The sequence below is a fragment of the Triticum dicoccoides genome, chromosome 7A, assembly GCF_002162155.2.
Source record: "Triticum dicoccoides isolate Atlit2015 ecotype Zavitan chromosome 7A, WEW_v2.0, whole genome shotgun sequence".
In the NCBI taxonomy this organism is placed as follows: domain Eukaryota; kingdom Viridiplantae; phylum Streptophyta; class Magnoliopsida; order Poales; family Poaceae; genus Triticum; species Triticum dicoccoides.
The window spans coordinates 635,453,370-635,525,458 of record NC_041392.1 but is presented as its reverse complement, the minus strand read 5'-3'; the positions used below and the strand labels follow the sequence as shown (position 1 = coordinate 635,525,458).

General features: G+C 45.5%; 1 protein-coding gene and 1 pseudogene across 1 annotated transcript; both read left to right on the top strand.

The window, feature by feature from the left end:
* Positions 1-44,027: 44,027 nt before the first annotated feature.
* Positions 44,028-55,072, top strand: LOC119333748 (annotated as a pseudogene).
* Positions 55,073-57,706: 2,634 nt separating this feature from the next.
* On the top strand, positions 57,707-67,927 carry LOC119329225 (putative cysteine-rich receptor-like protein kinase 20). The gene is made up of 10 exons (XM_037602236.1): positions 57,707-58,221; positions 58,574-58,650; positions 58,909-58,994; positions 59,604-59,785; positions 59,903-60,042; positions 63,485-63,511; positions 63,999-64,259; positions 64,342-64,495; positions 64,650-64,705; positions 67,729-67,927. The coding sequence occupies exons 1-10, from the start codon at positions 57,784-57,786 to the stop codon at positions 67,925-67,927; spliced, it is 1,620 nt and encodes a 539-aa protein (XP_037458133.1). The 5' UTR covers positions 57,707-57,783.
* Positions 67,928-72,089: the final 4,162 nt, after the last annotated feature.

Below are 72,089 nucleotides of genomic sequence, written 5' to 3'. Positions count from 1 at the left end.
CAAGGGGAGCCAAAGAATACTCTCAAGTATTAGCAGCTGAGTTGTCAATTCAACCACACCTGGAAACTTAGTATCTGCAGCAAAGTATTTAGTAGTAAAGTAATATGATAGTAGTGGTAACGGTAACAAAAGGTAACGGTAGTAAAAGCAATGTTTTTGGTATTTTGTAGTGATGGTAGCAATAGCAACGGGAAAGTAAATAAGCGAAGAACAATATAGGAAAAGCTCGTAGGCAATGGATCGGTGATAGAGAATTATGCCGGATGCGGTTCATCATGTAACAGTCATAACCTAGGTTGACACCGAACTAGCTCCAGTTCATCAATGTAATATAGGCATGTATTCCGAACATAGTCATACGTGCTTATGGAAAAGAACTTGCATGGCATCTTTTGTCCTACCCTCCCGTGGCAGCGGGGTCCTTACGGAAACTAAGGGATATTAAGGCCTCCTTTTAATAGAGTACCGGAACAAAGCATTAACACATAGTGAATACATGAACTCCTCAAACTACGGTCATCACCGGTAAGTATCCCGATTATTTTCATTTCGGGGTTAACGGATCATAGCACATAGTAGGTGACTATAGACTTGCAAGATAGGATCAAGACCACTCATATATTGATGAAAACATAATAGGTTCAGATCTGAAATCATGGCACTCGGGCCCTAGTGACAAGCATTAAGCATAGCAAAGTCATAGCAACATCAATCTCAGAACATAGTGGATACTAGGGATCAAACCCTAACAAAACTAACTCGATTACATGATAGATCCCATCCAACCCATCACCGTCTAGCAAGCCTACGATGAAATTACTCACGCATGGCGGTGAGCATCATGAAATTGGTGATGGAGGATGGTTGATGATGACGATGGCGACGGATTCCCCTCTCTGGAGCCCCGAACGGACTCAAGATCAGCCCTCCCGAGAGGTTTTAGGGCTTGGCGGCGGCTTCGTATTGTAAAACGCGATGAATTCTTCTCTCTGATTTTTTTCTCCCGAAACATAATATATAGAGTTGGAGTTGGAGTCGGAGAGGCACCAAGGGGGCCACGAGGTAGGAGGGCGCGCCCCCACCCTCGTGGAGAGGTGGTGGGCCCCCTGGCCTTCATCTTTTGTAGGTACTTTTTATATTTTCCAAAAAGTTGCTCCGTGAAGTTTCAGGTCATTCCGAGAACGTTTGTTTCTGCACATAAATAACACCATGGCAATTCTGCTGAAAACAGCGTCAGTCTGGGTTAGTTGCATTCAAATCATGCAAGTTAGAGTCCAAAACAAGGGCAAAAGTGTTTGGAAAAGTAGATACGTTGGAGACGTATCAACTCCCCCAAGCTTAAACCTTTGCTTGTCCTCAAGCAATTCAGTTGACAAACTGAAAGTGGTAAAGAAAAACTTTTACAAACTCTGTTTGCTCTTGTTGTTGTAAATATATAAAGCCAGCATTCAAGTTTTCAGCAAAGATTATAACTAACCACATTCGCAACAATGCTTAGGTCTCAAGTTTACTCATATCAATAGCATAATCAACTAGCGAGTAATAATAATAAATCTCGGATGACAACACTTTCTCAAAACAATCATAATATGATATAACAAGGTGGTATCTTGCTAGCCCTTTCTGAGACCGCAAAACATAAATGCAGAGCACCTTTAAAGACCAAGGACTGACTAGACATTGTAATTCATGGTAAAAGAGATCCAGTCAAGTCATACTCAATGTAAACTAACAATAATGAATGCAAATGACAGCGGTGCTCTCCTACTGGTGCTTTTTAATAAGAGGATGATGACTCGGCATAAAAGTAAATAGAAAGGCCCTTCGCAGAGGGAAGCAGGGATTTGTAGAGGTGCCAGAGCTCGGTTTTGAAACAGAGGTGAATAATATTTTGAGTGGTATACTTTCATTGTCAACATAACAACCAAGAGATGGCGATATCTTCCATGCTACACACATTATAGGCGGTTCCCAAACAGAATGGTAAAGTTTATACTCCCCCTTCCACCAACAAGCATCAATCCATGGCTTGCTCGAAACAACGAGTGCCTCCAACTAACAAGAGTCCCAGGGGGAGTTTTGTTTGCAATTATTTTGATTTAGTTTGCATAAAACATGGGACTGGGCATCCCGGTGACCAGCCATTTATCTCGTGAGTGAGGAGCGGAGTCCACTCCTCTTGAGAATAACCCACCTAACATGGAAGATACAGACAACCTTAGTTGATATATGAGCTATTCGAGCATACAAAATAGGATATTTATTTGAAGGTTTAGAGTTTGGCACATACAAATTTACTTGGAATGGCAGGTAGATACCGTATATAGGTAGGTATAGTGGACTCATGTGGAATAACTTTGGGGTTTAAGGGATTGGATGCACAAGCAGTATTCCCGCTTAGTACAGGTGAAGCCTAGCAAAAGACTGGGAAGTGACTAGCTAGAGAGCGACAACAATCATGAACATGCATTAAAATTAATCAACACCGAATGCAAACATGAGTAGGATATAATCTACCATGAACATAAATATGGTGAAGGCTATGTTGATTTTGTTTCAACTACATGCATGAACATGCGCCAAGTCAAGTCACTTAAATCATTCAGAGGCGGATACCACCCTATCATACCACATCATAACCATCTCAATAGCATGTTGGAACTATGATCTCTTATTGTCATTGCAAACATGTTTATTCATAATAGGCTAAATCAGGAATGCTGAACTAATCATATTTACAAAAACAAAAGATATCGTGTTCATACCAGCTTTTCTCATCTCAGTCAGTCTATCATATATCGTCATAATTGCCTTTCACTTGCACGACCGAATGGTGTGAATAATAATAGTAGTGTGCGTGCATTGGACTAAGCTGGAATCTGCAAGCATTCAATAAATAGGAGAAGACAAGGCAATATGGGCTCTTTTCCAGATCAACAAGCATGCATATAAGAGCCACTTCAACAATTTAATTATGGTCTTCTCCTTTCGACCCCCAAAGAAAGGAAAAGAAATAAAACTATTTACACGGGAGAGTGATACGTCTCCGACGTATCTATAATTTTTGATTGCTCCATGCTATATTATCTACTATTTTGGACTATATTGGGCTTTATTTTCCACTTTTATATTATTTTTGGGACTAACCTATTAACCGGAGGCCCAACCCAGAATTGTTGTTTTTTGCCTATTTCAGTGTTTCGAAGAAACAGAATATCAAACGGAATGAAACCTTCGGGAACGTGATTTTCTCACCGAACGTGATCCAGGAGACTTGGACCCTACGCCAAGGCATCAGAGAGGCGGTCACGAGGGTGGGGGGCGCCCCCCCTAGGGCGCGCCCCCTACCTCGTGGGCCCCTCGGTGCTCCACCGACGTACTCCTTCCTCCTATATATACCTACGTACCCCAAACGATTAGAAGGAGAGCCAAAAACCAAATTCCACTACCGCAACTTTCTGTATCCACGAGATCCCATCTTGGGGCCTGTTCCGGAGCTCCGTCGGAGAGGGCCGTCATCACGGAGGGCTTCTTCATCATCATAGCCCCTCCGATGAAGTGTGAGTAGTTTACCTCAGACCTTCGGGTCCATAGTTAGTAGCTAGATGGCTTGTTCTCTCTTTTTGGATCTCAATACAAAGTTCTCCCCCTCTCTTGTGCAGATCTATTCGATGTAATCTTCTTTTTTGCGGTGTGTTTGTTGAGACTGATGAATTGTGGGTTTATGATCAAGTCTATCTATGAATAATATTTGAATCTTCTCTGAATTCTTTTATGTATGATTAGTTATCTTTGCAAGTCTCTTCGAATTATCCGTTTGGTTTGGCCAACTAGATTGGTAGTTCTTGCCATGGGAGAAGTGCTTAGCTTTGGGTTCTATCTTGCGGTGTCCTTTCCCAGTGACAGAAGGGGCAGCAAGGCACGTATTGCATCGTTGCCATCGAGGATAACAAGATGGGGTTTATTTCATATTGCATGAATTTATCTCTCTACATCATGTCATCTTGCTTAAAGCGTTACTCTGTTTTTAACTTAATACTCTAGATGCATGCTGGATAGCGGTCGATGAGTGGAGTAATAGTAGTAGATGGAGAATCGTTTCGGTCTACTTGTCACGGACGTGATGCCTATATACATGATCATGCCTAGATATTCTCATAACTATGCTCAATTCTGTCAATTGCTCAACAGTAATTTGTTCACCCACTGTAGAATACTTATGCTCTTGAGAGAAGCCACTAGTGAAACCTATGGCCCCCGGGTCTATTCTCATCATATCAATCACCATCACTTTAATCTTGTTTTGCTTTTACTTTGCCTTTTACTTTTCACTTTGCATCTCTATACCAAAAATATTATATCTATCAGATCTCACTCTCGTAAGTGACCGTGAAGGGATTGACAACCCCTAATCGCGTTGGTTGCGAGTAGCTATCGTTTTGTGCAGGTACGAGGGACTTGAGCGTGGCCTCCTGCTGGATTGATACCTTGGTTCTCAAAAACTGAGGAAAATACTTACGCTACTCTGCTGCATCATCCCTTCCTCTTTGGGGAAATCCAACGCAAGCTCAAGAGGTAGCAAGAAGAATTTCTGGCGCCATTGTCGGGGAGTCTACGCAAAAAGTCAACATACCAAGTACCCATCACAATCCCTATCTCTCGCATTACATTATTTGCCATTTGCCTCTCGTTTTCCTCTCCCCCACTTCACCCTTGCCATTTTATTTGCCCTCTCTCTCTATCCTCCCTCTCTATTTGCCTCTTTTTGCCCGCTTGCCTTTTTGTTTGCTCGTGTGTTGGATTGCTTGTTTGTCGCGATGGCTCAAGATACTACCAAATTGTGTGACTTCACCAATACCAATAATAATGATTTCCTTAGCACTCTGATTGCTCCTCTTGCCAATACTGAATCTTGTGAAATCAATACTGCTTTGTTGAATCTTGTTATGAAAGATAAATTCGCCGGCCCTCCTAGTGAAGATGCCGCTACTCATCTGAATAGCTTCGTTAATTTATGTGATATGCAAAATAAAAAAGATGTCGATAATGATGTCGTTAAATTGAAGCTATTTCCTTTTTCGCTTAGAGATCGTGCTAAAGCTTGGTTTTCGTCTTTGCCTAAAAAAGTATTGATTCTTCGAACAAGTGCAAAGATGCTTTTATCTCTAAGTATTTCCCTCCCGCTAAGATCATCTCTCTTAGAAATGATATTATGAACTTTAAGCAACTTGATCATGAACATGTTGCACAAGCTTGGGAGAGAATGAAATTAATGATACGTAATTGCCCTACTCATGGTTTGAATTTGTGGATGATTATACAAAAAAATTATGCCGGATTGAATTTTGCTTCTAGAAATCTTTTAGATTCGGCCGCGGGAGGCACTTTTGTGGAAATCACTTTAGGAGATGCTACTAAACTCCTAGATAATATTATGGTTAATTATTCTCAATGGCATACTGAAAGATCTTCTAATAAAAAGTGCATGCGATAGAAGAAATAAATGTTTTGAGTGGAAAGATGGATGAACTTATGAAATTATTTGCTACTAAGAGTGTTTCTTCTGATCCTAATGATATGCCTTTGTCTACTTTGATTGAGAATAACAATAAATCTATGGATGTGAATTTTGTTGGTAGGAATAATTTTGGTAACAACGCTTATAGAGCGAATTTTAATCCTAGGCCATATCCTAGTAATCCTTCTAATAATTATGGGAATTCCTACAACAACTCTTATGGAAATTATAATAAGATGCCCTCTGAATTTGAGAATAGTGTTAAAGAGTTTATGAATTCACAAAAGAATTTTAATGCTTTGATTGAAGAGAAATTGCTTAAAGTTGATGATTTGGCTAGGAACGTTGATAGAATTTCTCTTGAGATTGATTCTTTAAATCTTAGATCTATTCCTCCTAAGCATGATATCAATGAGTCTCTCAAATCCATGAGAATTTCCATTAATGAGTGCAAGGAAAGAACCGCTAGGATGCGTGCTTCCAAAGATGCCTTTATTAAAGCATGTTCTTCCAATTCCTATGAAAATCAAGATGAAGATCTAAAAGTTATTGATGTGTCTCCTATTAAATCTTTGTTTTTCAATATGAATCTTGATGAAACTGAATATGATCTTCCTTTACCTAGAAGGCGTTCTAAAAATTCGGAGTATTTAGATCTTTATGATGAAATTGATGAAAGTGGGATTGAAAGAAATATAAATCTAGATGTTGCTAAACCCACTATATTGGATTTCAAGGAATTTAATTATGAAAGTTGCTCTTTAATTGATTGTATTTCCTTGTTGCTAAATTCTCCACATGCTTATAGTCAAAAGAAAGCCTTCACCGAACATATTATTGATGCCTTGATGCAATCTTATGAAGAAAAAGTTGAGTTGAAAGTTTCTATCCCTAGAAAACTCTATGATGAGTGGTAACCAACTATTAAAATTAAAATTAAAGATCATGAGTTCTATGCTTTATGTGATTTGGGTGCTAGTGTCTCTACTATTCCCAAGACTTTGTGTGATCTGCTAGATTTCCGTAATTTTGATGATTGCTCTCTAAACTTGCATCTTGCGGATTCTACTATTAAGAAACCTATGGGAAGAATTAATGATGTTCTTATTGTTGCAAATAGGAATTATGTGCCCGTAGATTTCATTGTTCTTGATATAGATTGCAATCCTTCTTGCCCTATTATTCTTGGTAGACCTTTCCTTAGAACGGTTGGTGCGATTATTGATATGAAGGAAGGGAATATTAGATTTCAATTTCCATTAAAAAGGGCATGGAACACTTTCCAAGAAAGAAAATAAAATTGCCATATGAAACTATCATGAGAGCCACTTATGGATTGCCTACCAAATATGGCAATACCTAGATCTATCCTCGCTTTTATGCCTAACTAGGGGCGTTAAACGATAGCGCTTGTTGGGAGGCAACCAATTTTATTTTTATTCCTTGCTTTTGCTCTTGTTTAGTAATAAATAAATTATTTAGCCTCTGTTTTGGTTGTGTTTTTTGTGTTTAATTAGTGTTTGTGCCAAGTAGAACCGTTGGGAAGACTTGGAGAAAGTCTTGTTGAACTTGCTGTAAAAAACAGAAACTTTAGCTCTCACGAGAACTGCTGTTATTTTTATTTGGAGAGTGATATTTAGTTAATTATTTTTGAAGATGATTAATAGATAAATTACTCACGTCCAGCAATTTATTTTAGAATTTTTGGGGTTCCAGATATTGCGCTAGCTACGGATTACTACAGACTGTTCTGTTTTTGACAGATTCTGTTTTTCGTGTGTTGTTTGCTTATTTTGATGATTCTATGGCTAGTAAAATAGTTTATAATCCATAGAGAAGTTGGAATACAGTAGTTTTAACACCAATATAAGTAAAGAATGAGTTCATTACAGTACCTTGAAGTGGTTTATTGTTTTCTTTCGCTAACGGAGCTCACGAGTTTTCTACTTTAAGTTTTGTGTTGTGAAGTTTTCAAGTTTTGGGTGAATTATTGTGATGGATTATGGAACAAGGAGTGACAAAATCCTAAGCTTGGGGATGCCCATGGCACCCAAAGATAATCCAAGGACACCAAAAAGTCAAATCTTGGGGATGCCCCGGAAGGCATCCCCTCTTTCGTCCACTTCCATCGGTAATTGTATGTGTGTGTTTTGCTTGGAGCGTCTTGTATTATTTGTGTCTTTGGTTGTTAGTGTGCCACAATCATCCTTGATGTAGAATTAAAATTTGATAGAATACTCTATGTGCTTCACTTATATCTTTTGAGCTATGTAGTTTTGCTCTATGTGCTTCACTTATATCTTTTGAGCGTTATAATTTTGCTCTATGTGCTTCACTTAGATCTTTTAGAGCATGGTGGTGGATTTGTTTTAAAGAAACTATTGATCTCTCATGCTTCACTTAAATTATTTTTAGAGTCTTAATAGCATGGTAATTTTCTTAATAATAACATGCTTGGTATTCAAGATTTGTGAAACTTTCTTTTGAGTGTGTTGAATACTAAGAAAAGTTGGATGCTTGATAATTTTTTTGAGATATGGAGGTAGTAATATCAAAGTAATGCTAGTAGAGTAATTGTGAATTTGAGAAGTGCTTGAGTTAAAGTTTGCAAGTCCCGTAGCATGCACGTATGGTAAACGTTATGCAACAAATTTGAAACATGAGGTGTTATTTGATTGTCCTGCTTATGAGTAGCGGTCGGGGACGAACGATGGTCTTTTCCCACCAATATATCCCCCTAGGAGCATGCGCGTAATACTTTGGTTTTTGATGGCTTCTAGATTTTTGCAATAAGTATATGAGTTCTTTATGACTAATGTTGAGTCCATGGATTATACGCACTCTCACCCTTCCATCATTGCTAGCCTCTATGGTACCATGCATTGCCCTTTCTCACACCGAGAGTTGGTGCAAACTTCGCCGGTGCATCCAAACCCCATTGAAAGGGCATTTCCCTACTTTATGTTTTGGATGATGATGACAACCCTTTGTGGTCTAATCGTGTGCTATATGGTTCAGGTTCTCGATGCTTAGACTTACATCGGATTGCTATTGCCTATCGTAGGAAAAGATCGAAGACGTGTCCTCTACGCTTTTATTATATTTGGTCGTAGAGTACCCGTACTATCAAGAGGGAATCCTCATTAGGAAGCTCTGGGGGAATCAGTTCACATACACTTTCCTCACCCCTCCTTTGTCTTCCTCAGTTGTGAGAGAGAGAGAGAGAGAGTTCCCCCTATCTTTATTTCGTGTTTCTGCTCTTCCCAGCGGTTGTACCACTCCCTGGAGCGGTTGTACCGCTGGACCTTGACGCTCTCCAGCTTTGACCGAGTGGTTGTACCGCTACCTCCGGGCGGTGGTACCGCCACCTTGCTCAACAAAGGCTAGGGTGGTGGTTCCGGCCATTCACTGCTCAAGTACCGCTCAAGGTTCTATTTTGATGCGGTTCTCGGGCGGTGGTGGCCCGGTTGATCCGGTCGATCCTCGATGACCGGTACCACAGGTGGTCTGAGCGGTTCTTCCGCTCCAAACTTCGCCGTCCAAGAGCTCAAGGCCATGCGGTTGTTCCGGTCTTGCACCACTCAAGTACCGGTCTCGTCTCTGTTTCGAGGCGGTAGTTGTGTGGTGGCTGGGCGGTTGGTCCTGTCATTCTCTTAACCGGTACCACCGCCTAGTGGCCCGGTTGTACCGCCTGGTAGGGTTCTGCAGCTACACCGTGAGTCCCGGTTGTACCGGGACAAGGACCGGTTGTACCGCTGCGGGGCTGAAAACGCAGCAACGGTTGGATTTTTAGGGTTGGTATTTAAGAGAGCTTCTCCCACCTACCACTCTCACCTTTTACCTCTCTCACTCCACCATTAATGCACTTCAAGCTCTCTTGCCCGATCTCTCTCTCTAGCCACTCAAACGTGTTGATTTGCTAGGGATTGAAGGAGGAGACCTAGATCTACACTTCCACCAAAGGATATTTGCTTCCCCCATACTTTCTTGTGTGGATTTTGTTACTCTTGGGTGTTTGAGCACCCTAGACGGTTGAGGTCACCTCGGAGCCATATTCCATTGTGGTGAAGCTTCGTGGTTTTGTTGGGAGCCTCCAATTAAGTTGTGGAGAGAGCCCCAACCTTGTTTGTAAAGGTTCGGTCGCCGCCTTCAAGGGCACCAATAGTGGAATCACGGCATCTCGCATTGTGTGAGGGCGTGAGGAGAATACGGTGGCCCTAGTGGCTTCTTGGGGAGCATTGTGCCTCCACACCGCTCCAATGGAGACGTACTTCCCCTCAAAGGGAAGGAACTTCGTCAACACATCCTCGTCTCCACTCTTGGTTATCTCGTGCCTTTATTTGAGCAAGCTTATTTGTTTCATATCTCTTGCTTGCTTGTGTTCCTATCCTTGTTGCATCATATAGGTTGCTCACCTAGTTGCATATCTAGACAACCTACTTTGATGCAAAGTTTAAATTGTTAAAGAAAAGCTAAAAATTGTTAGTTGCCTATTCACCCCCCCTCTAGTCACCATATCGATCCTTTCAATTGGTATCAGAGCCTCGTCTCTTTATTAAGGACTTTACCGTCCAAAGAGTATGGTTGATACCGTAGACGGTGTGGAGGAACACTCCGGTGTGAATCCGACCTCGTCTACGGGCGATGGGGGCACTACTAGGAAAAGGGCTATAGATAGGATTGACACTAATGGCGCACCAGGGAAGTAGTGCGCCACTACTATATACTAATGGCGCACCAGTTGGTGATGTGCCATTAGTGTGGAAGACACTAATGGCGCACCAGAAAATAGGTGTGCCACTAGTGATAATTTTTTTTACATACATACGAATGGCGCATCCTACCGAAGTGCGCCATTACTAGTTCTAACTAGTAATGGCGCACCGGACATGGAGTGCGCTAGTACTGAATTTTTTTTATTCTTTTTTTTGCAAAACTACTAATGGCGCACCGCCTCACAGTGCGCCATTACTAGTTTAAACTACTAATGGCGCACCCTGTAAAAGTGCGCCATTAGTATATTTTTTTATTTTTCTGCAAAACTACTAATGGCGCACCACCTGCAGGTGCGCCATTAGTAACTAGGGTTACTAATGGCGCATTTGCAGGTGGTGCGCCATTAGTAACCTGGGACCCCAACAAGATATTTTGGATAGCCCCACACCTACTCACTCACTTTCCCCACTTCATTCCCTCCACCTCCTTCTCCAACCTTTCGGCTGCCTCCTCCTCCTCACCTCATTTCCACCATAGATTCATCAAAATTAAGTGGTGAAATTACCTTTTTTTGATAGGTAAGTAAGGGGAAAGCTATCTTCATGATGTAGATCTACTTTTTTTCTCCCTAGCTCGCTCCAACAATGTGCACATGCACTTTTTGTGGCCTAGCTAGATCTATGTATGTTTGTGGTGTTGCATGTGTTTGTGGTGTTGCATATATGTTTGTGTTTGCAGGTACCGGTATTTGAAATTCGATAGTTGCCAATATTTTGCCGGAATGTTGATTCATTTCCGTTTCGGCGAGAATTTTGGCACTATGCATTCTTTTTGGTCCTATTTTTAGGGAAGGTCATGCCAATTTTTTTCTTGGTTCTAAAATATCGTTTTGCTCTATCCCGCAGGCGACCATGGTCCGCACGATGACCGAAGGCATCGTGAATAGGTTTTTGAGCTCCGCGAAGGCCGAGATGCTTCAAAAGAACGAGACGGAGATAAGATGTCTGTGTCGAAGATGCAAGCTGAAGAGCCTTATTGCGGACCCGGATTTCGGGCAGGTGCGGGACCACCTGCTCTTGCGTGGTTTCATGGATGGCTATCGGTGGCAAGGTGATGAAGATGACTATGAAGTCGTCCATGGGGGTCGGGCAAGAAATGAGGAAGGGCAACAAGACAAGTACCACCGCGGCGAGGGCGGGCGAGAAGACGAAGAATCTCCAGGACATGATCACGACGGTGATGCTGTACACAGTCATCATGTAGAAGATGTCGTACATGATGATGAGGAAGATCAAGACGAAGGGCATGATCATGAAGATGAAGATGCCGGAGCAGACGGCGATGGAGGCTGGGTGCAGGACCCTCATATTCAATAGCTGCTTGTCAAGCAGACGGATAACACAAGAGCTGCCGCCCGAGAGAAAGCCAAGCTGGATCAACTGGAGATAGAGGCGGTTACTCCATTGTATGAAGGATGCAGGCCCGAGGATACCCGCCTGAAAGTAACGCTCATGGCTCTGGAGATGAAGGTAAAACACAAAATGACCGACGCATGCTTCGACGAGAACATGTCATTCTGGAATGAACGTCTTCCCAAGGGGAACAAGTGCCCGACCAGTTTCGAGGAGGCGAAGAAAATCGTGTGTCCTCTAGATTTACCGCACGTGAAATACCATGTGTGCATGAACAATTGCATCATTTATTGGGACGAGCACGCGGAGTCTACCATATGTCCGGTGTGCGGCGTCACTCGATACAAGAAGAGGAAGAAAGCTCCTCGAAAATCGGTGTGGTACTTTCCGATCACTCCTCGTCTGCAGCGGTATTTCACGGACCCTAAGGTAGCAAAGCTCCTGCGTTGGCACGCGGATAGGAAGGAGAAGAAGCGGGAAGATGATGGAAATGATCCGGAGATAAATAAAAAGACAAGATGGTGAGTCACCCTAAGGTTGCGAGCCAGTGGCAAGCGTTGAACTTCGAATACCCAGAATTTGGGAAGGATCCAAGCAACATCATGCTGGGCGCGAGCACCGATGGAGTCAATCCATTTGGCAGCCAGAGAAGCACACATAGCACGTGGCCTGTGTTTGTGTGGATGTACAACCTTCCCCCCTGGTTGTGCATGAAGAGGAAGTACATTCACATGAGTATGCTAATTGAAGGGCCGAAACAACCAGGGAACGACATCAATCTGTATCTGGGGCTGCTGAAAGAGGAGCTAGACACGCTGTGGAAAACGCCAGCCAATACGTGGGACGCCGCAGAGAAAGAATATTTCCCTATGAGAGTCGCACTGCTCACGACGGTGCACGACTATCTTGGTTACGGATATCTCGCGGGGCAGGTAGTCCATGGATTTTCTGGATGCGTAAGGTGCATGGATGACACAACGTATCGCCAGCTAGATAGAGATCCCGGGTCTTCGAAAACCGTGTTCATGGGACATCGAAGGTGGCTTCGCGATGATGACCCGTGGAGGAAACGCAAGGATCTGTTCGATGGTGAAACCGAACCCCGAAAACGCCCGCGTACGAGGAGCGGCGAGGAAATAGACGAGCTATTGAAAAATTGGAAAGATTGCCCACTGCCGGGAAAGAAGCGAAAGGCGCCAGAGCCGCTGCTGAAGGTATGGAAAACGAGGTCTGTTTTCTGGGACTTGCCGTACTGGAAGATCCACCGTGTGCCTCACAGCCTTGATGCCATGCATATCACGAAGAACGTGTGCGAGAGTCTGCTTGGTACCCTGCTCAACATGCCAGAGAGGACCAAAGATGGGCCGAAAGCAAGGGCGGACTTGAAATCAATGGGCATCAGGCAAGAGCTTCACGCTAATGATGATCATGATGATGATGATGAGGCGAAGCAGGACACAGAAACTCGTCGCAAAGGCAAAAAGGCCAAGAAGACCGGAAGTGACTACCCTCCCGCGTGCTTCACTCTAAGTTAGGAGGAGATCGAGCAGTTTTTCACCTGCCTCGTAGGAGTAAAACTTCCTTACGGTTACGCGGGGAAGATAAGTAGATACCTAGACCCAGCGAAGTAGAAGTTCAGCGGGATGAAGTCTCACGACTGTCACGTGCTGATGACGCAGATACTTCCAGTTGCAATCCGTGGGATCATGGACGCGCACGTCCGTGAAACGCTATTTGGCCTATGCAACTTTTTCGACGTCATCTCTCGGAAGTCGATTGGCGTGAGGCAACTCAGAAGGCTACAGGAAGAGATCATGGTGATACTATGCGAGCTTGAGATGTACTTCCCGCCCGCATTCTTAGACGTTATGGTGCATCTGCTGGTCCATATCGTGGAGGATATCATCCAACTCGGGCCGACGTTCCTGCACAGCATGATGCCGTTCAAAAGGATGAATGGTGTCATCAAAGGATACGTTCGCAACATGTCACGTCTAGAGGGAAGTATAGCCAAGGGCTTTCTGACCGAAGAGTGCATTTCCTACTGCATGAATTATCTAGGCATCGAGAACCCCGTTGGTCTGCCCGTCAACAGGCACCTTGGCAGGCTTGCTGGATGGGGTCACCGTGAGGGTCGCCGCGAAATGCATGTCGACTTCGAGGGTCGACTCGCCGACTTTGAAAGAGCAAACCTAGTCGCGCTACAACACATAGACATGGTCGATCCTTGGGTGGTAGAGCACAAAACCTTTATTGAGAAGACGTACAATGACCGAGGCCAACAGAGGACGGACGGAGATATAATCAAAGAGCACAACTCATGTTTCACGCATTGGTTCAAGCAGAAGCTTCTGTCGTACCCTTTACATGAGGATTCTTCCGCGGAAGAACAACTCATATTCGCCTTGTCACAGGGCGCCGAGCACAACCTGATGACCTATGAGGCGTACGATATCAACGGCTACACATTCTACACCGAGAACAAGGACATGAAGAGCGATGGTTATCAGAACTCCGGGGTAACGATGGAATCCTACACCGGTAACGACAAGGACAGATACTACGGAAGGATTGAGGAGATCTGGGAGCTGAGCTACGCTGGAGAGAAGGTCCCGATGTTTCGTGTCAGATGGGCCAAGAGCGTCCTAAAAGAAGACCGGTATTTCACCACCATGGTTATACCTGAAGCCAAATCCAAGACCGCAGGCGCAAACGTCACCGCGAAAAATGAGCCATGGGTACTGGCTTCCCAAATGGACCAATGCTTCTTCATTACCGACCCGTCAAAGCCCAGTCGTGTTGTCGTGAGGAGAGGCAAAAGGAAGATCATCGGAATGGATAGAGTAGCCAATGAGCAAGACTTCGACAAGTACGGCGACCCGAAGATCGAACATGACAACGATGATGAAGTAGCAGCACATACCACAAGAAGAAGCAGGACCACCCTACCTAAAGGACGTCCGTTCCACAGAAGAACTCCATTTGCGAAAAAGAAGGGCAAGAAGATTGTGAACAGATAGCTGGCTAAGATCGATTGTATTTAAATCGTAGTCTTCATTTCTCGATTGTATTTCATGGGCACTTTTTGATATCATGAATATTTTTAAATTTCACGGGCACTTTTTGAATTCATGAGGACACTCGATCTCGATCCCCCTCCACCGCCGCCGACGAGCACCCGGCCCCCCGCACCCTCCCCCGCTCCACCGCTGCCAACGGGCACCCCCCCGCACCCTCCCCTGCTCCACCGCCGCCGCCGATGATATTTTCAAGTAACAAATTTGAATATATTTTTTAAAAAATTATTACTGTTTTTATAAAAAAAATATTACTGTTATGATTTAAACAAGTTTGAACATATTTAAACACAAATAAATATCAAACAGCATTTAAAATGCAAAAAAAATATTGCGGGGCCTGGGAATCAAACCCAGGACCTCCTGGTGTGTGTGCTGCGTGCTGATAAGTCGGGCTAGTGGGCGGGTTCTGATGTGGATTGGGTTAGGTGCAATATAACCTGTGCTCGAACTGTAATAAAAAAATTCTAATGGCGCACCGCTGCGGGGTGCGCCATTGCTATCTAAAAAAAGATTTCTAATGGCGCACCGCTGCGGGGTGCGCCATTTCTATCTAAAAAAAGATTTCTAATGGCGCACCGCTGCGAGGTGCGCCATTAGTAAGCTTCCCCCTAGCTATCTCCCTCTCCCTCGCCAGATCCCCTTCGACCCTCTCTCCCTCGCCACCAGATCCACCCGCGCGCTTCCCCGACCCACGACGCCGCCGCCCCGACCCTCACCGGACTCCATCCCCGCGCCCCCACCCCCGCCGCCCCGACCCTCGCCGGACTCCACACCCCCGTCACCCCCGCGCCCCCGCGCCTCCACCCCCGCCGGAGCACGTCTTCTTCCTCCGACCGACCCCATCTCGCCGTCGCCACCGCCTTCTGTTTCGCCGAGCGGCTTTGCCTCCACCGTCCGTCGCCCGTGCAACCTGGCCGCCGTCCATCACTACCCGGCCCCTGCGCAGGTGCCCCTCCCCTCTCCTCTCCCCCTTGCTTCGCCCCATGCCTAATTGAGCCAACGCGCCAAGTACTAGGTTATGTTCTGAATTTTGGGGCGGTAGTGTCTGTAAGCGAGTGAGCAATGTTATGCATCGGTGTCTGATGCTTCCTGGTTAGACTTGGGAGTTTGCATTTGCCAACATTTCTATATAAGCAAAGTTGCCTTCTGTTCTTGTTTGCATTATCTAACGCAATACACAGTCATGGATTGTCTAAGGTGAATTTTTAAGTACAACTTGCTGCAAAACCTGGAGTGCATTGGCATGTTCCTTTCTTTATGCCATTCCTGTAGTCTGTTTGCTAGGCACTTACAAGGGCGCAATTAGTCAACCTTAAAACTCAACTGAATTGTATCTGTTATAGAAAACCAGTCCATGACAGATAGAAGCAATGACATGAGCTACTTCAGTGACCAGTTACACTTGCCTATACTTGTCATTGTTTTGGTTTCTGAATATGCATCTGTGTGCCTGACAAGACTCCTCTAGTACACATAGTACTATTTTATTAGCAAGTTTTGGGAATTGTCTTTATTTATTTATTGCAGAAGCTTTTGATTTTTGAGCATGTGTTTCTCCCAGGGTTGTTGTTCTTGCTGTAGGAGTAAAATCCATGCCCTGTTAACAATGTATTACAAGAATTGTTTTCTTTTGTGTGTTTCCCTGAAATATTGTGTTATAATAGAACTGTTCCTAGATGTGGTCATGGCAGATAAATTTGTCATCAGTTTGTAGGTTGTCGAATCAGCAACTCGTAGTTGAATTGATTAGAGTTGGGTGAATGATTTAAAAAAGTTTTAGAGTGGCTAGTATGTATGTAGTGGAGCTAGCAGTAGCAGCTGCTTCTATGTCACCTTCTTTGTTGTTCAGCTGTGTCAAACAAAATTCCAATGGACTATCGTGTGGATGATGCTAAACAGAGATAGGAGTAGTAGTGGTGGCCATCTAGTTGGACTACTACTGCTAGGACTTGCTCCAGATTTTAGGATTTCTTTTCTTTTAGGATTTATTTTCTTCTAGGACTTGGTTTTTATTATTTTTCTGTTGTGATTGTTTTTTGAGCTCTTTCTTTTTCATTTCCTACTATCCTTATCCTAATTATCTTAAATTGTTATGATGTGTGTAACAGGATTAGATCTTGGATTTGCTAGTGGACTTTGGGAGTTTCTTAGCCAGCTTGGTGACTCCATATTTTTCACTATTTCAGCAAGTCTTTTGTAAGCGTTAAACTTTCAGCACTACATTTCTATCTTATGTGTACAAAAAAATTATATAGAAATATGCTGAATTTTCTGCTCTAATTGTTGCTCAAAAAAATTTAGCAAAAAATGGGGTCCTGGGAGACGCCGCTGCTGCTTGAGGCCCTTGAGAGGCCCTTCGTGTCGTGATGATTTTGCAGGTACCCCGAGAGGCCCTTGAGTTTGCCGGAATGTCGATTAACTTCCATTCCGGCAAATTCGGGTACTCCATATGTCCTATTTTCAGCAAAGGTCATACTGAAATTGTTGGAAATATGCCCTAGAGGCAATAATAAAAGCATTATTATTATATTTCCTTGTTCATGATAATTGTCTTTATTCATGCTATAATTGTATTATCCGGAAATCGTATTACATGTGTGAATAATAGACACCAACATGTCCCTAGTAAGCCTCTAGTTGACTAGCTCGTTGATCAACAGATAGTCATGGTTTCCTGACTATGGACATTGGATGTCATTGATAATGAGATCACATCATTAGGAGAATGATGTGATGGACAAGACCCAATCCTAAACATAGCACAAGATCGTATAGTTCGTTTGCTAGAGTTTTCCAATGTCAAGTATCTTTTCCTTAGACCATGAGATCGTGTAACTCCCGAATACCGTAGGAGTGCTTTGGGTGTACCAAACGTCACAACATAACTGGGTGACTATAAAGGTATACTACGGGTATCTCCGAAAGTGTCTGTTGGGTTGACATGGATCAAGACTGGGATTTGTCACTCCGTATGACGAAGAGGTATCACTGGGCCCACTCGGTAATGCATCATCATAATGAGCTCAAAGTGACCAAGTGTCTGGTCACGGGATCATGCATTATGGTATGAGTAAAGTGACTTGCCGGTAACGAGATTGAACGAGGTATTGGGATACCGATGATCAGATCTCGGGCAAGTAACATACCGATTGACAAAGGGAATTGTATACGGGGTTGCTTGAATCCTTGACATCGTGGTTCATCCGATGAGATCATCGAGGAGCATGTGGGAACCAACATGGGTATCTAGATCCCGCTGTTGGTTATTGACTGGAGAGTCGTCTCGGTCATGTCTACATGTCTCCCGAACCCGTAGGGTCTACACACTTAAGGTTCGGTGATGCTAGGGTTGTAGGGATATGTGTATGCAGTAACCCGAATGTTGTTCGGAGTCCTGGATGAGATCCCGGACGTCATGAGGAGTTCCGGAATGGTCCGGAGGTAAAGAATTATATATAGGAAGTGCTATTCCGGCCATCGGGACAAGTTTCGGGGTCACCGGTATTGTACCGGGACCACCGGAAGGGTCCCGGGGGTCCACCGGGTGGGGCCACCTATCCCGGAGGGCCCCATGGGCTGAAGTGGGAAGGGATCCAGTCCAAAGTGGGCTGGGGCGCCACTTCCCCCTAGGGCCAATGCGCCTAGGGTGGGGGAAACCATAAAGGAAGAGTCCTAGAAGGGGAAGGCACCTCCTAGGTGCCTTGGGGAGGAGGGATTCCTCCCTTGGCCGCCGCCCCCTAGGAGATTGGATCTTCTAGGGCTGGCGCCCCCCTCTAGGCCCCCTATATATAGTGGGGGGAAGGGAGGACCTCTCACCCTTGCCTTTGGTGCCTCTCTCTCCCTCTCCAACACCTCCTCCTCCTCCATAGTGCTTGGCGAAGCCCTGCCGGAGTACTGCAGCTCCATCACCACCACGCCATCGTGCTCCTGCTGGAGCCATCTTCCTCTACCTCTCCTTCCCCCTTGCAGGATCAAGAAGGAGGAGACGTTACGCTGACTATACGTGTGTTGAACGCGGAGGTGCCATCCGTTCGGCGCTAGGATCTCCGGTGATTTAGATCACGTCGAGTACGCCTTCCTCATCCCCGTTCTTTGAACGCTTCCGCGCGTGATCTACAAAGGTATGTAGATGCAATCCGATCACTCGTTGCTAGATGAACTCCTAGATGGATCTTGGTGAAACCGTAGGAAAATTTTTGTTTTCTGCAACGTTCTCCAATAGTGGTATCAGAGCTAGGTCTATGCGTAGTTCTCTTGCACGAGTAGAACACAATTTGTTGTGGGCGTTGATGTTGTCAACTTTCTTGCCGCTACTAGTCTTATCTTGCTTCAACGGTATTGTGGGATGAAGCGGCCCGGACCAACCTTACACGTACGCTTACGTGAGACCGGTTCCGCCGACTAACATGCACTAGTTGCATAAGGTGGCTGGCGGGTGTCTGTCTCTCCCACTTTAGTTGGAGCGGATTCGATGAAAAGGGTCCTTATGAAGGGTAAATAGAAGTTGACAAATCACGTTGCGGCTTTCACGTAGGTAAGAAAACGTTCTTGCTAGAACCCTACTTCAGCCACGTAAAACATGCAACAACAATTAGAGGACGTCTAACTTGTTCTTGCAGCAAGTGCTTTGTGATATGATATGGCCAAAGTTGTGATGAATGATGAATGATATATATGTGATGTATGAGATGTTCATGCTATTGTAATAGGAATCACGACTTGCATGTCGATGAGTATGACAACCGGCAGGAGCCATAGGAGTTGTCTTTATTTTTTGTATGACCTGCGTGTCATTGAGAAACGCCATGTAAATTACTTTACTTTATTGCTAAACGCGTTAGCCATAGTAGTAGAAGTAATAGTTGGCGAGCAACTTCATGGAGACACGATGATGGAGATCATGGTGTCATGCCGGTGACAAGATGATCATGGAGCCCCAAGATGGAGATCAAAGGAGCTATGTGATATTGGCCATATCATGTCACTATTATTATTTGATTGCATGAGATGTTTATCATGTTTTTGCATCTTGTTTACTTAGAACGACGGTAGTAAATAAGATGATCCCTCATAATAATTTCAAGAAAGTGTTCCCCTAACTGTGCACCGTTGCGACAGTTCGTTGTTTCGAAGCACCATGTGATGATCGGGTGTGATAGATTCTAACGTTCACATACAACGGGTGTAAGACAGATTTACACATGCAAACACTTAGGTTGACTTGATGAGCCTAGCATGTACAGACATGGCCTCGGAACACAGAAGACCGAAAGGTCGAGCATGAGTCGTATAGAAGATACGATCAACATGAAGATGTTCACCGATGTTGACTAGTCCGTCTCACGTGATGATCGGACACGGCCTAGTTAACTCGGATCATGTTATACTTAGATTACAGGAGGGATGTCTATCTAAGTGGGAGTTCATTGAATAATTTGATTAGATGAACTTAATTATCATGAACTTAGTCTAAAATCTTTACAATATGTCTTGTAGATCAAATGGCCAACGTAGTCCTCAACTTCAACGCGTTCCTAGAGAAAACCAAGCTGAAAGACGATGGCAGCAACTACACGGACTGGGTTCGGAACCTGAGGATCATCCTCATAGCTGCCAAGAAAGATTATGTCCTACAAGCACCGCTGGGTGACGCACCTGTTCTCCCTGTAGAACAAGACGTTATGAACGCTTGGTAGGCACGTACCGATGACTACTCCCTCGTTCAGTGCGGCATGCTTTACAGCTTAGAGCCGGGGCTCCAAAAGCGTTTTGAGAGACACGGAGCATATGAGATGTTCGAAGAGCTGAAAATGGTTTTTCAAGCTCATGCCCGGGTCGAGAGATATGAAGTCTCCGACAAGTTCTTCAGCTGTAAGATGGAGGAAAACAGTTATGTCAGTGAGCACATACTCACTATGTCTGGGTTGCATAACCGCTTGACTCAACTGGGAGTTAATCTCCCGGATGACGCGGTCATTGACAGAATCCTTCAGTCGCTTCCACCGAGCTACAAGAGCTTTGTGATGAACTTCAATATGCTGGGGATGGAAAAGACCATTCCTGAAGTATTTGCAATGCTGAAATCAGCAGAGGTAGAAGTCAAAAAGGAACATCAAGTGTTGATGGTGAATAAAACCACTAAGTTCAAGAAGAGCAAGGGTAAGAAAGCCTTCAAGAAGGACGGCAAGGGAGTTGCCGCGCCCGGCAAGCAAGCTACCGGGAAGAAGCCAAAGAATGGACCCAAGCCCGAGACTGAGTGCTTTTATTGCAAGGAAAGTGGTCACTGGAAGCGGAACTGCCCCAAATACTTAGCAGATAAGAAGGCCGGCAAAACAAAAGGTATATGTGATATACATGTAATTGATGTGTACCTTACCAGTACTCGTAGTAGCTCCTGGATATTTGATACCGGTGCAGTTGCTCACATTTCTAACTCAAAGCAGGAGCTGCAGAATAAGCGGAGACTGGCGAAGGACGAGGTGACGATGCGCGTCGGGAATGGTTCCAAGGTCGATGTGATCACCGTCGGCACGCTACCTCTACATTTACCTACGGGATTAGTTTTGAACCTCAATAATTGTTATTTGGTGCCAAGTTTGAGCATGAACATTGTATCAGGATCTCGTTTAATTCAAGATGGCTACTCATTTAAATCCGAGAATAATGGTTGTTCTATTTATATGAGAAATATGTTTTATGGTCATGCTCCGATGGTGAATGTTTATTCTTAATGAATCTCGAGCATAATGCTACACATGTTCATAGTGTGAGTACCAAAAAATGTAAGATTGTTAATGATAGTCCCACATACTTGTGGCACTACCGCCTTGGTCACATAGGTGTCAAACGCATGAAGAAGCTCCATGCTGATGGACTTTTAGAGTCTCTTGATTACGAATCATTTGACACGTGCGAACCTTGCCTCATGGGTAAAATGACCAAGACTTCGTTCTTAGGAACAATGGAGCGAGCAACCAACTTATTGGAAATCATACATACTGATGTGTGTGGTCCAATGAGTGTTGAGGCTCGCAGTGGCTATCGTTATGTTCTCACCCTCACTGATGACTTGAGTAGATATGGGTATGTCTACTTAATGAAACACAAGTCTGAGACCTTTGAAAAGTTCAAGGAATTTCAGAGTGAGGTTGAGAATCAACGTGACAGGAAAATCAAGTTCATGCGATCAGATCGTGGAGGAGAATACTTGAGTCACGAGTTTGGCACACACTTAAGAAAATGTGGAATAGTTTCACAACTCACGCCGCCTGGAACACCTCAGCGTAATGGTGTGTCCGAACGTCGTAATCGCACTCTATAAGATATGGTGCGATCTATGATGTCTCTTGCCGATTTACCGCTATCTTTTTGGGGCTATGCTTTAGAGACTGCCGCATTCACTTTAAATAGGGCTCCATCGAAATCCGTTGAGACGACACCGTATGAATTATGGTTTGGGAAGAAACCTAAGCTGTCGTTTCTAAAAGTTTGGGGATGCGATGCTTATGTCAAGAAACTTCAACCTGAAAAGCTCGAACCCAAGTCGGAAAAATGCGTCTTCATAGGATACCCTAAAGAAACTATTGGGTATACCTTCTACCTCAGATCCGAAGGCAAGATCTTTGTTGCCAAGAATGGATCCTTTCTAGAGAAAGAGTTTCTCTCGAAAGAAGTAAGTGGGAGGAAAGTAGAACTTGATGAAGTATTATCTCTTGAACTGGAAAATGGCGCAACTCAAGAAAATGTTCCTGAGGTGCCTGCACCGACTAGAGAGGAAGTTAATGATGATGATCATGAAACTTCAGATCAAGTTGCTACTGAACTTCGTAGGTCCACAAGGACACGTTCCGCACCAGAGTGGTACGGCAACCCTGTCTTGGAAATCATGTTGTTAGACAACGGTGAACCTTCGAACTATGAAGAAGCGATGGCGGGCCCGGATTCCGACAAATGGCTAGAAGCCATGAAATCCGAGATAGGATCCATGTATGAAAACGAAGTATGGACTTTGACTGACTTGCCCGTTGAGCGGCGAGCCATAAAAAATAAATGGATCTTTAAGAAGAAGACAGACGCGGATGGTAATGTGACCATCTATAAAGCTCGTCTTGTCGCTAAGGGTTATCGACAAGTTCAAGGGGTTGACTACGATGAGACTTTCTCACCGGTAGCGAAGCTAAAGTCCGTCCGAATCATGTTAGCAATTGCCGCATTCTATGATTATGAGATATGGCAAATGGACATCAAAACGGCATTCCTTAATGGTTTCCTTAAGGAAGAATTGTATATGATGCAGCCGGAAGGTTTTGCCGATCCTAAGAATGCTGACAAGGTATGCAAGCTCCAACGCTCGATTTATGGGCTGGTGCAAGCATCTCGGAGTTGGAACATTCGCTTTGATGAGATGATCAAAGCGTTTGGGTTTACGCAGACTTATGGAGAAGCCTGTGTTTACAAGAAAGTGAGTGGGAGCTCTATAGCATTTCTCATATTATATGTAGATGGCATACTTTTGATGGGAAATGATATAGAACTCTTGGACATCATTAAGGCCTACTTGAATAAGAGTTTTTTAATGAAGGACCTTGGAGAATCTGCTTATATATTAGGCATCAAGATCTATAGAGATAGATCAAGACGCCTCATAGGTCTTTCACAAAGCACATACCTTGATAAGATATTGAAGAAATTCAATATGGATCAGTCTAAGAAGGGGTTCTTGCCTGTGTTACAAGGTGTGAAATTGAGCTCAGCTCAATGTCCGACCACGGCAGAAGATATAGAAGAGATGAGTGTCATCCCCTATGCCTCAGCCATAGGTTCTATTATTTATGCCATGCTGTGTACCAGACCTGATGTAAACCTTGCCGTAAGTTTGGTAGGAAGGTACCAAAGTAATCCCGGCAAGGAACACTGGACAGCGGTCAAGAATATCCTGAAGTACCTGAAAAGGACTAAGGAAATGTTTCTCGTTTATGGAGGTGACGAAGAGCTCGTCGTAAAAGGTTACGTCGATGCTAGCTTCGACACAGATCTGGATGACTCTAAGTCACAAACCGGATACGTGTATATTTTGAATGGTGGGGCAATAAGCTGGTGCAGTTGCAAGCAAAGCGTCATGGCGGGATCTACATGTGAAGCGGAGTACATGGCAGCCTCGGAGGTAGCGCATGAAGCAATTTGGGTGAAGGAGTTCATCACCGACCTAGGAGTCATACCCAATGCGTCGGGGCCGATCAAGCTCTTCTGTGACAACACTGGAGCTATTGCACTTGCCAAGGAGCCCAGGTTTCACAAGAAGACAAGGCACATCAAGCGTCGCTTCAACTCCATTCGTGAAAATGTTCAAGATGGAGACATAGATATTTGTAAAGTACATATGGACCTGAATGTAGCAGATCCGTTGACTAAACCTCTCCCTAGAGCAAAACATGATCAACACCAGAATTCCATGGGTGTTCGATTCATCACAATGTAACTAGATTATTGACTCTAGTGCAAGTGGGAGACTGTTGAAAATATGCCCTAGAGGCAATAATAAAAGCATTATTATTATATTTCCTTGTTCATGATAATTGTCTTTATTCATGCTATAATTGTATTATCCGGAAATCATATTACATGTGTGAATAATAGACACCAACATGTCGCTAGTAAGCCTCTAGTTGACTAGCTCGTTGATCAACAGATAGTCATGGTTTCCTGACTATGGACATTGGATGTCATTGATAACGAGATCACATCATTAGGAGAATGATGTGATGGACAAGACCCAATCCTAAACATAGCACAAGATCGTATAGTTCGTTTGCTAGAGTTTTCCAATGTCAAGTATCTTTTCCTTAGACCATGAGATCGTGTAACTCCCGGATACCGTAGGAGTGCTTTGGGTGTACCAAACGTCACAACGTAACTGGGTGACTATAAAGGTATACTATGGGTATCTCCGAAAGTGTCTGTTGGGTTGACATGGATCAAGACTGGGATTTGTCACTCCGTATGACGGAGAGGTATCACTGGGCCCACTCGGTAATGCATCATCATAATGAGCTCAAAGTGACCAAGTGTCTGGTCACGGGATCATGCATTATGGTATGAGTAAAGTGACTTGCCGGTAACGAGATTGAACGAGGTATTGGGATACTGACGATCAGATCTCGGGCAAGTAACATACCAATTGACAAAGGGAATTGTATACGGGGTTGCTTGAATCCTCGACATCGTGGTTCATCCAATGAGATCATCAAGGAGCATGTGGGAACCAACATGGGTATCCAGATCCCGCTGTTGGTTATTGACCGGAGAGTCATCTCGGTCATGTCTACATGTCTCCCGAACCCGTAGGGTCTACACACTTAAGGTTCGGTGACGCTAGGGTTGTAGGGATATGTGTATGCAGTAACCCAAATGTTGTTCGGAGTCCCGGATGAGATCCCGGACGTCACGAGGAGTTCCGGAATGGTCCGGAGGTAAAGAATTATATATAGGAAGTGCTATTTCGGCCATCGGGACAAGTTTCGGGGTCACCGGTATTGTACCGGGACCACCGGAAGGGTCCTGGGGGTCCACCGGGTGGGGCCACCTATCCTGGAGGGCCCCATGGGCTGAAGTGGGAAGGGATCCAGCCCAAAGTGGGCTGGGGTGCCACTTCCCCCTAGGGCCCATGCGCCTAGGGTGGGGGAAACCATAAAGGAAGAGTCCTAGAAGGGGAAGGCACCTCCTAGGTGCCTTGGGGAGGAGGGATTCCTCCCTTGGCCGCCGCCCCCCTAGGAGATTGGATCTCCTAGGGCCGGCGCCCCACCTAGGCCCCCTATATATAGTGGGGGGAAGGGAGGACCTCTCACCCTTGCCTTTGGTGCCTCCCTCTCCCTCTCCAACACCTCCTCCTCCTCCATAGTGCTTGGCGAAGCCCTGCCGGAGTACTGCAGCTCCATCACCACCACGCCGTCGTGCTGCTGCTGGAGCCATCTTCCTCTACCTCTCCTTCCCCCTTGCAGGATCAAGAAGGAGGAGATGTTACGCTGACCATACGTGTGTTGAACGCGGAGGTGCCGTCCGTTCGGCGCTAGGATCTCCGGTGATTTGGATCACGTCGAGTACGCCTTCCTCATCCCCGTTCTTTGAACGCTTCCGCGCGTGATCTACAAAGGTATGTAGATGCAATCCGATCACTCGTTGCTAGATGAACTCCTAGATGGATCTTGGTGAAACCGTAGGAAAATTTTTGTTTTCTGCAACGTTCTCCAACAGAAATTTTCCGTGAATTTTAGCATGACTTTGCTAAAAATCGGACATATGAGGTACTTGCTACTAATGCATGGGCCGGGGTATCTTAGTACTTGCTACTCCTCAGCATCGATAAACCCTAGATGATAAACCCAACATAGGTGGCAATAGAGCCAACTGATTAGTGCCAAGTGATTAGGCCCAACCTAGGGTGCCTCGGCATCGATAAACCCTAAATGATGAAAACTTAGCATTTAGGGTGCCTCGGCGTCGACAAACCCTAAATGATGAAACCTTGGCTTTTAGGGTGACTCGATGTCGATGAGAACCTTAATGATGTACGCTTAGGCTTTTAGGGTGCCTCGGCGTCGACAAACCCTAAATGATAAAAGCTTAGCTTTTAGGATGCCTCGGTGTCGACAAACCCTAAATGATGAGACCATGATCTTGTTCCTTGACAATAAACAACTTTTTGACCAAACTTTTTTCCTATTTAGAGTGAAACATGGCCCACAACGATGAGGCCGGCGGTTCGGGCGGCAAGCAATTCTGGGAGCTGTCCCAGGAGTTGGAGGAAGAACCTCACCGCTATGAGGACGCCACGGAAGACACCGATCCTGACTACACAACCCCTAGTGGCGTCGGGGATGACACCACTGATGATGGCACCACGGATGCCACCACTGATGATGGCGGCGCACGCACAGATGGCAGCCAACTGAAGAGGCAACGGAAGGACCGGCGCCCGAACGTGCTCGGCACCGTCAGGGAGGAATTTACTGAAGTGAACTCCGACGGGCATCCGACGGCGCCCAAACACGTAGTCAAGGGGTACTCGATTCAACTCGGGTGCATTCTCTGGAGCACCGCCTCAATCAACACCGAGAACCTAAGGCATAAGGACTGAGGGAATTTGCGCAGCCTCCTCTTCACGAAGTTGCACGAATGATACAAGTTCCCTGCTGAGTTCGCAAACACACACCTCTTGGGTAATAAAGTGAATGGTGCCGCCCTCACGATGATGAACACGGCCCTGTCTACTTGGAAAAGCACGGTGAAGGCAATGATTGACAAAGGTGATAGTTATGAGAAGATCAAGGCGAAATATCCTTTGATGAGCGAAGATGACTACAAGGAGTTCAAGATCAAGTGCGAGAGCCCCGCAACCTCCGAATCAAGTCAGTGGGGGAAAGAAATGCGGCAGTTGAACATAGGGGTCCACCAACTCGGTCCCGGCGGTTACAGAGTGGCGGAGCCTGTATGGGACAAGGAGGACGCGGAGCGTGCCGAGCAAGGCCTACCACCCCGCTTCGAGAAATACAGTGACAAGCAGACCAGGAACTTTCTCAGGGCCCGGTACAAGGAGGACCCGGTAACAAAGGAGCTTACCACGGATCCGAAGACCAAGGAGCTTGAGCTTGTTCTGGTAAGGAATACACCCCCGCGTAATTAGCTCCATATGGTTGCATTCTAATTAATCCCCAATATTTCTAAATGGTTCAAGTTCCTTCCGCAGGACAAAGAAAGCAGTAGCGCGGGGTCGTCTCAGAGCTCCCCTTTTGACACCCCTTTTAATAGGGCATTGAACGTAATGAAAAACAGGGATAAGCTCAATAAGCCGACGTCAGCTGGTCGTGTGGCCGGCAAAGGCTTGTCCACAAAATGGTCGTCATACTATGGCGCTAGTGGGCGAAAGGAGAAAAAGACCAGCTCGGAAAGCTAATCACGCGAGGTTGAAGCACTCAAGGCGCAAGTGGCACGGATTTCGGAGATGGTCCAAGAGCAAGTGCAACAACAACTGGGATCGACGCTTACTGGCATTATGCCTACCTTGATTCATGGGATAACGACGTGGATTGCGGGTGGCCAACAGGGGCCGCCCCCGATTCCCAGCTTCACGGCCAGCAACTCACACAATGCGCAGGCGGCGCCATTGGTGTCTCCGGCGGCGGCGATATTGGTGTCTACGGCGGCGGCACCATTGGTGCCTCCGGCGGCGGCGGTATTGGTGTCTCCGACGCCGGCATTGGAGCTTAATGCACCTGGGTGTACGCCGGCCGGCACCTCGCCAGCAAGCGTCCCCTTCGTCAGTTGCACGCCCGCCATTGGCGGTGCCTCGACATTAGCCGAGCTCGACGGCATCACGGTAACTAAGCCTCTCGGCCGAGGACTTCATCTCCTTGCCTTTGACTGGGCATCCCTGACGCCCTACATGTTTTCACAGGGCGTCGCCGATGTTCCTTGCACTCTCCTGCACTTCGTGGGCGGCGAGTTGGTCGATGTCGCCAAGGGCAAAATCGTTCAACTGGGCAACCCCGTGTTCCATGGTAATCCGATGCCACCCACAATGTATAGGGTTGAAGTGGTTCGGGTGCTGCTAGGCTGCGACGAGCTATTACCTCCGATTCGACCCGCTGGGGCCGACGAAGAAGATGAGATGACCCTCAGCGCCTGCGTAAGCTGGCCCCTGCTTTGGCCGAAGAGCCAGATTCATTTGGGGGCGGGGGACACCACCCCACAGACAAGACCACCAGTCGTGCCGGCGCCAAGCCATGGCAAGAACGCCGCAACGCTACCGGACATGCCGGACATCCCTATGGCACAGGATTCGGACATGCATATGGCACAGGATCCGGACGACGACGACAACGACGATGGTACATTTACCAACGTTGATAAGTACTTTGCCGAACATGGGTATGGTGACGAGTTCTGCGGGCCTCCTTCTCAAGAACCCAAACAAGACGACCGCGATCTAGCTGGTACGGCGGAGAAACCCAATTGCAACAGGCGTCGTCTGGCGTTCAGTTCTCAGGAGACGCCTCCAGCTGCCGCCTTCACCGAGCCTCAGATAGCGGAGGTGCCAAATATTATCAGCACCAACACGCTCAAGAAGGCGGTCTGTGAGCAGAACTCGGTCCCATTACAGCAGATCAAGAAGAAGGGCCGGAAACGGCCGACTAAAAAGGTCGTCGGTGCGAGCCAGCCGGCACCGAGTATGATCTGTGCTTAGGACGGGCCACCTTCACCTAAGGATATCTCGAGGAGGGTGCATGTGGCAGGTAGGGCGATGCTACCGACAAATATGCTCAGTGCTGCAACCGGTGCTATGCGGAGTCTCCATGACAGTGTTCTTTCTTTGGAGAAGCGGCATCTGAGAGAGAATGATGTGGCATACCTGGTTTTCGTGGCCAAGGTGCCAGAGGGCAAGGGCTTTGTGGATGGCGCCATCGGGGGTACGATCATCCTGCGGTTTGATGGCATCTTTGCTATGTTCAACCTTCATCCGCTGCACTACACCTTCGTTCGGCTGTTTTCGCTAAGTATGGAGATGCGGGTCATTAGAGACAAGACCCCGGACATCGTGATCGTCGACCCCTTCTACATGCGTGCCAAGCTCTTGACCAGCGTTGGGGACCGCGAGGTCGCGAGTTCACACCTCGAAGACGTCATTCTGGCAAACCCAGATAAGGATAACTTCCTCGTGGCTTACTTTCCCGAGTAAGTCATCCCTTAACCGCCCCGTAACATATGATTTCTTAGATTTCGACCGTTCTTTTTTTTCTAACATTCCGTGTTCTGTGCAGTGACACACATTGCACACTCATCCTCTTAAGCCTGAAATATTCCATGGCCGTATTTCGACCCGAACCGTAACTCCAAGATAGACTACACAAATATCAAGAAAGTTCTTGATGATGTTCTCCCTGGCTACGCCAAATCTGGAGGCACCTTCATTAGGGCAGTTCGTAAGTACGGCAAGCACGTGTTCGCCCACAATATGACGTTCTGCTGCGTCAAGCAGCCGCCTGGCGGTCAGAAGGATGCCTACTACGCCCTCCATCACATGCGGGCGATCGTAAGGGACCATCATCACCTTCTGCTACCAAATAATCTCAAAGATTGGGCTGCGAGCTTGTCGGCAATCCAGGACGCGGACATCAGACAAGAATTCTTTCGCATCCAGTAAGAGTTTGCGGACATCATCCATCAAGATGTCCTTCATACCTCGGGGCAGTTCTTCCTCAGATATCAACCGTACAACATTGAGATAGACGGAATGCTACAAATGCAGGCTGACAACGCCCGTGATTTCATGACCATCACGACAGATGGCGGCTTCATCCACGCTCCTGTCCATGAGTCGAGTCGAAAGTAGTGATGTGTAGTTCTGAAACATTGATTGGCTCATGTTGTAATTAAACTTTAATGAATTGTATGTCTCTTTGGTTTGGACAGTCGTTCAACTTAGATGTAATCGATGCTATTTATTAGTAGGACCATGAATCGTGCTATTAATGTCTTGCTTTTCTCTTCCGATCCTTTTGTTGCATACTTATATATTGCTTATCTATGTATTGTCTGTTGTTTGGCTTGTGCATAGAGATGCCGTCGTATGTCATGTACAAGGGTAAGGTTCCCGGAGTCTACGATGACTGGGAGGAGTGTCAGAGATAGGTTCACCGTTTTAGCGGTAACAGTTACAAAGGGTACACCACTAGGGCGGAGGCCGAATCTAGATACGCCTGCTATCTAGCGGGAGAGAGGAGGGAGCATTGGAGGAACCGGATGAAGACCAGTTTGATCGCGATGATGCTCATCGTGATGACCACAGCTCTCTTCTATGTGATGGTAGTTTAGATGATTGATATCGACTTGTAATGTGAAGACAAACTCTATACTCGCGGTCTCGAGACTTGTAATGTTTTATCTTTGTTCGGTCTTTTGAATTCGGAGACTAATATGATGAATTGTATTCGATGAATCTGCTGTTGCTGTGTGCTACTGTCTATATTCTGTCAAATAATATATTTTGTAACCTGTGCAAAAATCAGAAAAGTAAAAAAAATATTCATACTAATGGCGCATCACAACAAGGTGCGCCATTAGTATGCCAAAGGATACTAATGGTGGATCAAGACAGAGTGCGCCATTAGTATGCCAAAGGATACTAATGGCACATCAAGACAGAGTGTGCCATTAGTATGCCAAGTATACTAATGGCGCATCTATCCGCAGTGCGCCATTAGTGTGCCAAAGCACATGGTTAAATATGGCCCCTGGGAGGCACACTAATGGCGCATGGTGTTATATACTAATGGCGCACTGGGTGGTGCGCCATTAGTATACCAGATACTAATGGCGCACCAGTGGTGTGCCATTAGTAAAAATTACTAGTGGCGTGCTACTAATGGCGCACCAGTGATGCGCCATTAGTAGGCAAAACTGGTGTGCCATTAGTAGGCCTTTTCCTAGTAGTGGGGAACCTCGGTCTCTCGTGAGGAGTTCAATGTGGCCTTGGAGACATTGAAAACCTCCATGACGACCGAAGTTGAAAGCATGTTTACTAAATTTCTTGAGGGGCTTAAACTATCCACCGCACCGTTGAAAGTGGGTGACCCCGCCGACAAGGTGACGGATGCTATCCCCGACAAGGGGGAAGCTAGTAGTGAAAAGGCTCCTTCTTCTAGTGGTAAGAATGGCACCGGCATCTTTGCCCATGTGGAACCACCACTTGTTTATGGTGGACCGGTTCCTTCCACTCATTTGAATCATGCAGGTCCTCCCCCTAAGATTGTGAAAAATGAGAACTTTGATTCTTGGGTTTACCGCTTTAAACGTCATTTAAATCATGTGAACACTAACCTTTGGAGAATCATTGAAGAAGGTTTCTATCCGCATGATCCAAGCAACTTCACTCCTCGAGAAGCCGCGGACAATCAATTCAATGAGAATGCTCTCTTCATCATTCAAGATGCAATTCCACCCGAAGACCTACCTCATCTTCGTCCCTTCGCCTTGGCCAAAGAGGCATGGCATTGTGTTATCTCTCTCTACTGGGGAAGCGCAAGCATTCAACGCTCCAACTATGAAGTGGTACAAGATGAGGCCGATGAGTTTGCAATGAAAGAAGATGAAGAACCTCGTGAGCTTTATCGGAGAGTAACCAAACTCGCGGTCTCACTACGAGATCACGGGAGCAAGGACACGGATGACAATTGGATCAAGCGCAAATTCCTCAAGGCAATGATGCCCTATCACAAGGCCATGACCTCCGTCATTCGTCAAAGACCGGACTTCCACACTTTGACCTCAAGCAAAGTGTTGGATGAGTTTGTGGCCATGAACATTTTGGACAAGACCGCCGACAATGCGGTGCTTCGTTCTCAAAGGGCAAAGAGGCCTAACCTTGCATTGAAGGCCAAGCTCACCGTTGAAGAAGAAGAAGAGGAAGAAGAGAGGAGCAACCCCGAAGATACGAAGTATGCATATCATGAACACATGGCACTTGCTTCAAGGCAATTTTGGAGCAAGAAAAACTCAAGGCCAAACTTTAGCAAAAACAACTCAAGTGGCACGAAGGGCAAGCAACGTGTAAGGACTTGCTACAATTGCGGCAACGTGAGTCATTTTGTTGCGAAATGCCCGTATGAGAAGAAGGAAGACAATGGTGGCAAGCTCATCCGAAAGGACAAGGCCAAGTCATTCCCCAACAAGAGAAACTTCACCAAGAAGACGCCTCCCAGGGCATTGGTGGTACAAGAAGAGTACAATGAGGATGATGACGATGATGAAAGTGATGAGTCGGTTGCCATGGCCTTCGTTGCCATTGCGATGACTCCACGGGTGTCTCTCTTCGACTCACCCAATGAGAGCATCACCGCCAAGTGCCTCATGGCTAAAGCCACCAACAAGGTAACCCCCAACATAAAAAATACCATCATTAATCATCCTTCTTCAACGGATTGCATTGGTGAACATGAGGGAACTAATGTGGAGGAGAATGAGTTTGAGACCTTTATTGGTAAACTCAAGGGCAAGTCCAAGAAGCACTTTGTTGCTCTCTTGGAACAACTTGGTGAAGCCAATGCCATGATCAATGCTCACGAAGATACCATCTCTAAGATGGAAGGGCATAGTCGTGACTATGCCGATGAGATTTCAGATCTTTCCAATGCTCTTGAGGAAGATCGTGGTCTACGTTTGGCTCTTGGGGAGTCACACAATGAAGATCATGCTAAATTAAAGAAAGATCGTGATCATGCTCTTCTTGTTTCTCGTGTGCTAAATTCTGAGAAGGCCAAACTTGGGGTTGATCTTGCTAGACTCAAAGAGGAGTTTGATATACTTGACAAGGCCCACAAGGCCTTGAAGGGTATTCACGCTAGTCTCAAGGAGTCTCATGATCAACTCCAAGTGAAGCTAACTAAGGAGAAAGCCACATTTCCTCATATGGTTTTAATTGACAATGCAAATTCTACTAACCCGTGTTGTGAGCATATACATCTTGTTGAGGAAAATGCTAAGTTGAAGGAGCAGCTTGAGAAAGGCCTTGTGTCATGCATACAAGGTGAAAAGAATCTCAACGACCTTTTGAGTAGTCAAAAGGAAGTCGTGGCCAAGGAAGGGGTTGGGTACGTGCCCGACTCCAAGAACAAGAAGAATAATGACAAGACCAAACGACCTCCTCGTCTCATGCAAACCTTTGTGAAGGAGGGAGAGAGTGTGTCCGAGGAAAAGACGAAGAACATTGCAAAGGGCAGCAATGTCAAGAAGGGCAATGCCACCCCTCCCAACAAAGCCGGCGATTTTAATCCTTCTTATGTGTTATGCCGTGCTAGTGATGGGCATGTTTATGCCAAATTTGTTGGTTCTCTTCATGAATACATTGAATGGTCTATTTGGGTTCCAAAGACCCTTGTTACTAACATCAAAGGACCCATTACAAAATGGGTACCTAAAACCAAGCATTGATCTCTTGTAGGTGTTTGCTTCCGGTAGGGGATCATGGTTGCTCGATAGCGGACCTACAAATCATATGACCAGAAGCAAGGACTTGGTGGTGGACGTGCACAAGGTTCCATCTATGCCCACCAATGTCGAGTGGGGTGACGCCTCATCTTCTAAGGTATTGGGACTTGGCAAGGTGGTCATCTCTCATGATCTCACGATCGAGAAGGTCATGCTTGTTGAGTCCCTTGCATACAATTTACTTTCGGTTCGTCAACTTGCAATCATGGGCTTTGCCACTTTCTTTGATATCGATACCGTGGCCCTCTTGTGGAGCAAGACTCTTAAAGTAGCCTTTGTTGGGCATGTCGAGAACGGTCTATATGTGATTAACTTTTCGGAGCGACCCACTAAGACCGCGACGTGCCTAATGGCTAAAGTTGATGTGGGATGGCTTTGGCATCGCCGTTTAGCCCATGTCAATATGAGATCTTTGCAAAGTCTCCTCAAGGGGGACCATGTCCGTGGACTAATGAATGTTAGTTTTGCTAAAGATCGTGCTTGCAGTGCCTGTATCGAAGGAAAGCTACATGAGAAGGCTCACCCTCCCACGACTATCATTTATTCAAAGAGGCCTTTGGAGCTCCTTCACATGGATCTCTTTGGGCCTCCATCCTTTGATAGTCTTGGAGGTAGGAAGTATTGCTTGGTGATTGTGGATGACTACTCAAGGTACACGTGGGTGTACTTCTTCAATAGGAAGAGCGAGACCCAACAAACTGTCATTGACTTTGCAAATGAAGCACAACGTCAACACAATGCAAAGATCTTGACAATAAGAAGTGATAACAGCACCGAGTTCAAGAACTACACCTTGGATGAGTTTCTTAGTGATGAGGAAATCAAACATCAATATTCCACACCCTACACCCCTCAACAAAATGGTGTTGCGGAGAGGAAGAACCGGATGTTGATGGATGCGGCAAGGACCATGATGGCGGAGTTCAAGTCTCCGTACAACTTTTGGGCCGAAGCCATCAACACCGCGTGTCATGCATCCAATCGGCTCTACCTCCGCAAGGGCTTGAACAAGACTCCATATGAGATACTCACCGGTAACAAGCCCAACCTCAAGTACTTCCGGGTATTCGGGTGTAAGTGTTTCATTCTCAAGAAAGGTGTTCGGTTGTCTAAATTTGAGGCTAAAGCTTATGAGGGCATATTTGTTGGTTATGCTACAAACTCTCATGCTTACCGTGTCATCAATAAATCCACGGGACTTATTGAGGAGACGTGTAACGTGGAGTTTGATGAGAATAACGGCTCCCAAGTGGAGCAAAGTGGCACTTGTGATGTAGGTGATGAAATTCCTCCCCAAGCCATAAGAAGAATGGGTGTTGGCTTTATCCTACCCATTGAGGAACCCCTTGTGGCCGAAGGAGAAGGACAAAGCTCCACTCAAGTGGAGCCATCACCAACCCAAGGCCCACACGCTTCCGAAGAACAAAGTGAAGGCCCTCAACCTCATGAACAAGACCAAGGGCAAGATCATACTCAAGACGGTGTTGACACACCAAGTGATGCCCAAGGTCAAGTTCTCTCCCCTGAGCAAGTTCAAGATCAAGAACAAGTTCATGACGGCGCTCAATATGATCAAGTAACCGCTCCTCAACTCACCACCGAGGAGGAATTAGAGCGTCGTGCCGCCAAGATTGCATCCAAGCTCTCCACCAAGGATCATCTCATGACGAATGTGCTTGGAAGCTTAAGAAAGGGGGTAAGCACTTGTAGACAATTAGAAAATTATTGTGAGCATCACACGTTTGTCTCTTGTGTGGAACCCCACAAGGTCTATGAGGCGCTAGAAGATCCGGATTGGCTCAATGCCATGCATGAAGAACTCAACAACTTCGAGCGCAACAAAGTGTGGAGATTGGTGCCAAGGCCAACGGGGAACCACAATGTCATTGGAACCAAGTGGATATTCAAGAACAAGCAAGATGCCCATGGGATTATCATTCGCAACAAAGCTCGTTTGGTAGCACAAGGCTACTCCCAAGTCGAGGGTATTGACTACGGTGAAACCTTTTCTCCCGTTGCTCGTCTTGAATCCATTCGCATGTTGATTGCATATGCTTCTCATCATAACTTTAAGTTACAACAAATGGATGTGAAGAGTGTTTTTCTTAATGGTCCTATTAATGAATTGGTTTATGTCAAGCAACCCCCCGGGTTCGAGGATCCCTACCTTCCCGATCATGTGTATCAACTCGATAAGGCACTCTATGGCCTTAAACAAGCCCCACGTGCGTGGTATGACCACCTTACCGAGTTGTTACAAGATCGTGGTTTTGAAGTTGGGCTAATCGACCCCACTCTTTTTACTAAGAAGGTCAAAGGGGAGTTGTTTGTGTGCCAATTATATGTTGATGACATTATCTTTGGTTCTCCTAACAAGGCTTTCAATGAGGAATTTGCCGCTCTCATGACCTCAAAGTTCGAGATGTCCTCCATGGGAGAGTTGAAGTTCTTTCTAGGGTTCGAAGTGAAGCAAAGAAGAGAAGGAACCTTCATCAATCAATCCAAATACACTCAAGACATGCTCAAGAGATTCAAACTAAGTGACGTCAAGCCGGCTTCCACTCCAATGCCCACCAAGTGCCAACTTGACTTAGATCCCAATGGTAAAGTGGTGGATCAAAAGGTATATCGCTCCATGATTGGTTCATTGATTTTCCTTTGTGCATCTAGACCGGATTTCATGTTGAGTGTGGGAATTTGTGAACGGTTTCAAGCCGCACCTAAGGAAAGTCACTATGTGGCGGTCCAATGAATATTTCAATATTTGGCTCATAGCCCAAACTTTGGCTTATGGTATCCAAGAGGATCAAACTTCAAGCTTGTAGGGTACTCAGATTCTGATTGGGCAGGAGACAAAGTGGATAGGAAGTCCACTTCCGGAGGGTGCCAATTCCTTGGTTGCTCTTTGGTAAGTTGGTCTTCCAAAAAGCAAAGTTGTGTGTCTCTCTCGTCCATCGAGGCAGAGTATGTTGCAGCCGGGAGTTGTTGTACACAACTCTTATGGATGAGGCAAACTTTAAAGGATTACGGTGTCATTTGTGAAAAAAGTTCCTCTTTGGTGTGATAATGAAAGTGCCATCAAGATCTCTCTCAACCCGGTGCAACACTTCAAGACAAAGCATAATGATATCCGGTATCACTTCATCCGGGATCACATTAGGCGAGGAGAGATCGAGCTCAACTATGTCAACACTCATGATAACCTTGCAGATATCTTCACGAAGCCCTTGGATGAAGCAAGATTTCGCGAGTTAAGGCATGAGCTAAATATCATTGATTCGAGCAATGTTGCTTGAACTCTTGCACACCCCACCGTACTCAACATGTTGTCTTGTTTAGATGTAGGCATGAACATAGGGGGAGTGATGTTCTCTCAATGAACTCTTCCTCCCCCCATTATGCATAAATTGATCGAGTCTTTCACATTAGCCATGTTTGATGGTACTTGTGCTTCAAAGACGAGTTTTGGTCATGGACCCAAGGATAATTCTTCGTGGTGCCATACCAATTGACTCAAACATAGGTGGCCTAGGCCACCGTCCTCTCTTCGGGAGGTTGGAGTTAGCCTTGTTGTTCTCATGTTGTTTTCTCTCGTTCTTTCTTTGCTCTTTGTGTTGGGTTCTCCTAGGGTGTTGCTTCTCTCCTGTTTTGTGCTCTTTCTTCCTCCCTTCGGATTGCACTCATTTGATCTTGGCTTGGGAATAGGTGGTCAGGCGGTACAACCGGTATCACGGGCGGTTCTACCGCTGGTCCCGGGTTGTGCCGTCCCAATGGGTCTCCGTTCGGTGCTTGGGCGGTTCCACCGCCCAAACCCACGGTAACCTACGTTCGGTACTACCGGTTGACACAGAGCGGTACTACCGCTGCCTCCCAGGCACCGGAAGTATTGCCTCCAACCACCGGTCTGTACCATACGAGCGGTACAACCGCTCCCCAAAGCGGTATTACCGGGGCGTGTCTACGGGCCTATATATACTCGACAGGGCTGAAGGGTTGTCTTTTTTCCCTTCGTCCTCGTTCCTCTTCTCTTTGCCCTAGCCACCGGCCATCTCTACCCCTGCCCCGGAGTGCGTCTCGCGCTTCGGATCCTTGGCTCTCTGTGGATTCTCTCTGTGGAGGCCTCCCGATCTCTTCCCATGGATGGTGGTAATGCCTCGTGATTCTTTGCTCCTAGATCTTTCTAGGGTTCTTCCTTTATCTAGGGCATTACTTAACTTTCCGCGATTAGTGTTTGAACTATGGAGTAGAAGAGATCTTTGTTTGCCTCCTGTCTTGTTTGCAGCACTTAGAATTCGGAATATTACTTGTGTGATTCGTATGCCTCGGTTAGATCTATCTTCCCTGGTAGTGCAACTGTCAGCGGTTCTACCGCCCCTCCGGGCGGTACAACCGCTGGAGCAGTACTACCGGTGGAAGATCCGGTACAACCGGAGTATATCAACCACAAAGCACTGTTCTATCTTCTCTGTTGTTGTAACTTGTTCCTTTTCTGCTAGTGGGTGCAATCCTCTCATCCTTGTTGGGTTTTGTGTGTTCTTTTCGTGTGTGTGTTCAGGTGGCTCTAGTTCTCGCTCTGCTCCTCGCAAGACCAAGAAGAGGGCACGAAGGACCTTGCGCCCGGTTGTGTCTGATGATGAAGAAGAAGTTGTGATTCCCACCAAGCCCACTTGCCATGAAAAGTCTGCAGCTGCTAAGCAACATGTGGTTATGCCGTTGCATCGTTGGAAAGCCAAGGATTGGGAAGCCTTCCGATCAAAGAATCCGTATGACGTTCCCATTGCTCCCCGTTGGACCACCGTTCAGTTCCGGAATGAGATGCAAGTGCGGATTGTTCATGAACTCTTTGAGCACAACAAGAACAGATATGCCAAGCAGTGGACAATTGATCTTGACCATTGGAGGAACAACATGGAGTATTTTGGTGAGGCGCTAGCTCTCTGCGAGGAGTTTGATCTTGTCAAGCTCATGTCAGTCAACTGTGACTTTGATGTTCAACTCATCCATCAGTTCTATGCCACGGTTCATTTTGGGGAAGATGATGCGCGCACTCTCACCTTCATGTGTCGCGATGAATTTTTTCACGTTCCCTGGAGGGCATTCTGCAATGCTATTGGGTACGAGGATACCGGTCTGGAAGGAAGGGGTGGCATTCGTCCTCATGACTTTCCTGAGTCCATGCTTAAGGAGAAGCTTGCCCCTCTGTACATTCGGGGCCGTGGGATTATTGGAGAATCCAAGGATTTGGAGAAGGTCTATGACATCATGCACCGAGTGTTCCGCAATGTGCTCTTGCCCAAGGTGGGCAATCAAGATGAGATTCATGGTTATCTAGTTGATTTGATGGTTGCTATGAAGACCATGGTGGGGACAGGGGCAACGTTTGATGTGTCAAATTGGATGTGGCATGAGATGTACAACATGGTCATCTACCGTAAAGTCCCAATCTATGCCCCGTTTGTCATGTGCTTTCTGAACTCTGTGTGGGCTGTTCGTCGTCCTGGAGAGCTCCTCACTTCTCCAGACAACCTCACTGTTCATGCGGTCAAGCTCCTTAAGAAGAAGAAGCATGCCGAGCCTCGCTTCCCTGAAAATGCTCCTGAGGATGTCTATGCTACTTCTGACGATGAGGACTTTGAGCTGGAGCCAGGGGCCAAGCCTTCGTGGGTGGCCAAACTCACTGCCAAGGTGAAGAAGACCTTTTGTCTCCAGGCTGACATCCAGAAGAAGATGTATGAGGCACATGTCAATGAGAATCTTGCACGACATCACCAAATTGCAATGATGAAGCACCTCAACATGTCGGTTCAGAGTGGCTCTGAGAAGAGCATCACCCCAGAGGAGCATTGGATTTCTACCCATAGCACCTGGACTGATGATGAAGCCCCTCCCCAGCCATCCTCCTCGTTTGCAGCAGCTGACAATGCCATGGAAGAATCTGATCACGACGATGATGATGACTCTGACGATGAGGATCCAGATGCGACCAGGAGTCAAAGGAGGACGCATGAGCTTTGGGATGCTAGCTTCGCTCTTTTCCTTTTTGGTGTCTTGATGCCAAAGGGGGAGAGGGTTCTATAGGTCTCGGGGATTTGCATGGGTTTTTCTCTTTTTCTCGTGTTTAGTGTTGGTCTTTGTTCGTGGACTTGTTTCGTTCCTTGCTGTGTGTGAGTCTTATGTTGCTCCTTTTACCTTTCCGTTCATCGGTCATTATCGTTATTATTGCACTCTAAGTATTATATTGTCTCTCCTTTTTGTGCTCAGAGTGGTGAGTCTATAAAATCTAGGGGGAGACTAGTCCTGAAAGTGTTCCCATGCTTTCTAACAGCTAGTTCCTTTTGGGGCACACATTCAGGGGGAGTTCCGTCTAGATTTCATTGACTTATCTCTTGCAAATCGTGTTGTTGTCATCATCCACCAAAAAGGGGGAGATTGAAAGGGCATTTCCCTACTTTATGTTTTAGATGATGATGACAACCCTTTGTGGTCTAATCGTGTGCTATATGGTTCAGGTTCTTGATGCTTAGGCTTACATTGGATTGCTATTGCCTCTCATAGGAAAAGATCGAAGACGTGTCCTCTACGCTTTTATTATCTTTGGTCGTAGAGTACCCATACTATCACGAGGGAATCCTCATTAGGAAGCTCTCGGGGAATCAGTTCACATACAATTTCCTCACCCCTCCTTTGTCTTCCTCAGTTGTGAGAGAGAGAGAGTTCCCCCTGTCTTTCCTTCGTGTTTCTGCTCTTCCCAGCGGTTGTACCGCTCCCTGGAGCGGTTGTACCGCTGGACCTTGAAGCTCTCCAGCTTTGACCGAGTGGTTGTACCGCTGCCTCTGGGCGGTGGTACCGCCACCTTGCTCAACAAAGGCTAGGGCGGTGGTTCCGGCCATGCACCGCTCAAGTACCGCTCAAGGTTCTGTTTTGATGTGGTTCTCGGGCGGTGGTGGCCCGGTTGATCCGGTCGATCCTCGATGTCACGACCGGGTTTTCCGGGTAATAAATTTCCAGAAAAGACCGTCGTGCTCATCAGCCCCAGGATTACTGTTAGCTGATGAGGCTCCAACTTGATACAGAAATTCCAAGCAAAATACAAAAATATGTAGTACAAGACCATTCTGGCCTGTGAGTACAACAACTGGTTTCTAGTGGTTGATGGCGGAAGCGGGTTGTGAATCATCAGTGTCTATGGGACTCCAATTCCCACAGGAACAGCTGACCAGGTTAACTCCTATCTTCGCGAGGCTGCTATCTCCCTTGAGTGGGTTCCGGTGCTGGCATCGCGTCGCTCCTCTCCGTGCAAGAAAAATCTGGCCAAGACAATAGCCAGGGACAAGCCAGTGAGTACTTTGAATGTACTCGCAAACATTATGAACACAGGTATAATATAACAATGATGTACTAAAAATATTTTATGCTCATGACGTCAGTCACAAAAGATAAATAAATCTCGGATACGTGCAAGCAAGTTATTTATAAAATTGCAATAACATAGTAGTATTAAAATTTATGGAATAAATGACAAGCAATGCCACAGTCGGGCGTCTTAGCGACACCACATAAAGGGCTTTAAAAAGAATGCCACAGTCGGGCGTCTGAGCGATACCACATAAAGGGCTTTAAAAGAAATGCCACAGTCGGGCGTCTGAGCGACGCCACATAAAGGGCTTTAAAAGAAATGCCACAGTCGGGCGTCTGAGCGACGCCACATAAAGGGCTTTAAAATAAATGCCACAGTCGGGCGTCTGGGCGACGCCACATAAAGGGCTTTAAAAGAAATGCCACAGTCGGGCGTCTGAGCGACGCCACATAAAGGGCTTTAAAAGAAATGCCACAGTCGGGCGTCTGAGCGACGCCACATAAAGGGCTTTAAAAGAAATGCCACAGTCGGGCGTCTGAGCGACGCCACATAAAGGGCTTTCAAAGAAATGCCACAGTCGGGCGTCTGAGCGACGCCACAAAATGGGCTTTAAAAGAAACAATCATAGTGAATATCCCGGAGGTAGAACCGTCCCAGAGATACTCGATAACAACAATAATATCGCGGGTTAGTCAACAATATTAATAATCATAATTATCACAAGTCACAAGTAGTAATTCCATTTCTGGTTTAACAATTTCTCCTCCGAAGACCGACACTAAGACCGACACCTGACCCATTCCAGACTGTAATCCTTAACCATGGACACGGCTATTCGAATAGGTTTATTCTCTGCAGAGGGTGTACTCTTTACCCACGAGTAACGGATTTCTTTAGTCCATCGGGACTAATTCCGTCTACGGTCTTTTTGTCGAAAACACACCTAACTTGCACACACCAGCTTATCACACACGTGTCTGGAATCACCCACGACACCTGTTAAGCAAACTCTAAGTGGGGAGGCTACAACCTCGCGTAGCATGGGATCAAATTTATATCGCGCGCTCTAAGGGGTGGCCTCCCCTCTCGGTCCCAACCGGAAACACCCATGCCCCCGGACCAGGTGGCCTGCCTACCAGCTACAACCGGTATCTTCCACCATGGCCTCTCTGTACGGTGTGTGCTAGCAAGAGGTTGACAACTTATTGAACCGTACTCTACTCGCTGTAGAGACGAGTGGTAGTACGAAACAAGTATGGGGGTTATTGGAACAAGACTCGATCTACGGTCGACTCAGGAGGTTCAAGTATTCCCTGCATGATTTAGTATAACAAATATGTTTCATCCATCAGAGTCACCTCTCATATCGCCTTACCATGCCATACCAGACATAACCGTCCCGACGGAGACCGGCGACAAACTCAAGCCTACCCAAGGCAGAGGTTTTCCGGGTTCCTGCTGGTATGCATGCAAGGCATAAGAGGGTGATTATCACCACAAGTGTGTCCATTTCCAATAGCATGGAAATCAACAACATGCACCCATGCATATGATCATATCACATGAAATAACAAGTCCTTCGAAATGCGGTGGTGTTATAAATGCATCAACGATCACACCAAAATATTATGCCGGGATTCAGAATGCTTGCCTTCAATGTGTGGAAAGGCAGGGTGCTCTCCAAACTTTTGAAAGTTTCTTCTCTCTCCCCAAAATCCTATTTGAAATTATATTTGAATTAACACACATTTCAAAAACAGAACAAAAAGTTGTTTGAAAATTTTTCAAATAAATCTTAAAATAAACTAGATGAAATTTGAGAGAGGTAGGAAAAAGAATCAACTCATTTGGAGTTGTATTTAAAAAGTTATAGCCAGTCAAAGCTCTAGTTAAAACTGTTATTTAAAATTAAAACAGAAAAGAAAACGTTTTGAAGAGATTACGCTTTCGCGCAGTGAAGACGTATTACGGGTATGACGCCTCCACTTACTCCAGCGTGGACGGCGCGGGGTCGCTGACAGTGGGTCCAGGGGCCCACTGGTCAGGTTTGACCAGTCGCCGCGCGTCGTCTCCCTCCTCTGCCCGAGCGGAGCGGGGCTCCGGCGATCGTCGCCGGCGTTTGGCTGTTCCTCGCGGGCCCCCGAGGGTGGGGATGGATCCACGAGACCAAGGCGGTCTTCCCGGTGGTTGTTGGGTCGACAGGGGTGGAAGAAGTCGTCGGCGGTGAGCTTCGCGGCGGAGGGAGCTTCGGGAGCAAAGTGAGTTCTTGGCGGCGACGGCCCCCGATCAAAATTAAGTAGGGGGTTGGGTTCACAGGGGAATGAGGAAGTTCTTGGTGGAGAGAACGGAGAGGGGGATGTAATGGAGGTGCCGGATTGGCCGGGGCGGTGGCGGCGGCAGGAATTGCCGGAGATGAGGAAGGAGGCCTCCCCGGGTCGAATGCGAGGCAGGGGAGCGCCATGGGGGTAGCATGAGGTCGCATGCGTGCTCAGAGGGGTTCGGGGTGTCCATTTATAGTGCGACGAGGTCGGTTCCGCGGCGGTGGATAAGGGCGGCCGGCGAACCGCCGTTCTGTAGCTGTAGGGGAACGTGGCGGCGACGAACGCTAGCGGACACCCGTGTGGATGAGCTCGGGCTGTGCTGGGGCCAGGTGGCGAGCCGGGGTGGCTTGGGCGGTGCTGAACGGAGCAGGGGCTGTCGGTGGCGGCGGCGGCTAGCGCTTGGCCTGCCGGGCGCGGCGGGGGCTGCTTGGCGCGTTGCTGCGAGGAGGGGAGCGCGTGGAGTGGTGCTGCAGAGCGGGCCAAAGCCGTGGGGGCCAGTGTGTCGGCTCGGCCGCGTGGCTGCAATACACGCGCTCTGGGCGCGTCCAGTGGACGCACACCAGATGTTTGACACAATGCCGAGGCATGCTACAGGTCGCAGGTGAGGATGGGATTTACCAGATCGAGGTTAGGAGCAACGGGGAGTCTGGTGGACATGCTAGTTTGATCAAAGGTGCAAGTTCATAGTGCAATGCCAAAACTTATGTCAAAACTGGTCATGCTCTCCAGGTGTTTGACAAAATGCCAATGGCACTTAGGCAAGTCTTGGGGTGGCCAAAAACTCCAGATGGGGTCTCTTTAGATGCAAGAGAGAGTGGTGTGGTTATTTGGACAAAAGGGGAAACTTGCTAGTGCAAGTTTTGCAAAACTACATTTCTGGACAGGAAATAAATAGCATTATTTCATGAACCAAAAATGATCCAAATGGTGCATGCTCCTGGACTTAAGGGTTTAACATGAAGCACTACAAGTAGGAGAAATAATCAATGGCTAAAGAGCAAGCAAAATTATGGTTGCAGTACAAATCATCAAGTTGGTCCAGAATGGAAATGAGGTTGATCCACTCAATATTTTCAAAGAACAACCCTGGATTTTTGCACAAAGTGGAATAATATGCTCCTACTGACCTCCCTTAATTTTGGTAGAAGTTTTAAAGAATTATTTAAATGGGTTGCAGTGCAAAATGCACTATGGACCAGAGAAGAAAAATTTGAGTGCAGGGCTCAAAATATTTCATGAAGGAAATATAATTTAGCATAAAAGTGATTTAAAAACATCACATGACATCTCCAAATTTTTATGGGAATTTTAAGTGAATTTATCAAATGGTTGTAGTTCAAATATGGCCATTTAACCTTGAAAAACTATTTTTCAAGAAAACAAAGATCAAGCAATTAAATTAATTAATTAGTTATGCTGATAAAAGGAAAAGTTTTTCTTGAGAGGTTAAACAAGTCCAATAACATATTTGAAAAGTTTTCTCTTTGGGAAAAACTCATCATAACAGGGAAGGAAATGATTTAAAAAAATCAAAATGGAGCTCAGAAATCCAAAGTTTTAATTCCTGGCAAAATTTTAATTTCATAAAAACAAGGCCAAATTTTTGGGGTGTCACACTCGATGACCGGTACCACCGGTGGTCTGAGCGGTTCTTCCGCTCAGAACTTCGCCGTCCAAGAGCTCAAGGCCATGCGGTTGTTCCGGTCTTGCACCGCTCAAGTACCGGTCTCGTCTCTATTTCGAGGCGGTAGTTGTGCGGTGGCTAGGCGGTTGGTCCGGTCATTCTCTTAACCGGTACCACCGCCTAGTGGCCCGGTTGTACCGCCTGGTAGGGTTCTGCAGCTACACCGTGAGTCCCGGTTGTACCGGGACAAGGACCGGTTGTACCGCTGTGGGGCTGAAAACGCAGCAACGGCTGGATTTTTAGGGTTGGTATTTAAGAGAGCTTCTCCCACCTACCACTCTCACCTTTTACCTCTCTCACTCCACCATTAATGCACTTCAAGCTCTCTTGCCCGATCTCTCTCTCTAGCCACTCAAACCTGTTGATCTGCTAGGGATTGAAGGAGGAGACCTAGATCTACACTTCCACCAAAGGATATTTGCTTCCCCCATACTTTCTTGTGTGGATTTTGTTACTCTTGGGTGTTTGAGCACCCTAGACGGTTGAGGTCACCTCGGAGCCATATTCCATTGTGGTGAAGCTTCGTGGTTTTGTTGGGAGCCTCCAATTAAGTTGTGGAGAGAGCCCCAACCTTGTTTGTAAAGGTTCGGTCGCCGCCTTCAAGGGCACCAATAGTGGAATCACGGCATCTCGCATTGTGTGAGGGCGTGAGGAGAATACGGTGGCCCTAGTGGCTTCTTGGGGAGCATGGTGCCTCCAAACCTCTCCAACGGAGACGTACTTCCCGTCAAAGGGAAGGAACTTCGGCAACACATCCTCGTCTCCACCGTCTCCACTCTTGGTTATCTCGTGCCTTTATTTGAGCAAGCTTATTTGTTTCATATCTCTTGCTTGCTTGTGTTCCTATCCTTGTTGCATCATATAGGTTGCTCACCTAGTTGCATATCTAGACAACCTACTTTGATGCAAAGTTTAAATTGTTAAAGAAAAGCTAAAAATTGTTAGTTGCCTATTCACCCCCCCCCCCTCTAGTCAACCATATCGATACTTTCACCCGTGATATGATACGCTCTTTCACACATAAACCTCCTTATATCTTCCTTAAAACAGCCACTATACCTACCTATTATGGCATTTCCATAGCCATTCCGAGATAATATTGCCATGCAACTTTCCACCATCCAGTTTATCATGACACATCCATCATTGTCATATTGCTTGGCATGATCATGTAGTTGACATAGTATTTGTGGCAAAGCCACCGTTCATAATTTTTTCATACTTGTCACTCTTGATTCATTGCATATACCGGTACATCGCCGGAGGCATCCATATAGAGTCATACTTTGTTCTAGTATCGAGTTGTAATCATTGAGTTGTAAATAAATAAAAGTGTGATGATCATCATTCAATAGAGCATTGTCCCAAAAAAAGAGAAAGGCCAAAGAAAAAAAGAAGGCCCAAAAAAGGGGCAATGCTACTATTCCTTTTTCCACACTTGTGCTTCAAAGTAGCACCATGTTTTTCATATAGAGAGTCTCTTGAGTTATTACTTTCATAGACTAATGGGAATTTTCATTATAGAACTTGGCTTGTATATTCCAACAATGGGCCTCCTCAAGTGCCCTAGGTCTTCACGAGCAAGCAAGTTGGATGCACACCCACTTAGTTTCTTTTGTTGAGCTTTCATACATTTATAGCTCTAGTGCATCCATTGCATGGCAATCCCTACTCCTTGCATTAACATCAATTTATGGGCATCTCCATAGCCCATTGATTAGCCTCGTTGATGTGAGACTTTCTCCTTTTTTGTCTTCTCCACATAACCCCCATCATTATATTCTATTCCACCCATAGTGCTATATCCATGGCTCACGCTCATGTACTGCATGAAAGTTTATGAGTTTGAAATTATTAAGGTATGAAACAATTGCTTGGCTTGTCATCGTGGTTGTGCATGATGAGAGCATTCTTGTGTGACGAAAATGGAGCATGACTAAACTATATGATTTTGTAGGGATGAACTTTCTTTGGCCATGTTACTTTAAGAAAACATAATTGCTTTGTTGGTTTGCTTGAAGTATTATTATTTTTATGTCAATATAAACTTTTGTCTTGAATCTTTCTAATCTGAATATTCATACCACAATTAAGAAGATTTGCATTGAAATTATGCCAAGTAGCACTCCGCATCAAAAATTCTCTTTTTATCATTTACCTACTCGAGGACGAGCAGGAATTAAGCTTGGGGATGCCTGATACGTCTCCAACGTATCTATAATTTTTGATTGCTCCATGCTATATTATCTACTGTTTTGGACTATATTGGGCTTTATTTTCCACTTTTATATTATTTTTGGGACTAACCTATTAACTGGAGGCCCAGCCCAGAATTGCTGTTTTTGCCTATTTCAGTGTTTTGAAGAAAACAGAATATCAAACGGAGTCCAAACAGAATGAAACCTTCGGGAACGTGATTTTCTCACCGAACGTGATCCAGGAGACTTGGACCCTACGCCAAGCCATCAGAGAGGCGGTCACGAGGGTGGGGGCGCGCCCCCTAGGGCGCGCCCCCTTGCCTCATGGGCCCCTCGGTGCTCCACCAACATACTCCTTCCTCCTATATATACCTACGTACCCCCAAACGATCAGAAGGAGAGCCAAAAACCTAATTCCACCGCCGCAACTTTCTGTATCCACGACATCCCATTTTGGGGCCTGTTCCGGTGCTCTGCCGGAGAGGGCCGTCATCACGGAGGGCTTCTTCATCATCATAGCCCCTCCGATGAAGTGTGAGTAGTTTACCTCAGACCTTCGGGTCCATAGTTAGTAGCTAGATGGCTTCTTCTCTCTTTTTGAATCTCAATACAAAGTTCTCCCCCTCTCTTGTGGAGATCTATTCGATGTAATCTTATTTTTGCGGTGTGTTTGTTGAGACCGATGAATTGTGGGTTTATGATCAAGTCTATCTATGAATAATATTTGAATCTTCTCTGAATTCTTTTATGTATGATCGGTTATCTTTGCAAGTCTCTTCGAATTATCCGTTTGGTTTGGCCAACTAGATTGGTAGTTCTTGCCATGGGAGAAGTGCTTAGCTTTGGGTTCGATCTTGCGGTGTCCTTTCCTAGTGACAGAAGGGGCAGTAAGGCATGTATTGCATCGTTGCCATCGAGGCTAACAAGATGGGTTTTATTTCATATTGCATGAATTTATCTCTCTACATCATGTCATCTTGCTTAAAGCGTCACTCTGTTTTTAACTTAATACTCTAGATGCATGCTGGATAGCGGTCGATGAGTGGAGTAATAGTAGTAGATGCAGAATCGTTTCGATCTACTTGTCACGGACGCGATGCCTATATACATGATCATGCCTAGATATTCTCATAACTATGCTCAATTCTGTCAATTGCTCAACAGTAATTTGTTCACCCACCATAGAATACTTATGCTCTTGAGAGAAGCCACTAGTGAAACCTATGGCTCCCGGGTCTATTCTCATCATATCAATCTCCATCACTTTAATCTTCTTTTGCTTTTACTTTGCCTTTTACTTTTCACTTTGCATCTCTATACCAAAAATACCAAAAATATTATATCTATCAGATCTCACTCTCGTAAGTGACCATGAAGTGATTGACAACCCCTAATCCATTGGTTGCGAGTAGCTATCGTTTTGTGCAGGTACGAGGGACTTGAGCGTGGCCTCCTACTAGATTGATACCTTGGTTCTCAAAAACTGAGGGAAATACTTATGCTACTCTGCTGCATCATCCCTTCCTCTTCGGGGAAATCCAACGCAAGCTCAAGAGGTAGCAGAGAGCTCCCAACAAGTAAAAGAAGAATATGAAATCTTTTGGGGTTTTCTTTTTAATTACTACTACAAGCATGGAAAGTAAACTAATTAAAAGCTACAACTAATTTTTTGGTTTTTCTTAAGGTTCATTAAACACACAAGAAGAAGGCATAATAAGAAAAATAAACTAGCATGGATGATACAATGAAAAAAATATGAGCTCCGACATCTAGCAATAATTGTGTAAACATAAATGTAATGTTGGTGAGAAATACGTACTCCCCCAAGCTTAGGCTTTTGGCCTAAGTTGGTCTATGGCCACGGCTGGCCTCGGATATCCATAATAGTAGTTGGGGTCGTATTGAGAAGAAGAAGAAGAATAAGACTCCGATTGCCACTGGATGACAATCATCTCCGGATCCCACTGGTAATTAGACTATCGTGAAGGATCAACTTGTGGTTCCGGCTCTGGCTCCATGGCTGGTGCAGGGTTCCGGTAGGCATGAATAGCCTTCAACGGAACAAGGTACTAGCCTGCAGATAAATCAAACAAAGAAGGAGCAGGCAGAGTAATAGTCTCAGGATGATGTTTATTAAAGAACAATTTGTATTTAAGCTCTCCTTCCCTATTCTTAACAATAAAATCATGTGCCACCATACTTTTATAATCTAGATAAACATGAGGCAGCACTTTTTCTTCCTTCTCATAATGCCTAATAGGTATGTTAAAATGTGCAGCTAGGCGTGAAGCATAGATGCCTCCAAAGATGGGCCCCTTTGTACGGTTCAGACTTAACCGTTTAGCAATAATGCCGCCCATACTAATAGAGTTATCACCGTATAAACCATGGAGCAAAATAATAATATCAGGGACACTAAGGTTTCCATAGTTTCCACGACCAATTAAACAACGACTAGCAAATAATGCAAAATAGCGTAAAACAGGAAAATGTATGCTAGTGATTCGTGCATCGGAAACCTTCCTTGTTTCCCCTACAGTGATAGTATCAATAAACCCATCCACATCATCGCGATGTGATTCTTCTGTCTTGCCCTCAAAAGGGACTAATCAAACCCGACAAAAATCATAAAGTGACATCTCCTTATACTCATCATATAAATGAAACTCCACCATAGGTGGTGAGCTCCTAGAATGGAAATGAAAGTTTTGCACAAAGATATTTGTGAGTAAGAGATACTGATCGCATTGGTCGTGGAGGAAAGCAGTGAGGCCTGCATTCTTAGCCAATTCATGAAAATCTTCATAAATCCCGGCTGCTCTCAAGAAATCATTGGAAGGCCATTCACACGCCCGAACCTCCGGGTGCGAGGCAGATTATACTTAGGCTTCGGTGCCTTTTCCTTCGGGCTTCGGCTCGATGAGCCCCTCAAAAGTCTCTTCATCATTTTCTAAAAAATTCTGAAATTTTTAGTAACTTCAAAATAAAAGTAAACCAAACTCAATAATATTGATAGCAACTACTCCTACAAGTGCCTAGGGCCTATATCATGCATCAGAACTACTTTTGACCATGTAAATTTGACATGCAAGCTCAAGAATAGGGTCACCTAAGCAGCAAGAATTTGCAATGAATAAAGCACTAGAACAAAAACTAATTGGACCAATGGAGGAGTCACATACCAAGGAACAATCTCCCCAAGCAGTTTTGTGAGAGGTGCTTTGAGCAAGGAGATCAAAAATGGCAGCAAAACGAGCTTGCACTCGGGTTTGAGCTGGTTATTCGTGTTTGGGGGAGGAAGAAGGAGTGTGTGGGTGAAAGGATAAATGGAGAAGGGCCACCATGGGCCCACGAGGCAGGGGAGCGTGCCTAGGAGGGTAGGGCGCGCCCTCCACCCTCGTGGGCAGGTGGTTGACCCCCCTGTTGTGTTCTCGGTGCCAAATATTCTCAAATACTCTAGAAAAAATCATATTTAAATTTCAGTGCATTTGGAGAACTTTTATTATTGGGGTATTTTTTATATTGCATGGATAATCAGATAACCAACAAAAAAATATTTATTTTTATTTTATTTAATATAAATAACAGAAAGTAAAAGTGGGGTATAGAAGGTTGTGCCTTCTAGTTTCATCCTCTCATGATCATCAAAAGGAATCCACTAACAAGGTTGATCAAGTCTTGTTAACGAACTCATTCCGAATAACATGGAACCGGAGAAATTTCGAATAACACTATGTTACCTCAATGGGGTATGCACATCCCCAATAATAAGAATAACATATTTCTTCTTAACAGTAGGAAGAGGAAATTCAAAACCTCCAAATATAATCGATGGAATTTTTCCAATAGAGTTAATACTATGAACTTGAGGTTGTTTCCTCGGAAAGTGTACCGTATGCTCATTACCATTAACATGAAAAGTGACATTGCCTCTAGTGCAATCAATAACAGCCCCTGCAGTATTCAAAAAGGGTCTTCCAAGAATAATAGACATACTATCGTCCTCAGGAATATCAAGAATAACAAAGTCCGTTAAAATAGTAACATTTGCAACTACAATAGGCACATCCTCACAAATACCGACAGGTATAGCAGTTCATTTATCGTCCATTTGCAGAGATATTTTAGTAGGTGTCAACTTATTCAAATCAAGTCTACGATATAAAGAGAGAGGCATGACACTAACACCGGCTCCAAGATCACATAAAGCAGTTTTAACATAGTTTCTTTTAATAGAGCATGGTATAGTAGGTACACCGGGATCTCCAAGTTTCTTAGGTATTCCACCCTTAAAAGTATAATTAGCAAGCATGGTGGAAATTTCAGCTTCCGGTATCTTTCTTCTATTTGTAACAATTTCTTTCATATACTTGGCATGTGGATTCATTTTAAGCATATCAGTTAATCGCATACGCAAAAAGATAGGTCTAATCATTCAGCAAAGCGCTCAAAATCCTCATCATCCTTTTTCTTGGATGGTTTGGGAGGAAAAGGCATGGGTTTCTGAACCCATGGTTCTCTTTCTTTACCGTGTTTCCTAGCAACAAAGTCTTTCTTATCATAACGTTGATTCTTTGATTGTGGGTTATCAAGATCAATAGCAGGTTCAATTTCTATATCATTATCATTACTAGGTTGAGCATCAACATGAACATTATCATTAACACTAGTTTCAGGTTCATTACCAGATTGAGTTTCAGCATCAAAAATATAAATATCATTAGGATTCTCAGGTGTTTCAGCAATAGGTTCACTAGAAGCATGCAAAGTCATATCATTTTTCTTTTTCTTCCTTTTAGAAGGACTAGGTGCATCTACATTATTTCTCTGAGAATCTTGCTCAATTCTCTTAGGATGGCCTTCAGGATACAAAGGTTCCTGAGTCATTCTACCACCTCTAGTCATAACTCTAACAACATTATCATTATCTTTACTATTCAATTCATTGAGCAAATCATTTTGAGCTTTAAGTACTTGTTCTACTTGAGTGGTAACCATAGAAGCATGTTTACTAATGAGTTTAAGTTCACCTTTAACATTAGCCATATAATCACCCAAGTGTTCAAGCATATTTGAATTGTATTTCAATTGTCTACCAAAATAAGCATTAAAGTCTTCTTGCTTAGCCATAAATTTATCAAACTCATCTAAGTATGGGCTAGCAAACTTAGTAAATGGGATTTCAGCTTTATCATATCTATAGAGAGAATTTACCTTTACTACCTGTGTCGGGTTATCAAGACCATCAGTTTCTTCAACAAGCGGTAAATCAAGATCATGTATTTCTTCAATAGGAGGTAATTTCTTAACATCTTTAGCTTTAATACCTTTTTCTTTCATAGATTTCTTTGCCTCTTGCATATCTTCAGGACTGAGAAATAGAATGCCCCTCTTTTTCGGAGTTGGTTTAGGAATAGGCTCAGGAATTGGCTCCGGAGATGACCAATTATTTTCATTTGTCAACATATTATTCAATAGAATTTCAGCTTCATCCGGTGTTCTTTCCCTGAAAACAGAACCAGCACAACTATCCAGGTAATCTCTGGAAGCATCGGTTAGTCCATTATAAAAGATATCAAGTATTTCATTTTCCTTAAGAGGATGGTCAGGCAAAGCATTAAGTATGGAGAAGCCTCCCCCAAGCTTGTGGGAGACTCTCTTCTTCAATTTGCACAAAATTATATATATATATCCCTTAAAGCAGCTTGTTTCTTATGAGCATGGAAATATTTAGCAGAGAAGTAATAAACAACATCCTAGGGACTACGCACACAACCAGGATCAAGAGAATTAAAGCATATCTTAGCATCAGCCTTTAATGAGAACGGAAATATTTTAAGGATATAAAAGTAGCGAGTTCTCTCATCTTTAGTAAACAGGGTAGCTATATCATTTAATTTAGTAAGATGTGCCACAACAGTTTCAAATTCATAGCCATGAAAAGGATCAGATTCAACCAAAGTAATTATATCATGATCAACAGAGAACTCATGATCCTTATCGGTAACACAGATAGGTGAAGTAGCAAAGCAGGGTTAGGTTTCATTCTAGCATTTAGAGATTGCTTATTACATTTAGCAAATAACCTCTTAAGTTTGTATCTATCTTTGCTAGCTAAAATAGCTAAAGAGGCTTCTTGATCAAAAACATAACCCTCAGGAATAACAAGTCATTCTTCATCATCACTTTCATCAGTATTATCAGATTCAATATTTTCAATCTCTCTAGCCCTAGCAAGTTGTTCATCCAGAAATTCACCAAGTGGCACAATAGTATCAAGCATAGAAGTAGTTTCATCATAAGTATCATGCATAGCAGAAGTAGCATCATCAATAACATGCGACATATCAGAACGAATAGCAGAAGCAGGTTTAGGTGTCGCAAGCTTACTCAAACAGAAGGTGAATCAAGTGCAAAGCTAGATGGCAGTTCCTTACCTCCCCTCGTAGTTGAGGGATAAATCTTGGTTCTTGGATCTTTCAAGTTCTTCATAATGATAAGCAGATATAAATCCCAAGTGACTCAAAGAATAGGGCTATGCTCCCTGGCAACGGCGCCAGAAAATAGTCTTGATAACCCACAAGTATAGGGGATTGCAATAGTTTTCGAGGGTAAAGTATTCAACCCAAATTTATTGATTCGACACAAGGGGAGCCAAAGAATAGTCTCAAGTATTAGCAGCTGAGTTGTCAATTCAACCACACCTGGAAACTTAGTATCTGCAGCAAAGTAGTTAGTAGCAAAGTAATATGATAGTAGTGGTAACGGTAACAAAACGTAACGGTAGTAAAAGTAATGTTTTTGGTATTTTGTAGTGATGATAGCAATAGCAACGGAAAAGTAAATAAGCTGCCTACAATATTAATAATCACATAGCAGATGTAGCAGAAGGGCGCACAAGTAGGGTCGTGTGAACCAGGTATCAGCTGCCTACAATATTAATAATCACATATTCCCATCATTTGTTTTCAAATGTCCTAATCTCACAGTCTTGACATCTTTTGTTTCACTTTTCAATGGTTACAAAGCTCCAGAGTATGCATCTCGAGGAGTTTACTCGACGAAGACAGATGTGTTCAGCTTTGGCATTCTGGTTCTGGTGATTATTAGTGGCCGAAAGAATACCATACTCAACAAGAAAGGGGATACTGTTGGTGATCTTGTACGAGATGTGAGTGAAAACATACATTTCAAGCAACATTTTTTATCCGCTCTCAATATTAGAAAATAGGCTTACTACAATTTTTTTACTTAAGTGGTGAGTTTTAACCTATACCATTGCTTGGCATCAAAAGTTGTGAACTTTTCTAATAGGGTGTGGAAAAGCAAGACTTATTTTAATACCTGGCCCATATAAATTGCATGCATCTCTTTAAAGTCAAATGTATTATACATTTCAGACCTGGCATATGAGGAAGGACCAAAGGTTGCATGAGCTTGTAGATCCGTTGTTAGGGGACAGATACGAAGTCACGGAGATAATGAGATGTGCTCAGGTGGCACTGCTTTGTGCTCAGGAAGATCCAGCAAATCGGCCCACCATGATAGATGTTGCTGCAATGCTGAACTCTGAAAGCATAAGCTTACCAATGGAGCCTAAGCAGCCCGCTAAGCTAATCCATGGGTGTGCTGACAGAGACACGACATCGACATACATGTGGCAATCAAGCAGGACAATACACATAACCATAACAAGTTCAGCTCCAATGTCGACTAGAGTTCGAATCATTCTAGACAATGTCGACTAGAGTTCGAATCATTCTAGACCAGGAGGTTTGATATGATGAACATTTAGTGCTACCATCTGGAATATATAATTAGAATGTAAGGATTATGTGCCTTTTTTACGGCTCGGGTAGTGTAGATATCAAGACCTGTTTTGTGGAGTGAAAATAATTAAATAAACATGTGTCTGTGGTTGGTACCAGCTACCAGACTGGTTTTCCATCAGCTACATTGTAATTCAGACCTACAATGTTTCATTTTTTTTTGTTCCTATTTTCTACGGCACCAGAGCTAGGGATTTCGGAATCTTTGCAAGCTGGATCATCGGATTTGTCAAGTTCGGTTGTAGATGCTCTAACTACACAGGCTTTTTTGAACTTCGATCCTCCTCAAGTTCGTCAATCTGGAGCTCCGACGTAGATTCCTGCCGTCGCCTTAGGGCAGCGAGCTTAGAGTTTCTTACCGTGCATGCGCAACGCCGAGATTTGATGTCAGTTGCTTTAGATTTACTCCCTCAGTCCCATAATATAAGACATTTTTACAAGCTGTTTTAGCTTAGCTTGCAAAAACGTCTTATATTATGGAATGGAGGGGGTATTCAAGAGTGCTCACTTGCACGAAGACTTTCTAGCTATCATCGACAAGGTAAGCCGACTCTGATATGGGAGCGGTTATAGCGGTGCGTTGGTGGCACATTGTAGGGCTGTTGTTTGATGGTCTAGAAACCTTGATGTAATTTTTATTATGTGTGGGGTCCTTTCTAATTCCTCTATAAATAAATATAAGAGTGTTTAGAACACTAAAGCTTTACCGAAAAAGGCTTTCGTCCCGCTTTATATATAAACCATCGATCAACAACACTGATACAAACACACGCCCCCACAACACACACCCAAGGCAGGATACATAGGCGTTGATCGCAACAACATCATTCCTAGCACTACGCGAAGAGGTGAAGCCGCATATCACGAACCGTGGGCTCCAAGGCGGCGCCTTTAGGAAGGGGACGACACCAGAGCGCCGCCATCGCCCGATCCGAGGATCAGAGTTTCCCCTGGAACAACACGACGGGCAATCAGAGCTGCGACGATGCCTTCAAGAAGGGAACGAGTTTCGCCACCGCCGGTCCGTCCGAAGATAGAGCAGGTTTTCACCCCGGGCACCATTCACCGCCACTGATCGTCACACCCCGGCTACCACGCCGCCCACACGGCCGTGGCAACTGGGTAGCACCAAGCCACAGGCTCTGCCCATGAGCACCGCGGACCCACCACCAGGGCCGCCACCCCGGCATCCAAGACCTTAACACCACCTCATCCGAGATCCGCCGCTACCCCAACCAAAGACACGAGCGGAAAGGACCCGCCTTTCGCACCCCTGGGCTGCCCCCAGTGCTGAGACCCAATTGGCCGGCCAAAACTGGCCTCCATCGACCCGTCTTGCGGCACCGGACGCGAGATGAGCTCGGTCCTGCTGCCGGGGCGAGGCGAGCATGGTTCTGCTGCCGAGCGCGAGACGAGCTCGGTCCTGATGTCAGGCGCGAGACAAGCTCAGTCCTGCTGCTGGGTGCGAGACGAGCTCGGTCCTACTGCCGAGTGCGAGGCGAGTGATGGACCGCAGCTGGGGGAGGGCCAACCCTTCGACCAAGCTAGCGGTCGAACGACGAGATAAGGGATTGAAGGTCGAACCGGGCCGCCTACAGATGAGCTGACGCCGGCAATCCATCTGCCACCGTAGCCGACCCGCCGAGCTGCCGTGATGCCAGCTCCGCGAATGGAAGCTCCAAAGAGTCGTGCCACCTCGCCGCCGCCGCCCACAACCAAAGCAGCAGCCACACCGGGCCGCTGCCCTAACCTGCCCCGGCCATCGGAAAAGCTGCGTCATATCCGGCCGGCGCGCAATCCACCTTAGCTGGCCAGAGCCTAGCCAGCATGCCATCCGCGCCCGACCAGGAGCAGCCCGACGCGCCACCACCACCACCCTCCAGCGCCGCCAGTTGCCCAAGACGCCACCAACCACCACCGACCCGGATCTGGGCATGGAACCCCAGATCCGCAGCCTACATGCCCCGCCTCGGCAACAGGCACACAACAGCGAGCCAGGGCGCAACGGGAGCGAGGCCACACCAGGAGAGGCCCCCAGCCGCCGGGAGGAGGTCGGAGCCAGGGACAAGAGCCGCACCACGCCATGGCAAGGAGGGCGAGCCCCGCGTCGCACCAAGCCAGCCAGGGAGGGAAAGCAGCCCCGCCGACATGGAGCCAGGGGGGCGGGAGCGACACGGAAGACGGGGCAGCCTGTCCCACACTTTACAGAGGAACACTCTTCCTTGGAGGTTGGAGGGCCACACTAAAGCTTTGGTTGCCACATTTTCTTACAAGCAGTGTACTAAACGCTCTTATATTTTAGTGTTCTAAACGCTCTTATATTTCTTTATAGAGGGAGTACTAAAGCAGTGTTCTAAACGCTCTTAATATTTCTTTACGGAGGGAGTATTTTCTATGAACTTTTATAAGTTTTTTTAAAAAAAGGTCCTTTTATTTTGAAAAGACCATTGGTCCCAAATTAAGAAGAAAATGTGGCAACGAAAAGTTCCTGAAAAAAAAATGCAACCGAAGTCCACAGTCCACACATTTACCACGCTTAGTCAAAGTCGCCGATCCACACACAAGCTCCCGATAGATACACCCGAGCCCGTCAATGGCGGCAATGAGGACTGCAGCGGGGAGCAGCGAGCATGGCGAGCCCGTCGAGCAGCCTGTGGGGCGCCCTGGGGCAAGCCTCCACCATGGCGCAGCTGATGGGCGTGGACGCGCTCGGGCTGGTCTCCATGGTCGTGCAGGCCGCCCTGGTGGCGCGCCGCCACCGGGATGCCTGCGTGCGGCTCGCGCAGCACGTGGAGCTCATCGGCGGCCTGCTCGGGGAGCTGGAGCTCGCCGAGCTGATGCGTCGGGAGGCCACCAGGCGGCCGCTGGAGCAGCTCGGCGGCGCGCTGCGGCGGTGCTACGCACTCGTCACGGCGTGCCAGGACTGCGGCTACCTGCGCCGCCTGCTCCTGGGAGCCCGGATGGCCGAGGAGCTCCGCGCCGCGCAGCATGAGATCGACATGTTCATCCGCCTCATCCCGCTCATCGCCCTCGTCGACAATTCTACTGCAGATAGTCGCCGTGTCAAGGTTAGTAGTATCAAAATTGGGGCAACCACTGATTTTCAGAGCTGATATCAAACCGGAAACCTCTCTGGTTGAGGAAAATCTCTGATTTCAGCGCGATTTTACTTAAATTTGGTCGAACTGAGTCTGAATTGGGGTCCAATTGCAGATTGTTAATTGCCAGTTAAACAATTCGATATGAATTTACAGTGAGTAATGCTAGAGCTACGGGGGATTGCTTACAGGTTTAACGGACTACTTAATCGTGGACCAATAGTATTGGAGATTGGGGGAATGAGGGGCTACAGCTAACCTCAATCATACAATCTGTGCTGGTTAGTGTATATCAATAACGATGATATTTGATATTGTCTAGCAGGCTGATGAGGGGGTGCTCTCTGTAGTCACAGATAGTTCGAATCGTCACATCAGGTCAGCTTATTCTTCCATTATGTAGCTTATTATTACAGGATTTACACCAGATCAATGAATTTGTTTGACTTAATATACAAAATGATTTGACATATTCCTAGCACTTTCGTCAATAAGCATGATTTTTCCTTGTTAAGTTGAGTCAGTGTCATGCTCAAGTTATGTAACCGTGCCATAAGTTCAGCTATACAGACTCAAATGCATTAGGCTTCCCACTTCTTATGACTGTTGAAACCAAAGGTGGGTGGCACATTAATGATGAGATTTACCTACGTTTAGGTTTCCAACAAAATCTTTGGAGTTAACCAAAATCCGCATTCAAGGAGCTACTGAACTCTGCAATGCTGGAGAACAACCATTTGTAGGTAAGCACTTAAGTGAATTTCCTATTGGGCTTAATCATGGACTCGGATATATGGAATCTAATAGGCTTAAGTTTTATGTCAATGTTGTAAGTTTCAAGGATTTCAGAATTTCTTCGTTATGTCGATAATGATAATGATATTACTTTTGTTATACACATGCATACTTTTTCATGAATAAATTTTGTGTCACCACATAGAATTTAATTGTGGTAAAAAATAGAAGTTAATAAGCACATGTGTCATGGAAGAGCACTAGCTAGTGAAAGCAATCGTACATGTACTCCCTCCGTTTCCACTTTAGACTACATACGGAGCAAAATGAGTGAACATATACTCTAAAAGGCGTCTATATACATCCGAATGCAGTCTCTATAGTGGAATCTCTAAAAAGACTTATATTTAGGAATGGAGGGAGTACAAAATAAGAACTTCAATCAAACTACAGTTCTGGACTTGAGAAATTCCTTTAGCACATAAGTATTTAATCCATTAGTAATCACATGAAACACAAACAAACTGGAGCATTTTATCAATAATTTGTATACTTTTAGTAGTGTCAATGTTCGTTAAATCTCCATTGGTGACAAGGATAGATTATCTGTGAGTCAGGAAAAGTGGACCTGCGAGAACAAAATATCGTTGACATTGAAGAACTTGTGGAACTTTGTACCCGTATGGAAGAGGCTTGCTCGGGATTCACAAGGTTCGATTTCTGTCAGATCTTGGATGCTACAGACAATTTCTCAGAGAAGATGATAGTTGGGTGGGGAGGATTTGGGAAGGTGTACAAGGTAAGCCAACATAGAAACAAGTTAACAAAGTGAATGCATATCTCCCTTGTCCTCCTAATAAAGTGTGGACATCTGCTTAGAGAAAGTTAATTTTAACTCCCTTTTTAAAAATTGCAGGGCCAGTTGCCTGGTGGACTTAATGTTGCCATCAAAAGAGCTGATGAGCACACAGCAATGCTTGAAGTCAACAGTGAATTGCAGCTTGCAAAGCTTCAGCATGCCAATGTGATTAGGTTATTGGGGTGGTTCCTTGGATCGTTACCTATGCGGTAAGTTTTCCCTACTGTAAGTTATTTCCAAGCGTGCCTCATTTAATTCCAAGTATGTATGTGCACGAATGCAAACCGTCTACGATTAAATCAAGGCTACAACAACCCTAATTCCATGGGCCAATCAAGCAGGACAATAGAAGTAACCATAACGAGTTCAGCTCCAATGTCGACTAGAGTTCGAATCATTCTAGACTCGGAGGTTTGATATAATGGAGAACATTCAGTAGTAGCATATATATACAATAAAAATGTAAGCAAGGATTATGGTCTTTTTACAGCTCAGGTAGTGTATATATTCGAGATATTAAGACCAGTTTTGTATAGTGAAAATAAACATGTTTCTGTAGTACCAACTACCAAAATCTTTGCAAGCTTGATCTTCAGGTTTCTGAGATCATACATGGCAAACCAAAAGCTGGCATGTTCAACTTGAGAATAATCAGACTTCAACTCATTATTTTTTTTCTGGTTTTTTTTTTTTGCGCATAATCAGACTTCAACTTGACAAGCAGCAACTACAGAGCTCAGAGTTAAGATCTGCAGCTGCACACAGTACAAACACATCAGGATCTCCAAATAAGCGCTGTTCTGGATTGAAAAAAGACCCTGATGCGCCTGAATATCTCCATACAAACACATCAGGAACTCTGAACTGAAGCAGAGAGACGTAGTAATCAGAAGCCATGCCTGGGCCGACTCGGATTCAAAAACCAAAGTGCGCGTTTTAGCTATGCCGGCCTGGGCCGACTTCGACTCGGATTCAAACACTTCACTGCCTCCCGCGTCCTTATTTTCTTGCTCGCCGTGTTTCCCCAAATCCCGATCCATCAGACCACGCCCTCCGATCAGCCTCCCTCGATCCATCTTCCTCTCTCTCAGTGCCGGATCGTTGCTCCTCGATCAACTCCGCGGCCGCGACCATGGCCGGCACCACGGTGCTCCCGCCGTCTCTGCTCCCGCGCCGTAGCGCCGCCGCCTCCGCCGACCTGCACTCCTGCTCCTCCCGCGTGCGCGTGAACCCTGCCTTGATGGCGAACCCCGCGGCTGCCAAGAAGCCAAAGCGCCCCGGATCCATGCGCGGCGAGCAACCGCCGCCGGCGAAGCGCCTACGCGGTGCCTGCTCCGGGGGCGAGCTCCATGTCGCCGTCCCCGCCAACATCAAGAACGGCAGGAAGCTTCCGTCTCCCATCAGCGGCAAGGATCTGCTCCACTCCTCCGCAATCAAGAACCAGGTCGCCGAATCTCCGGCTGCCGCGACGCAATCGAAGCCGCAGATGAGCATGCGCGAACTGATCGCGAACGCTCGCCTCACCATGGCTCGCCTCGACAAGGCTCGCTCTGCCTCCAAAGAAGAGGCCAACCGTCGGCAGGAGATCGAGCGCAGCAGAGCAGAGGCCCGGCGAAAGATGGAGCAGATGGCGGACACGGTGCAGTTCAACGACCCCTGGATCCATCACTCCGACGTGACCAAGTCCCCTGAGGAGCTGCTCAAAGCAAGACAGCACGCATGGCGTTATCAAGCTCACCTCCTCGAGATGGCTCGTCGACGGGACTTTGCTCAAGCGATGCAAATCCACGGATGACTGCAATCCACGGGTGATCGAAGCAGAGGAAGAAATCATCAGCAGTGCAAGCTTCTTGGTGCTAGTCTTGCATCAGAGGAAACAAAGCAGAGGAACCAATTCCTTTCTTGAGTCCGTGTGGGTGAGTTAAGCTAGTCCTTCCTAAACCATTCACACATGAGTTTCATTTAATCTTTGCATCTCTAGGTTCTGCACTTAATCACCAAGATTTCTAGTGTTCTTTCAATCCCTTTCAGTCATTAGTAATTTTACAAGAGTGTCAGCAGAGTCTCCATCTAGCTAGGCAGCAAAAACCTTGTTAAGATGTGTACGGCATAGTTACACTACATCCACACCTGGTCCTAAGTAAGGGTTTAAGTAAATAAAGGGCATTTTCAATAAATCAAAGTAAAGCAGATGAGCCTAAAAAGGAAGCTCATGTACTGCAATTCCGGCACGAGACAGAGCGTAAAACGCACTCGCCGCAAAATCCAAAATGCCCGTTTGCTACCCGGCTTGTAGCAGGAAAAAAGGAGTAGAATTGAACTTGTCGATACACACAGTAATCATGTGAGCTGCCTAGCGTCTGGAGACTATGCTGACCCTCCTGTAAAATTAATCTTGGCTGACTTGGATTCTTAGGCATTGGCGTCGTGGTGAGTTAAAGTTGCAGTTTCTGACGAGTAGCATTGGTTGGTGAACTCTTGTGTGTATGTGTGAGTGAAGCTTTGAGCTAAGCAAGTCCTTGGTGTACCGACTATCAAGTCATACTGTAATCAATTTTCGATATGAATGAGAAAATTGTTGGTCTGAATTTTGCAGAGCATCTGAGTAATCTTTTCGTATCTATTTATTCTTGTATGCTTCTGTGGCTTCTTAAAGCATTCTGCTGCTCTAGTCGGAAAAGTGTGTACTGAGGCACAGATCCAATGAATTCATCTCTGATTTGACAATACTTCGTTTGACGGGACTTTGCTCAAGCGATGCAAATGCACGGATGACTGCAATCCACGGGTGATCGAAGCAGAGGAAGAAATCATCAGCAGTGCAAGCTTCTTGGTGCTAGTCTTACATCAGAGGAAGCAAAGCAGAGGAAGCAGAGTCGGCAGTTTTCCAGTAGCTGAGAAAATCAGAGCAAGCAAAGGATGGGATGGATAAGATACAAGTTGTCAACTATGTTATCTACTAGTTGCAAGTTTGTAGGAGTATTTCACTGGCATATTTTCCAGTAGTGCGAGTGAGATTCTGGATTTGGCCATTAATTAGTGTGCATTATGATCACAATTGGTCAATTAATGCAAGGGATTTGATTCATGTAAGAACATTGGATCTCTTTCTACGTTTTCATCTGTTGTATGTTCCTTCATAATAACAATTCTTTTCATGAACAAAGAAGATTACTGCTGTGCTTGAACTATTCCAAATCACTGTTATTTTTCAGGAGAAGAACAGATATATGTCCCCCACAACAATTCAGAATTTATTTGTCGCATCAGGAAGGCGCCAAAAAGCATGTCTCCTGAGCTCCTGAATCCTGATGCATACATGCATCATTGTTGCCAAGTGCTCATGTATACTTGCTGTCTGAATTTTGCAACTCCTACAGATTTCGTTTAGTACAGTTGCTGTATATGCCAGGCCAGCAATGGTGCTTACTTCATTTAATTAACATATTCATTGGCATGAATCCCCTGAGTTAAGGGAATTACAATGCATCATACCTCATCTGAAGCTTTATAAAGATAGGACTTCAGTGAGAGACAACACAATATTATCCATGAAGCTTCTATTAAATTTTAGTATATGTTCAAGTTCATAAGCTAGCGGCTTCTACAAATGATGAATCGATGATCTGCGTGACAAAGAAAATGGAAGATCTTAATATTATATTTGTATACTGTTAGCCATATCAATGTTTATTGCAATTTCATTAGTGACGAGGATATATTGTTCATGACTCTGGAACAGCAGGCTGCAAGAACAGAATACAGAAAATCCTTGACAACAAAGAATTAGTGGAACTTTGCATGCGCACAGGAGAAAATTACCCAGGATTCACAGTGTTCAATTACTTTCAGATCGTGGATGCTACAGCATACACGGTATTTGTAAGCAAATAGAAAGGAACTAATTATGTAAATGCCTATGATGTCTAAACTCTATTTGCAATCGTTGCAGGATCAGTTGCCCCATGGACTTGTGGTTGGCATCAAGAGATTCGATCACCGTGCAATGTTATCTTATTTCAGCAATGAACTGCAGCTTGCTAGGCTTCGGCATACCAATGTAACAAGGTTACTATTCTGATTTACCGTAATTGATTTAAAAACTATTCTAATTTGATTTAGAGCAAAATATAAATCTTATTTTATCTGAAAGTTTGTTGTTTCAACATTTGGCAGCCAGAATAAAAGGGCCATTACTAGACTGGTCTAAGAGACTCAAAATAATCAAAGGGTTAGTAGAGGGGCTTGTTTACCTGCACAAGCACCACATGCTATCTATTGTCCATAGGGACTTGAAACCAAATAATATTATCTTGGAATGTGACATGACCCTTAATATTTCTGATTTTGGATCAGCTAAAACCCTGAGTCCAGACGTAACAGAAGAGCATACATGCAGGGTGGTGGGCACTAGGTAAGAAGCTACCTGCCTCCTGATTTTTCAGTCACTGGGTCATATGTGCTAATATTGCAGTTTTCTCATCCCCTCTTTTCAGTGGTTACATAGCCCCGGAGTACGCATCTCGAGGGGTTTACTCTCTGAAGACGGATGTGTTCAGCTTCGGCATCTTGGTTCTGGAGACCATTAGCAGACGAAAGAACACCATACTCGACAAGCGAGGGGATACCGTCGGCGATCTTGTACGAGATGTGAGTGAACATAAATTCCAGGCGACATCTCTTACAGTTCTATGACTGTTCTTGTTAAAATGTTAATAGTCGGCCCATATATGTATGTAATTATGTATGAATTTGGATTCAGATTGCATTTCTTTAATGGCAACTGTATTGAAAAACATTTCAGGCCTGGTGTATATGGAAGGACAGAAGGCTGCATGAGCTCGTAGATCGATCACTAGGGCACGGATACGACATCGCCGAGGTAGTGATGTACGCTCAGGTTGCGCTGCTCTTGCTCTGTGCTCAGGAAGATCCAGTGGATCGCCCTGCCATGACGGATGTTGCTGCAATGCTGAGCTCTGAAAGCATGAGCTTACCAATGGAGCCTAAGGAGCCTTCCGCGCTGAGTGAAGGGGGTGCTGGTGAAGATACATACATAAACCGATCAAGCCGGACAATAGACATAACCATAACGAGTTCAGCCACAGTGCTGACTAGAGTTCGCTTCATCATAGACCCGGAGGTTTGATGCGACGAAAAATGTTCAATGCCACATATGGTTGGAATTGGAACGTGTGGAAGGATCATGGCCTTTTTATTGTTCAGAGCAATGTGCAGGTTTCAGATATTAAGATCAGTTTTGTTAGTGGAGATAAACTTTTTTTAAAGGTAGGCCCCGACCCCCGCGTCGCCAACCCTAGGCGACACGAGGGGAAACCGCGCCACCGGCCCTCGGCACCTCGCCCTGATCTCTCCCTCCCGCCGTCGCCCGAGTTCACGTCGGTGAAGCCCAGGCTATGGGCTATGACGGCGGCGGCGGGATCTTCTTCCCTCGCTCGCGGTGGAGTCTTCTTATGGCGGCGACATGGACTTCGGTGACCCGGTGGCGCGGTGCAGCGGGATCCCGGCGGTGGACATGGCGGCAGCGCGACCTTCCCGCGGGGGAGGCTCCCCTGTGGTGGCGGCCGGTGTCCTTGATCTCGTCGGGCCCAGCTGGGCTTTGGAGGGCCGACGGGTCTGGTATACAGCGACAGGCTGGCGTGGTGGGCCTGACAAAGCTGGCTGCTTTGGCACCATGGTGGTGCCGCGACCGGTCAGGTGGCGGCGGCTGGATCCTTTTGGTCTAGTCTCCGGCAGAGAAGGCGGTGATTCGTGCACAAGAAGCTGGATGAAGTTCTTCAAACAGATCTGGGTGAAAACCTGCTCTTGGCTAGATGCCTAAGGCCGGCGATGGCGGTGCTCTACGGTGTCGTTCCCTTCTTGAAGGCATCGCCGTGGAGAAGTTCTAGACCACTATCTGCTACCTCCGGGGGAAACCTTGGATCGATAGTTCAGAAGACGGCGGCGCGCTTGTGTCGTTTCCCCCTTGGGGGCGTCATTCTTAGAGGTGTACACGGGCTCGAAGGACCAGTGGACGACATCTTTGGTGGAGCGGTGCTTCATCCTACACATTGATGGTGACGGATCTCGATGGCATGGCGCCATGGAGATTAGGCGTCTGATGTGTGACGATGGACTCATGCAGGAGGGTGACGCTGTCTGGTGTCGTGGTGGCGTCGATGGTAGAGAGGCCTGGCATGGTCCTTGCGTCAGTTTCTGCTCTGAAGATGGATCGATGAAAGACGGTGGTAACGGACCTTGCAGTGTGCGCATGTGGTGCCCACTGTGAGTGTGCTGGACCGGTGTGCGATCCAGTCAGGGTATGTGCCTAGGATGGGGTATCTGACTTTAGATGTTAGGCTTTGGTGCGATGTCTGTTTGGTATTAGGCTCGGACATTTGGCACCCCTTTATCAAGGGGATAGGAGTAGCAATAGGTGTTGCCAAGATGGTTGCTTTAGATATACTGATGTACTACTTTGTAAGGTCTACATGAATAATTAATAATATAGCTGCATGTATCGCCCAAATAGGGATACATCCTCTTAAAAAAAAAGAAATGAAGATAAACTTGTTTATGTGGTACAGGACTGATTATCCATCAGCTACATCAAGTTATAAATGAAATATGTTCCACCTTTAAACCTTTTGTTGTTGTTGTTGTCCTAAGCCAGTTTTAGCAAAATTTAGCATCTTATTGCTTATGTTTTGGAACAGTTATCTCCATAAAAAAAAGGCCTCTATATATCAGACTTTTGTCCACATGTTTCATTTACAAAATCGTAAACACTCCTGCTTGGGTACAACCCTCCTCCCAACACATCAACGGAGGAGATCTCTTTATACCCTTTCATAGGATGGTCTTTCTCTTAAAAAACACGTCGTTTGCGCCGAGCACGCCGATACACGGCATGTGTATATACTACCCGTACACGGCCCGACGCCCGTGGCATACTCAAACCCTATTTGGCGCCTTCAGTTTTTTTCTTTTCTTTCTAATCTTCAAAAAAGCTGAGCCACGAGAGATTCGAACTCCAACCCTCAAGGTTTACTTCAAGTTCTAATAATGCTCACTTATTTTTCTTTTGACTTCTTATGTGGCAAATGTACCTTCTTAATTTTTCAGGCCGGTTTATTCATGTTTTTCTACCAGGTCTTGTTCTGTTTTAGTTTGATTATTTTGTGTTCTTTTTTATTTCAATTATATGGTTTCTTTAAAGCCGAACCTGATTTGAATTCGGTTATTAAAACAAAAAACCAATTTTAACTGTACTTAACAATAAGAACTGTAAAATTATTTTTTGGGTTTCGGCGGTATTTATGCCCACCCCTAGTCGCCTAGTTGGGTCGAGGCCTAAGCAATTTTTTTCTATTTTTTCTTCTCTTCTTCGTTAATTCAATTTCTCCCTTTTGAACTTTATTATTATTTTCAAACATGTTCAAGAATTTTAAATGTTGTTTGGAATACCAAAAAATGTTCTGGTTTTCAAATAGTTTTTACAATTTCCAAAAATGTTCCGTAATTTCAAAAATTATTCCTGTTTTTGGATTTTATGTTCATAAATTTAAAAAATGTTTGCATTTTGAAAAAAGTTGATACATTTTTAAAAAAGTATGTGGTTTGCACTTTGTATTTAAAATTTTCATCAATTGTTGGGTATTTGTTAATATTTTTGGAAAAAATGTTCAAGTTTGTAAAAAAATCGTACACAATTTGAAATTCCAATATTATTAACAAATTTTAAGAAATGAATAGGACATAACAAAATGTTCGTGTTGATTGATAATGATGGAATTTGTAAATAATAGAAGCATTTAAATTAAGAAAAACAACATGCTCACGGATGCACCCGTCTGGCCTACTTTGGCACACTTCTCTCAACTTGACAGATATGAAGTAACTGAAATAAAGAGATGTGCTCAGGTGGCACTGCTTTGTGCCCAGGAAGATCCAGTAGATCGGCCCGCCATGACAGATGTTGCTGCAATGCTGAACTCTGAAAGCATAAGCTTATCAATGGAGCCTAAGCAACCCACTGTGCTGATCCATGGGTGTGCTGACAGAGACATGACATCGACATAAATGGGCCAATCAAGCAGGACAATAGAAGTAACCATATCGAGTTCAGCTCCAATGTCGACCAGAGTTCGGATCATTCTAGACCCGGAGGTTTGATATAATGGAGCACATTCAGTAGCATATATACAATAAAAATGTAAGCGAGGTTTCTGAGCCAAAAGTGATACTTAGCCGGCATGTTCAACTTCAGAATAATCAGACTTCAATTTTATTTTATTTTTGCGCATAATCAGACTTCAACTTGACAAGCAGCAACTACAGAGCTCAGAGTTAAGATCTGTAGTTGCACACACTACAAACGCATCAGGATCTCGAAATAAGTGCTGTTCTGGATTGAAAAAAGACCTTGATGCACCAAAAGATCCTCTTTGTGTGTCTGTGTGCCATTAGTTGAAGCAGAGAGATATAAGCAACTCAGAAGCCATTAGTTGGAAAGAGGGAAAGATTCATCTTATACTCGGATTCAAAAAAGGTGCCTGGGCCGACACGGATTCAAATTATTTGCCGCCACTTCTCTGTCTCCCGCGTCTCTTCTTTCTTGCTCGCCCCCGTCTCCCAAATTCCCGATCTATCTCACCTCGCTCTCCACCGCATCCTCTTCCTCCCTCCCGCCGGATCCCTACTCTCGCGATCGTCGTTTGATCGTTGCTCTCGCGACTCCGCGGCCGCGACCATGGCCGGCACCACGGTGCTCCCGCCGTCTCTGCTCCCGCGCCATAGCGCCGCCGCCACCGCCGACCTGCACTCCTGCTCCTCCCGCGTGCGCGTAAACCCGGCCTTGATGGCGAACCCCGCGGCTGCCAAGAAGCCAAAGCGCCCCGGATCCGTGCGCGACGTCCAACCGCCGCCGGCGAAGCGCGTACGCGGTGCCTGCTCCGGGAACGAGCTCCATGTCGCGGTCAACGCCAACATCAAGGGCAGAAAGCTTCCGTGTCCCAGCAGCGGCAAGGATCTGAAGAGTCCGACATGCCTCCACTCGTCCGTGACCAAGAACCAGGTCGCCCAATCTCCGGCGAGCGCGACGCAATCGAAGCCGCCGATCAGCATGCGCGAACTGATCGCGAACGCTCGCCTCACCATGGCTCTTCTCGACAAGGCTCGCGGTGCCGCCGAAGAAGAGGCCAGCCGTCGGGGCGACATCGAGCGCAGCCGAGCGGAGGCCCGGCGAAAGGTGGAGCAGATGGCGGACACCGTGCAGTTCAACGACCCCTGGATCCATCACTCCGACGTGACCAAGTCCCCTGAGGAGCTGCTCCAAGCAAGACAGCAAGCATGGCGTTATCAAGCTCACTGCATCGAGATGGCTCGTCGACGGGACTTTGCTCAAGCGATGCAAATCCACGGATGAGTGCTCAAGTGATGGAAGCAGAGGAAGAAATCATCAGCGGTGCAAGCTTCTTGGTGGTAGTCTTACATCAGAGGAAGCAAAGCAGAGGAAGCAGGGGAAGCAGAGAAGATGAAGCAGAGTCGCTAGTGCTAGTTGCAAGTGTGTAGTAGGAGTATTTCGCTGGCCATCAATTAGTAGTGCGAGTGAGATTCTTAATTTGGCCATCAATTAGTGTGCATTATGATCACAATTGATCAATGAATGCAAGGGATTGTCCTATGTAAAAGCATTGGATCTGATGTATGCAAGTAGCACCAGATCTCTTTCTATGTTTTCAATCTGTTGTAGTAGTATGTTTTTTATGTAAAAGCATTGGATGTGATGATCCCACCAAGAATATCACTTCTGTGCTTGAACTACTATTCCAGATGACTTCTATTTTTCTGGAGAAGAACAGATATGTGTGCTTGCTGAACTCCTGAATCCTGATGCAGAATCTACTTGTCGCATCAGATCTCTTTCTATGTTTTCCGTCTGTTGTATTTTTCAGTCTGTTGTATGCAAGCATTGGATTTGATGGATGCAAGCATACCACGAAGATCACTTCTGTGCTTAACTACTATTCCAGATGACTGCTATTTTCCTGGAGAAGAACCGATATTTTTTCTCGAATACGCACGAGTGTGCGTATCATTCATTAAAGGAGAAGGGGGAAAAGACTCCCCAAATATTCACGTGGGCTACAATATTTACAAAGAACACTCCCGAATCCACCGAGCACTAACTCCTATTACATACTACTCACTGGCTGTCCGTTCGCTACCTAACTCTTCAAACCCTCTAATGTCGTCTTTAAACAAGCCAGCTTTCGCCCAGAGCCTCCCTTCCTCAAGTAGCCGCTCTTTGACTCGTGGCAGAGAAACTGGAGCCCCATTGAACACGACGTCGTTTCGATGCTTCCAAATTGTCCACAAGGCGAGGATGCATTTTGCCCTAGTTGATTTCCTGCCCGTCGGGTCCCGATCCTGCCTCAGGCACCAAGCACTCAAAGATTCATTCTAGAGTGGCTCCAGCTCCCGAAGCCCTGTCGTTCGGCTTATCTCATGCTAGACCTGCCGTGCAAATGCACAGCCAAGCAGTAGGTGCTGCAATGTTTCTTCCTGTTGATCACAGAGGGGGCACGCATCCTGATGAGGTAGACCTCGTCTGGCCAAACGATCCGACGTCCAACAATGCAGATATGTTGTGTGAATTTTACACCTCAACAATGCAGAATTTATTTGTTGTGTCAGGAAGGCGCCAAAAAGCATGTTTCATTCAGTACAATTGGTGTATATGCTATTTTCCTGGAGAAGAACATATATGTTGTCTGAATTTTGCAACTGCTGCAAATTTCATTCGGTACAATTGGTATATATGCCAGACTAGTTTCATGTCACACTGCAAAGAAAATCAATAGTACTTGACGACAATGGTGCTTAGTGCATTTAATTAACAAATTCATAGACATGGATCCATTGAGGTAAGGGAATTACAATGCATGATGCGTCATCTGAATTCAAACTACACGGCTTCATTCCAAATCAACTCAGCTACAATGAGAAACGTTGGCAACATCCACAGGTATTGCAGTTCTTCCTCCTCCTCTGTACCTTCAGCGTCATCCGCAGCTTCTCGGCTTTTTTTCCTGAAGAGAAATCACGAGTGCGCACTTTAACACGCTTGGAAATGGAAAAATTAGCTCTGCTCTGTACAAGTTTTGTAGCTCCTGGGGTGACATATTCTTTTTCCTCTGTGAACGCCAGTACTTTGTTTGTATCTTGTGTGCTAATAAAGGGGCTTATTTGTAAGAGCTAGACCTCCTTTTAGCATAGCTTGGAACATCAAGATGATGCAGGCACAAAACAGTCCTGAACTTGTAGCAGCTCTGAAGTTCAGGGTTAATATTGATGTTTCCTTCCCTAAATAGCACTTGTCATCAGTAGTTAAATGAACTAGTTGTTTTTCTTTTTTGTTTTACTTCTGAATCGCAACTTAATATATTTTTGGATGGAGTCCCGCCGCTACATATTAACTGAACTGTGCAACATTTTTAGAAAAATAACTGGTTTACTGGACTTCAACATCCAATGAGGATATAAGTGAAATTCAACATTAACATTCAGCATATTCAGCGCAACAACGTTAAGAAAAAAATCAGCTATTGCAACTTACTGAATTCAGCATCATTTTGTTGGGGATGCATCTTTTTTGTAATGAATTCAAGATGAACATCTATCAAGTTCATATCTGTTATCATCAATGCAACAAGGAATTTACTCAGGAAAACATTTAGTCTCTACACAAACAAGCTCATCATCAACGCAAATGTTGCAATGCTTCTGCAAAACACGGAATCGCTCAAGGATTTCAAAAGGTTAGGGTTTTCAGATAAGAACTCACACAATTTGTACTACTCGTAGATATGGTAGGGGCACCATCAGGGAAAACAATTGGCGGATCGTGGTACATCCGCGCAGTGGTGGCTTGAAACCTGGGATCTATGCCACTCGTTGGAGCTAAATTCATCCGTCGGGGAATAGTCGTCACCTCGGAGCTTTGAACCATGGTGGAGGAGAGCAGATCCCTGGCAATATGGTGCGCCATCTGACCGGATTAGGAGCAGGTGGTGATGGGAGGTGTTGCAACGGTGTCGTAGGGGCGTGATCGCATTTTCCTAAATTTATTTCAAGCCATCAGGGTTCAAGTCCTGACTTACACTGGTGCTCACATTTTCCTGGATTTATTTTACATCGTCTGGTGATGTGCGTTCAGTGGAAAGAGACGTTAACCTTTGAC

Coding starts and splice junctions, on each gene's coding strand:
- LOC119329225 (XM_037602236.1), top strand. CDS start 57,784: ATGGCGAGCCCGTCGAGCAGCCTGTGGGGCGCCCTGGGGCAAGCCTCC. Junction 58,995..59,603: donor TGGAGAACAACCATTTGTAG/GTAAGCACTTAA, acceptor TCTGTGAGTCAG/GAAAAGTGGACCTGCGAGAA. Junction 64,706..67,728: donor CTCGTAGATCGATCACTAGG/GCACGGATACGA, acceptor CTTCTCTCAACT/TGACAGATATGAAGTAACTG.